General features: G+C 46.2%; 2 long non-coding RNA genes and 1 gene segment (V, D, J or C); 1 reads left to right on the top strand and 2 right to left on the bottom strand.

Moving 5' to 3' along the window:
- Nucleotides 1–14,260: 14,260 nt before the first annotated feature.
- On the top strand, nucleotides 14,261–17,243 carry LOC139045993 (uncharacterized). Its single transcript, XR_011505572.1, has 2 exons — nucleotides 14,261–14,381; nucleotides 15,139–17,243. It is a non-coding gene; the product is annotated as an uncharacterized lncRNA (long non-coding RNA).
- LOC139045992 (uncharacterized) lies at nucleotides 17,212–17,735 on the bottom strand. Its single transcript, XR_011505571.1, has 2 exons — nucleotides 17,428–17,735; nucleotides 17,212–17,314 (listed from the first exon to the last, which is right to left on the bottom strand). It is a non-coding gene; the product is annotated as an uncharacterized lncRNA (long non-coding RNA).
- Nucleotides 17,736–34,329: 16,594 nt separating this feature from the next.
- On the bottom strand, nucleotides 34,330–35,085 carry LOC123287779 (immunoglobulin lambda variable 1-40-like). The segment is given in 2 exon segments: nucleotides 34,330–34,816; nucleotides 34,930–35,085. Coding segments are annotated over 2 exon segments (510 nt in total).
- Nucleotides 35,086–51,626: the final 16,541 nt, after the last annotated feature.

Here is a 51,626-nt window from a genome sequence, read left to right as displayed (position 1 = left end):
TCCTTTGTAAGATTTTGTGTTAAAAAAGTTGAATACTAGAATTTCATTGATCTTTTGCTGGATCATGAGCTCTATATTTAGCATGTGTTGAAGAATGGCTATCATATGTTGTTAAGTGAAATGTTATCCAACAGTCACCCAGCTTGCCCATAGTCTGTGGTTTGTTTGTTCACGAATCTTGTCTCCTGTGCTCGGAATCTGCTCCCCCATCCACCTGCTCCCTGAGGGCTCTTTATTCAGCACCTGCAGGCTCATCACCCTCCACTTTCGCTGCAGGAGCCCGTGGAATCCAGTCCGTCTCACTTGTCACCTTCCCCAGGGCTGAAGCACTGTCTCTCCTGTTCTACAGACAGTAAGATCAAGGTTATTACTTAGCATCTCCTCTCAAATCAGCTCAGATCTCAAACTCAAAATGTCCAAGAAGCAGAAATCATTATCTTAGTTTCAGATCTGCACCTCTTCCGGGTTTCACATTCAGAATAATTCAGATATTCATTCAACAAGCATGTGTTGTGTCTGTCTTCTGTGCCAGGCAGTTTTCTGGGCTCTATAGATACACAGTGACAGAACAGTGGTAAAATTCTGTTCACTTGGAGCTTGGATCCTGGTGTGGGAAACACACAGTGAACAGAGTCACAGGGGAACGTCATCATGTGGCTGACACCACCCTGGACAGGTATCACCCTGGGAATCTGGAGCCTATTCCTGATTGCCAAGAACCCCTCACCTCCCCTGCCATATGGAGACTGAAGTCCTGGATGCTGTGTCCACAACCTCCCCCTGGACCTCACACCTCTCTGCACGGTTCCAGGTGCCTGAGTGCAGGTGCCCACCCCTGCTCACCTGGCCATGCAGAGCCCCTCAGTGTGGTCTTATCCACACTGAGGACAAAATCCACATTTTGTCCACGATATTTCATTCTTTACACTGTATTCAGAAGGATACTGCAAACACATATGTCTGATAAAGGCATCGCTCTGCTGAAAAATCTGCCATAGATTCCCTTCTCATCAAGATGAAGTAAATATATTTAGTGCCACATTCAAGATCTCTCTCCAATGACCCTCATTTCTTCCCCTGCCTCCTCCCTTACCTCTCCTCTCTGCAGCCTCTACAAAAGCACAAGCAGGTCTCTTGTGCAAAGAGGACACTTAACTCTGGACTACAGTGTCCCCTCCTCTTTGGGTCTTTCTTGTCCTCCTGTCCTAACCGTGTCCCTCTTCCTTCAGGACAGGCTCTCACATCATGTGCTAGATAAATTTTGATCACACTGAGATGGGTGACAATTTGTTTTTAGTATAATAATTTACAAACAAATTTCCAAACCTAACACTTTAACCACCTGTGTGCATATTTTTAATCTAAAATTTAAGGATAAAAATACTGAACAAAGAACATATGTATGATTGTTATCGCCATTTTTTATTCCTTATTAGTGTAATCTATGTACACTCCTCAAAGCAATGGTTGTATATTATGCGATTACTGTTTCTTTAAACATTCAATCTTCCCAACTTTGAGAAAACGATCATCCTTGGATTGAGCCAGACATCCAGGACAAATGGAGCTACATGGAGATTCTGAAGCGTTTGAATTCAAGAATGTCCTTAATGATGAAGCTCTGTGAAACGAGAGTGCAGAGGAAATTGTCTTATAGTTATTTACTGTGAGAGCTGTGGCAGACTTGGTCTTCCCTGCGTGTGGGGTAACTCTTGTGATCTCTGTGCGCCTCGCAGCACCAAGGACACTAGACTCACAACGATTTCCAAGATGCTGCTTCCCTGAATGCGTCGTGTTTCTTTAGCCCTGTTTGCAATGGAGAAATTCAAACACAGAACCCTGAACAGTGATTTAGTGTGAAGACTTAGTTTTCAGTTTGTTTGTTTACTATCTAATCGCAGGGTAAGAAACTTCCGTTTTATTCCTAATTTCTTTAGGAAATGTTTTAAAATAAGAAAGAGGTGTTGAATTATTGGTCAAAACATTTTTTTGCCTTGAGATAGTCGTTGTTCTTCCTTTGACGGATCACAGAGTTATAGTATGGAATAATGAACGCTGACCATAGCCTCATCCCAAATATAAGAGTTCATTTGATTTGAGTTAGTCATAAATATCAAAGTGAATATCATAAAGATTCTAGAAAAATTATAAAATAACATCTTTATGTCATTGGAATAGTCTTCTTAGAGAGGACACAGACATTATCAATCACTACAGAAAAACATAATAAATCAGAGTACGTAATTTAAAAAAAATTATTGAGGTCACATTGGTTTATAACATTGTGTAAATTTCAGGTGTACCTTATATTTCAGCTTCTGTATAGACTGCATCAAGTTCACCACCAAATGTCTGGCTTCCGTCTGTCACCATACACATATGTCCCTTTACCCCTTTCACCTTCCCTCTGCCGCCTTACCTACCCTCGTACCAGAATCTCCTCTCCTTTTCATGTTTGTTTATCTTCCACATATGAGTGAATTCATACAGTATTTGTCTTTCTCTGTCTCATTTACTTTGCTTTGCATAATACCCTCAAGAGCCATCCATTTTGTCACAAATGGCACAACTTTGTCTTTTTTTATGACTGAGTAGTAGTCCATTGAGTCTATATATACCAAATCTTCTTTATCCATTCTTCCTTTGATGGGCTCTTGCTGTGTTTCCAAATATTGGCCATTGTGAATAATGCTTCTATGAACATAATGGTGCATAGATATTTTGAATTAGTGTTTCCATGGTCTTTGGATAAATATCCAGAAGTGGAATAGCTGGATCATAAAGTATTTCTATCTTTAACTTTTTGAGTAATCTCCATAGTATTTTCCATAGTGGCTGCACCCGTTTGCATTCCCACCAGCAGTGTATGAGGGTTCCCTTTTCTCCACATCCTCTCCAACGCATATCTTTTGTCTTTTTAATAACAGCCATTCTGATGGGTGTGAAGTTATATTTCATTTTAGTTTGCATTTGTATTTCCCCAGTAATTAGCTATGTTGGACATCTTTTCATATGCCTGTTAGCCATCTGTATATCTTCTTTGGAAGAATATCTGTTCATATCCTCCACCCATTTTCTGTTCTGGATGTTTATTTTTTTGTTGTGGAGTCGTATCTGTTCTTTATAAATTTTGGAAAGTAACCCCTTAACAGATATATGATTCACAAATATTTTATCCCAGTTTGTGGACGTCTTTTTGTTTTGTTGATGGCTTGCTTTGCTTTGCAGAAGCTTTTTTGGTTTTATATGGTCCCTTTTGCTTATTTTTTTAAATTTGCTTCCTTTGAGTGAGAAGACATTGTGTTCAAAAAGATACCTCTAAGGTTGAAGTCAAAAAGCATACTGCCTATGTTTTCTTCTAGGAGGTTATGGGTTCAGGTCTTGCATTCAAGTGTTAAATTCATCATGAGTTAATTTTTGTGTATGGTGTAAAATAATCATCTACTTTCATTCTTTGGCATGTGGCTGTCCAGTTTGCCCAACACCACTTATTGAAGAGACTTTCCTTTATCATCTACTGTTTGTCCTTGGCTCCTTTGTCAAAGATTTGCTTTCCATGGGTGTGTGGTTTTATTTCTGGGCTCTCAATTCTGTTCCATTGATCTGTGTGTCCATTTTCCTGCCAGTACCAAAACGTTTAGATTACTTTATCTTGGTAGTATATTTAAATTTCAGGGAGTGTGATGCCTCCAGCTTTGTATTTTTTTCTCATGATTGTTTTGGCTATTGAGGGGTATCTTTAGTTGTCCCACATAAATTTTATGGTTCTTTGTTCTATTTCTGTGAAAAATGTCATTTGGTTTCTGGTTGGGATTGCATTACATCTGTAGATTGCTTTAGGTAATATAGACATTTCAACTATGTTTATTCTTCCAATTCATGAGCACAGAATATCTTTCCCATGGCTTGATGTCTTCTTCACTTTCTTTCAATGATGTTTTATAGTTTTCAGTATATATGTCTTTCACCTCCTTGGTTACAGACGATGCCATGGACACACAAAGGAATTCAGAAGCATGCCGATGATGCACGTCTCATGTTTGGAAGCCTCAGTACATTTTTCCCCCGGCAGTGAGAAGAAAGAGTGATCATGAAGTGAACAGATGCTCTCTGGTTATAGTCATAATACATTTTTATTGAGATATAATTGACATATAACTTTGTTTTAGTTTCCAAGGTACAACATAATGAGTTGATATTGGTGTACACTGCAAAGTGATCATCACAGTAAGTCTAGTTACTGTTTGTGACCATACAAATTTACCAAAAATGTTTTCCTTGTGATGAGAACTTCTAAGATTTGCTGTCTTAGCAACTTTCAAATATACAATACAGTATTATTGACTATAGTCACCATGCTGTACATTACATCCCCATGACCTATTTATTTTATGATTGGAAGCTCATACTTCTTAACCTCCTTCATAATATCTTTAAACCCAAATGAGAGCACACGGTAAACACAGGCTGATAATTGATAAAATGTACAAATGGGGCCAGGCATTCTGGGGTTACGACTATTGAATCTGTGGTAGGCTATTCATGGGAAAGGATTGGTTGTGATCCATGTGATTCCAGGTTTAGTAGGCCACCAGCCCTCCAAATTGTCCACACCCTAATCTCTGGGATTTGTGAATATGTCATGTTTCATGACAAAGGGGATTTTTCAGATGTGGTTAGGATTAGGGACCTTAAAATAGAGAGATTATCCTGGATCATCCAGATGGGCCCAATTAAGCAGAGGATTTTCTCTGGCTGAAGGTAGCTGAGATGAGGTCAGAGATTCAAAGTATGAGCAGAACTCAACTGTCTATTGCTGACTTCGAAGATGAAGAGGCCAAGGAATGTGGGTGGCCCCAGATGCAGAATGAACTCCAGCTGACAGACAGCAAGGATGTGGGACCTCAATCCTGCAACCACAAGGAAATGGATTCTGCCAACATCTTGGAAGCAGATTTTTCCTAGAGCATCCTAGAACCCAGCTAGGTGACACTTTGATTTTGACCTTGTGAAACCAGAACAGAGAAACTAGTGGAGCCAACCAGACTTTTGACCTGAAAAACTGTGAGATAATATGTTTGTGTTGTTTAAACTCCTAAATTCATGGTAATCTTACAGCAACAGAAAACAAATAGACTAGGTGTCAACTGGGGTTTCTCTGCCTTTAAGATCAAGGTAAGATTGGCTTCAGTCTTCCTTCCAGCCTCCTCACCAAGGTATCTGAAGGCCTCAGCTCATGTAGAATAATGTATCCATGCAGGATCTTCTCTTGCTCACAGCACCTGTTTCTTCTACTGCCGAGTCTTGTAGAGCACTTGTGCAATTGAGTTTGCTTTCTCTTGCCTTCCCCTTGGCCAGGAAAAGAACATGCTAAGCTGGCCTGCTGGAAAATAAGTGACATGTGGTGCAATCCAAGTGGCCCTAGCCGAAGCATGCAAGGTCATTCTAGATCAGCTGACAGCCAGCCCATCACCAGATAACTTGTGAGCACCTTGGGCAAGACCAGCAGAACTGCAAGATAACCCCAGATATGCAAGCAATAAACACTCATTCTATGTCACTGAGACTTTGTGATACTTTGTTACACATCAATATGATGGTGATAGTTAACTCACAGGGACCTGAAGGAAACTTTTGTTCCATAATAGTGTCAGCCTTTTCACTCTTTCTGCTCCTTCTCATGTCTTAGCCACACTATTTCTAGACTCATTTTGGTATGCTTTCTCTCTGTTTTTCTATCTCCTGCTTATTCTTATTGATGTTAATTTCTTAGTTTTAAAAATAATAGCTTCTTTCAATAGCCTGTTTATCAGAGGCAAACTCTTTATGTGGTAGTCATCTGGGGAATTAGACAAAGAGTGAATCATAGCAGGAGGTTAATTCTGAAGTTGTCCTGAGGGGTGTCCCTAGGAGTCTGGGTGACCACAGACTGGTCAGGGACAGTCTCCAAAAAGGGAGGAGTAATGTCTCTGTTCCTGGTTTCTTACATTAGAGAACATCACTCAAGTTCGAGTATTCAAGGGGCCTCATACCTGTCCTTATGACATCCAGTCCCAAATTACCTTGTATTGTTATTTTAAATATATATGTCACATAGCCTCAATAAGATTGTAAGTCCTTTGAATGTAGGCTTTGTTTCCTATATCTTTTTGAAATCATGATAGGTTGCCCAGTGCACCCTGCATATAGTGGGCCCTAAATCAGTGTTTGTTAATAATGATGAAGAAAAATAAGAGGCTGAAGGAAGAAGAGAGATTATGTGAAGAATATCTCTAAATAGTTTCAACCTCTCAATTTCTTTTATCTTAACCCAAGAAGATACACTCTAGATTGAAAAAGGAATAAATTCAAATAAATAAAATTTCTTTAAAAATTCATTTTTAGAAAACAGAAATAATTGTGAAATGTACAAATCAAATGAATAGTAGATTGCAAACTGGAGACCTTGAAACTACTGAAGTCAAGAGGTACAAATTCAACAGCTGCCTACTGATTATGAAGTCAACGAAGATTGTAAATCATTGAAATAAGCACTGGCTCCATATGCCCAGGACAGAAAGCTTGCTGGAAGGCAGCTGTTGATGCGAAAATCATTGCTCAATGTTAAATTTGCTTTTGATAACTCCTTGGCAGAATCCTAGTAGCAGTTATAACACAAGGCAGAATATGCTGCAACAACACGTGTGAAAATATCGAGTCTGAAATTCATTTTAATTTAGGAAACACATCGTTTGCTTATACTTGGAATTTCCACTGATTCTTATATTCGTTTAGAATTTACATGATTTCCCCAGACTGTTAATAAAGGTTAGCTATATATTAAGAGAATCTTTTTTTTTTTTTTGAGGAAGATCAGCCCTAAGCTAACTGCTGCGAATCCTCCTCTTTTAGCTGAGGAAGACTGGCCCTGAGCTGACATCCATGCCCATCTTCCTCTACTTTATATGTGGGACGCCTACCACAGCATGGCCTGCCAAGCAGTGCCATGTCAGCACCCGGGATCTGAACCTGCAAACCCCGGGCCACCGAAGCAGAATGTGTGCACTTAACCACTGCCCCACCAGGCCAGCCCCCAGAGAATGTTTTAAAAATAACTTTTATTCTTTTTCCTAATACAAAAGTAATATGTTCTTAGAGTAGTAATCTGCACGCCCTGCTTTAAATTCCTAATACCTACACACAAACGGTTGGTGTTTGCCATTTTTAGATGTTTGGCATAACACCCTGACCTTAATATAATGGCCTTTGAAACCACAAAAAATGACATTTAGTTGAGTGTGCAAATAGCTGTTGAGGAATATATTTCAACCTAAAGGTAAAGAAAAGGGATACACTGTTATTTTTAAAGAGCCTGGAGAACTATTCTTTATGATTATTTAATTTGAAAGCTGTGGTGGACTTGGTCTTCCCTGCACGTGGTCTAACTCTGTAATCTGTGTGCCCCTTGCAGGACCAAGGACACTAAAATTGTAACAGTTTCCACTATGCTACTTCCCTGACCACATCGTGTTTCTTTATCCCTTTTGTAATGGATCACTTCTAATAGGGAACCCTTGACGATGACTTAGCATGAAAATTTAGTTTTGATTTTGTTTGTTTACTGTCTAATCACAGGGTAAGAAACTTCCATTTTATTCCCAATTTCCTGAGAAATTGTTTTAAAATCACAAAGAGGTGTTGAATTATGGATCAAAAATTTTTTTTTCCCTTGGGATAATCATGGTTCTTCCTTTAATGGATCACAGAGTTATAGTATGGAATAATGAACATTGACCATAGCCTCATCCCAAATATGAGACTTCATTTAATTCAAGTTATTCATAAATATCAAAGCTAATATCATAAAGATTCTAGAAAAATTATAAAATAACATCTTCCTGTCATTGGAGTAGACAAAGTTTTCTTAGAGAGGACACAGACATTATCACTCAATACAGAAAAATGTAACAAATCACACTATGTAAATTTAAAATAATATTTTATCGAGGTCACATTTGTCTATGACATTGTGTAAATTTCAAGTGTAGCTTGTTATATTTCAGCTTCTGTACAGACTGCATCAAGTTCACCACCAAATGTCTAGCTTCCGTCTGTGACCATACACAAGAGCCTCTTTACCCCTTTCACCCTCCCCCTGCCCCTTTCCCCTCTGGTAACTGTGAATCTCCTCTGATTATCCATATGTGTGTTTGTTTATCTTCCACATATGAGTGAATTCGTACAGTATTTGCCTTTCGCTGTCTCGTTTATTTAGCTTAGCATAATGCCCTCAGTGTCCATACATTATGTCACAAATGGCACAACTTTGTCATTTTTTATGACTGGGTAGGAGTCCACTGTGTACATATATACCACATCTTCCTTATCCATTCTTCCACTGATGAGCACTTGCATTGCATGCAAATACTGGCTATTGTGAATGATGCGTCTATGAACATAAGAGTGCATATATCTTTTGAATTCATGTTTTCATGAGTTTGGATAAACACTCAGAAGTGGAATAGCTGAATCATTAAGTATTTCTATTTTAACTCTTTGAGATATCTCCAGAGTGTTTTCCCTGGTGACTGCCCCAGTTTGCTTTCCCAGGAGCAGTGTACAAGGGTTCCTTCTTCTCCACATCCTCTCCAACACATACATCTTGTTTTAATAATAGCCATTCTGACGAGTGGGACGATATATCTCATTTTAGTTTCCATTTGTATTTCCCCAATAATTAGGTTTGTTGAACATCTTTTCATGAGCCTGTTGGCCATCTGTATATCTTCTTTCAGAAAATGTCTGTTCATATCCTCCATCCGTTTTTTGGTCTGCATGTTTATTTTGTTGTTGTTGACTTGTATGAGTTCTTTATATATTTTGGAAATGAACCACTTATCGTATACATGATTCAAAAATAATTTATCCCAGTTTGTGGATTATCTTTTTGTCTTGTTGATGGTTTTCTTTGCTTTGAAGAAGCTTTTTGGTTTGATATAGTCCCATTTGTTTATTTTATATATTTGTTTCCTTTGACTCAGAAGATATTGTGTCCAAAAAGATACCATTAAGATTGAAGTAAAAAAGCATACTGGCTGTGTTTTCTTCTAGGAGTTTATGGTTTCAGGTCTTGGATTCAAGTCTTAAATCCAGTACAAGTTAATTTTTGTATATGGTGCGAGATAATGGCCTACTTTCATTGTTTGGCATGTCGCTGCCCTGTTTGCCCAACAACACTTATTGAAGAGCCTTTCTTTCTCTACTGAATCCCCTCGAACCTTTGTCAAGGATTTGCTGTCCCTGGACGCGTGCTTTTCTTTCTGGGCTCTTGATACTGTTCCATTGATCTCTGTGTTCATTTTCCTGCCAGTACCAAGTGTTTATGTTACTTTCTCTGATAGTATATTTAAATTTCAGGGAATGTGATGGCTCCAGGTTTGTATTTTTTCCTCATAATTGCTTTTGCTTTTCAGGGGAGTCTTTTGTTGTCCTATATAAATTCTATGATTCTTTGTTCTATTTCTGTGAAAAATGTCATTTGGATTCTTTCATTTATTTATTTATTTATTTATTTAAGGAAGATAAGCCCTGAGCTAACTACTGCCAATCCTCCTCTTTTTGTTGAGGAAGCCGGGCCCTGTGCTACCATCTGTGCACATCTTCCTCTACTTTATATGTGGGACGCCCACCACAGCATAGCTTGGCAAGCGGTGCCATGTCCTCACCCGGGATCCGAAGCGGTGAACCCTGCGCAGCCAAAGCGGAATGTGCGCACTTAATCCCTGAGCCCCCGGGCCGGCCCCGTCATTTGGATTCTGGTTGGGATTGCCTTACATCTGTAGATTGCTTTAGATAATATAGACATTTTCACTACGTTTATTGTCCCAGTTCGTGAGCACAGAGTATCTTTCCCGTTGCTTTATGTCTTCTTCAGTTTCTTTCGATGATGTCTTACAGTTTTCAGTATATATGTCCTTCACCTCCTTGGTTACGCATAACGTCATTGACACAAAGAAAAATTCAGAAGCATGCCCATGATGCATGTCTCATATTTGGAAGCCACAGGTTTTCAATTCAGATCTCCCCAAATGAAAAACAAGTTCTCTTTAAATGTCCTTCCTTAATGGGTCAGTGTTGAGAATGGGGGAAAGGGGAGGTGCAGGAGTCAGGGAAGGAACAGGAAGAGCACATTCCTGGAGCGTCTGGGCCTGGAATAGGCTGCCTTAGTGCTGACAAAGATCAGAGCAGCTGGTCTGGGTCACACACTGTAGTGAGTTCATGTAGTGATTTCCTTAATCCTCCCACAATCCATTGCGTAGACGATCCTGAGTTCCTTTACACAGGTGAGCACGCAAAGATTCAGTCTTTATTGGAGCTGGGAAGTGAACTATGGTCACCCACATGATGGGGTCTATGGGGCCAATGTCTCTGCTGCCCTGGACATGGCCATGTCCTGAGAGTCTCTGGCCCAGGACTGAGGAATGTCTGTGAGGCTCTGTCTGTGCAGACCTGAGAGCCCACCCAGTGTTGGCAGAGGTGCAGGAAACCCCCAGGCTTCTACTGTGAGCAGAGCAGAGCAATGGGGAGGATTTTGTCTCACTCCACATGAGTGGGAAGCACTGTGCCAGCCTTTGTGTTGCCATGATGTGTCCTAGTGAGCCTAACCTGGAGTGCAGAGATGAGCAAAACCCTAGCATTGGCTGATGCATCATTGGATCCGGGGAATTTCCTGGGGACCCCCAGAGCCCTGGTGCTCATCTGAATGTGAGTGGAATGTACGAAAACACCTGGGAGGACTCCTTGGCTTCTGCCGGTACCAGCATATCCAGAAGGTACCAAGAGTGAAGCCCCTGCTCATGGTGCAGGTGAGTCTCACAGAGGTTTAGAGGGAACAGAGAGGGAGGACACAGGCTGGGAGAGGGAACCTGCAGACACATGTGGGTGCTGGGGAAGAGACCAGTGTTGAGCTGCTTCAGATTCTGAGTGAGAGAGGCTGACACAGACTGTGGGCTGCTTTGAGTCTCTGAGGCCTGTCCCCACCTGTGAAGTGAGAGAGACATGCAAGGAAGAGAGGAGTCAAGTCCAAGGTGCACACAGCCCCTTGATCCCTACAGTGGGGCTGGGCTGCCCCAGGCCTCCATTTCTTCTCCACCCTCTGCCACAGGAGGGGCTGTCCATGCAAATGGGTTTCCATACAGTGCCTGCCCAGCCCCTCCCTGTGCCCTGGTGCTGGAGTTCAGCTAACACCACACACGAGGAGAATGGAGATTGGCTTCACCTCTTGGGAGAGCCCTGGGAGGAAGCACCTGCTGTGACAAAGGTCTCTGCTCAGGGGACTCTGCCAGGACTGAGAGGACCCAGCTGCTGAGTCCCCATCAGGGAGCACAGGGCCCAGCTCTTGGGCCCAGACTCCTTTGAATTAATGGTCCTCACAGATCAGCTGTGTAGGGACCACAGGGCTGTCCTGCAGTGTCCCCTCCTGGTCACAGGAAACACCCCTCACCATGGCCCAAAGCCCTGAGAGCCCAGCTGTTTTTTGGATGTGTGAATAGAGATTGCTGCCTGTATTCACACATCCATCGTCTGATCGTTTGGTGATGGCATTCACATACACTGGAGGTGATGACTCTTCTATCTCACTCATTAGGGATTGCAAAATGGAAGGTGAAAAAGTGTACAGAAATGGGAAGTTAAGGTGTGTCCACTCCCAGAGAAGATGTTGCAAACAGCATATCCCTTCATTTTATATGTGGTTTAGAGAGCACATCTATTTTCAGTGTTCCATCACTTGTCCATTAAAGCAATGAATTACAAATAAACTCACATAACCTTATTTGTGTCTTAAACTCCAATTTTTAGGTAGTCTATTTGCTGTGCTAATGAGAAATCAAAGAAGCACAATGAATCCTAATATTTGAGCTGTGCAGCTCCCATCACGACATCTTGTGTTAGAATAAAGTGCAACCTGGCAGAGACAGTCTTAGACCCTAATTTGTTGGCTTCCTTCATCCATCTCTCCCTGTTCAGAACCGTCTCATCTATGGACACAGAGCTTACCAACCCATCATTCTTTCTTCACACGTTTTCCCTCTAAGGTCCTCTGTAGGTTTTGGGGTTACAAAGTTGAATATTATAATGTCATTGGTCTTATGCTGGATCAGGAGCTCTATATTTAGCATCTTGTTGACAAATGTCTATCTTACATGTTCTTACGTGAAATGTTATTAGACATCCATCCAGCTCACAAACACTCTGCAGTTTATTTGCTCCTGGAGCTTGTCACCTGTGCTCACAGTTTGTTCCCTCATCCACCTGCTCCCCGTGGTTTCTTTACTCAGTCCCTGCAGGCCCCTTTGCATCCTTCTCCTCTTCCTTTGCATAAATCTATGGAATGCAGTCCATATCCCCAGGGTCAAGTGCATGTATCTCTTCTGTTCTATAGACAATAAGATCACCGTTACTACTTAACATTTCCTCTTAATTCGACTCAGAACTCCAGAGTCAAAATATCCAGAAAGGAGAAATCATTATCTTTGCCTTAGATCTGCTTTCACCAAGGTGTGCAATTCAGGAGAATTCAAATATTCTTCCAACAAATATGTGCTGACTTTGCCCATTGTGCCACAGTTTCTGGGCTTTGTAGATATTACGGTGACATAACAGGGGGAAATTCCTATTAACATGGAGCCTAGATCCCAGCAGGAGAAACACGCAGTGCACAGACTCACAGAATTCCTCTGGGCTTCTGGAGCCTACTCTTGCTGACTGAGAGCTCCTCACCTCCCTCAGGAAATGGACACGGAGATTCTCTGTGCTGGGTCCACAGCCTCCCCTCAACTGTACATGGCTCTGCGCCATTCCAGGAGCCTCATGCAGGAGCCTAGCCCTGCTCCCCCGGCCTTGCAGAGTCTCTCAGTGTGGCCGCATCCCACAATTTGCCCACTGTATTCCATGCTTTACTCTGTAATTAGAGCGATATTGGAAACACATGTATCTGATAAAGGCACCTCCCTGCTTAAAACTTTCCCACAGTTTCTCTCCCCATCAAGTTTATGTAAAGCTGTTGAGTGTCACGTTCAAAGTCTCTGTGTGTGTGTGGCCATCATTTTTCCCCCTTCCTGCCTCACCTCTCCCCTGGAGCCTGTACAAAAGCACAAGTGGGGCTCCCTTGCTAAGAGGATGCTTAACCCTCAACCCCAGTGCCTCATTCTCTTTGAGCACTTCTGGTCCTCCTGTCCCACCGCTGTCCCCTTCCTTCAGGACCAGGCTCACACATCACCTGCTGGAGATACTAACAGGAGCAATAATATGTTTGTATTATAATAATTTACAAGGAAATTTGCAAACATAAATCGAACCCCCAGTGTGCGTCCTCTCTTAAATAAAATTTAAGGATAGAAATACTGAACAAAGGACACAATTATGACACTTATCATCATTTTTTTTTCTGATTAGTTGACCCTGTTTACATTCTCCAGAGAAGTGGATGTATGTCGTGTTATTACTTTTTATTTAAATGTTTCCTATTTCCAATTTGGTTTGTGAAGTATTGTCCTTGGATTGAGTCAGACATCCAGATCCGTGGTAAGAAGAGATTTTGTAGCATTTAAATTCAAGAACATCTTTTCTATGAGAATCTGTAAAGATGTGACACATGACAGAGCCTGGAGGACTGTTCCTCATGAGCACTTCATTTGAAAACTGTGACAGACAAGGGCTTCCCTGCGTGTGGGGCAGCTCGCAATCTAGAACGTCCTCTGCAGGACCAAGGGCGCTGTTCTCAGCAATTCTAAGACATCGCTTCTTTGACACATGATGTTTGGTTTATCTCCGTTTTGAATGGAGAAATTCTAATAAAACATGACTTAGAATGATTATTTTAGTTGATTTATTTATTTTCCTGTCTTCCATCAGGTAATGGGACTTCCCGTTGATTCCAGTTTCCTGAGATATTGTTTCAAAATCACAAACAAGGTTTGACTTTTTATCAAATATTTTCTGTTGAAATGATCACTGGTTTTTCGTTAATGGATCACAAGCCTGTGGTATGGAAATAGTGAACACCCCGACCACTGCCTCAACGCATATGTAAAACTCAATTTGATTTGAATCATAGTCATAAATATAAAAGCTAAAATCATAAAAGTTCTAAGAAAAAATATAGTCACATCTTCATGTCTTTGGAATAGACAAAGACATCTTAGATTGAACACAAAAATTACTAACCATAAGAGAACAAAATAATAAATAAGTTACCTAAACTTTTGGAATATTCCTTGACAGGCGAGTGACCTCAGCAAGATGATGGAATAGGAGGTCCTCCACTCGTGTCCCCACTCAGCAACCATGATTTGGCAGCCATCCATTGACAAAAGTGCCTTTTTGGGAGCTTCTGGATCCAGGTAGGACACTGTTAAATCCTGACGGAACCCAAGGCTGAGGAGTGGTGTCTGAGAAGGCGGGCCCATGCTCAGGGGGTCCTGGCAACAGGCCCAGAACAACACCAGCCCCTGGGGACATGGCAAATCACTTTATTGCCTTCTTCCTGCCACCTGCACCACTTGGCCAGAGACCCAGCAGGAGTCACTCCTGCCCATGCCTCAGTTAGCAGCCCTGACAACCGTGTCCCTGGCTGTGAGCCATGAAGCAGCCCATGATCCACTTCCAGTCCCTCTTAGCAACAGTACAGGAGCAATCCTGCCCATCCAGGCAGCAGACAAGACACATGCCCATCAGTGCCCCTGGAGGCAGGCCTGCTGTCCTCAGTCTGACTGGGAATCTGGAGGCAGCTCTGTGCCCAGGCCCCAGCCCTGTGCAGACTGCTCTGTGGGCACTCCTGCCTGCCCAGGAAATGGGCTGGGAACATGCCAATTGAAGTCCCAAGAAGCAGGCGTTGGGACATGCACCAGTTCTGGACGCTGAAGCAAACTTCTGTCTCAGTAAGCCCTTATCACATCTGGCCCAGGGCCAACCATGCCCAACAAGGAAACTGTCCAGTGCCCAGGAGGGAGCCACACCCGTCCATCCACTATTTTCTCTTTATTCTAGGGTAAAGCATTGCCCAAGTCCTCCTAATCACTGTGCTGAGGGGTTGTCTTCCTTTACTTGCATCCATCACTCTTTGGTTTCTACAAGAGTTTTCTTGATTTCTCCTACTAGACTCTGCCGGCCTGGGACATGACCCCATCCTACCACCTGCTTCCCAACACAGCCTTCCAGTCCCCACAGGGGATGACTGGTATCAAGATGTGTGGACCATGTGCCTTGACCTTGCCTGGTGGGAGAGCAGACCCCCTGCTCTGAGGCCTGAGGTCCCATCTGGAGCCAAGTCTTGGTGTCTTCGACCTGTCCTGTCTTGTTGGCCGATTTTCTTCCTCAAGTAAATGAGAAGGGAAGCCAAGTAGGCATTATCAATCCTTTTTGCATAAAGTAACCCTCTAGAATCATTTAAACACTAACCCGTTACAGAATCCCACTAATGAGGTTCAGATTAAGTAATCTGGTAGAAAGTGTCATTTTCTGGCTTTTACTAACTGGAAAGTTTCTAATATGATGGCAGCATTGAGAACAAAGGGACTAAGTTCATCCTTCATGTACTTTCCCTCTAAAAATGTGCTGAAATTGAACAGGCACAGGTGAAGTTTTCATCAAATGTAAGACGAGAGTAAACTAGAGATGTGCATTACTAGAATTCCTAAAGAGTAGTCCCATTTGTCAGAGCTGATCATATCTCTTGAAAATGTGAGCGTCAAATAATCCAGCCTCAATTAGATGGCGCCATCACATTGTCTGACTTGATTGACTCACCCACCACCCACACTGTTCCCAAAAGCCCAGCCTCAGTCCCTCTTTTTCCCAAGCCCACACTTCAATACCTCCTTCCTCTAAGCCATTGGTTATCTGAATTTTGTTCTCTATCCCACCTGCTCCACCCATTAACCAGACCCATTGTCTAACAGTTGTATGGTCCACAGTTCCTACCTAGTCCCTCCCTACATCCAAACCTCCTCCTCCTTCAGTTTCTATGCAGCACTTGGGCCTCATAAACAAATCGGATTCTGTTGCTCCCCTGACAACCCCTCTAATGCTCCCATCTCCACCCCACCAAGCTCACCCCTCCTCACTCTCCCAGGACATCTATGCTTTACAGCGCCTTTTGCTCCTTTGTACTCTCTCTTCCCCCAGACAGTGTCACCACCTGGAGCACGGAGACCCTTCCTGTCTTGTCCACCTACTATCCTGAGCCTCTACACCCAGGTCTGACCCATAGTAGGTGTTCAGTAAATGGTGTGGATGCACATAATCTGGAGAGTCAACTAGCCTGAGTCAAACACAGCTGGACTTTGTTTCCCTGTTTCTGCCCTGACTCCTTGATATGGGCTGAACTGTGTCCCTCAAAACCCTATGCTGAGACCCTAACCCTGTTGTGATTGTCTTTGGAGATAAGGCATTGAAGGAGGTAATTAAGGTAATTAGGTCATAAGGGTGGTGCCCTAACAAGCGGGGCTGGTGTGTTTATAAGAAGAGCGAGAAAACCAGGGGTGAGTGCACAGAGAAAAGGCCCTGTGAGGACACAGCAAGGACCCAGCCTTCTGCAAGCCAAGGAGAAACCAAACCTGCCAGCACCTTGATCTTGGACTTCCAGCCTGCAGAACTGTGAGGAAACACATGTTTGTTGGTTAATCTGCCCCATCTGTGGTATTATGTTATGGCAGCCCTGGCAGACTCACACACCCCTGGTGGACTCTGTCCCCAGGGCAGCCTGCCCCAGCATCCAGGAATGGCTGCTCGAGTAGAGAAAAACAGAAAATGGATTGAAACCAAGGACAAGTTGTGGGGGCAGACATTGAGAGCATGAGCACACATGTTCAAGAGAAAGTTCCCTGAACTGAGTATCAGATCTGCTTTTGGCCACAAAAAGGAAGCAGCTGACGTGGCCGAGGAGTGGGGGCTGCACAGGGAAGCCCCATGGCTGAGGGGACAGCAGGTTTTTGTCTCATTTCCCCATGGGCCTGCAGCACTGTGTCATTACTGTAGCCGCTCTCATAGGAACCACAGTAATAATCGGCCTCGTCCTCAGCCTGGAGCCCAGAGATGGTCAGGGTGGCTGTGTTGCCAGACTTGGAGCCAGAGAATCGATCTGGGACCCCTGAGGCTCGTTTGTTAGTAGCATAGATGAGGGTTTTGGGGGCTGTTCCTGGGATCTGTTGGAACCAGCCCACAGTACTACTACCATACCCGATGTTGGAGCTGCTTCCAGAGCAGGAGATGGTGACTGTCTGGCCCAGGGTCCCAGACACTGAGGCGGGCTGAGTCAGAGACTGGGCCCAGGATCCTGGAAGTGAGAGAGACACAGAGATGGTGATTCCAGGGACTAGAGGCAAGGGGAGAAAGCAGGGTCCCACGCATCTTCCCAAGGCCCCTTCCCTTGTCCCCATATCTAGTCACCTGTGCAGAGAGCGATGAGGGTGAGGAGGAGAGGGGACCAGGCCATGGTGGAGATCTTCACCGAGTCCTGCCTTCTGTGGCCCCACAGCTGAAGCAGAGCTTCCCCCTGATCTCTCCCACCCCTTCTTCATACTCTGAGAGAGGGAGGGGCCACACATGCAAATCAGAGCCCCCGCTTTCTGATCTCTCACTTGGCCTTTGCTCAGGTGCCACTTCCTAAGGGTGGCCCTGGGGTGGGGTGTTCACAGCTGTGAGCCCTGAGCAGAGGGCACCAGGCGGTGCTAGGTGGCTGGTCGCAGCTGGGAACCCTCATGGAAAGCTGAGGACTGAGCACTGAGCGCCCCCTGGTGTCCAGGCCCAGACTGACTATTGTGTTTCAGGGTGACCAAAGCCCAGCAGACAGTTCCCCCATCCCCACTGCTCTGTCCACTGTCCCCCTGTGTTAGGGTCAGGCCAGGCGGCCCCTGTGTAGACTCCACATCCCCTCAGGGCAGTCTCTACTCAGACTCTTCAGGAGTGAGTCTGTCCACAACTCCTTTAGCTGTTCAGTGGTGAGGACTGAGGGGGTGTCTCGTATACAAACTCCTCTTAGATCAGGATCAAGTGCAGAGCAGTGACCGGCCCCATGCAGGCAGGTCCCCTTCTGTGCAGGACACAGATTCTTTCCTCTTATGTGATCCCTCCCTGTTAGAGATTTAGCAGTGCATCTCCACCACTCAAAAGACTTTGCTCCAAAGGTCCTATTCCTGGTGGAATGTAAGTACTTTGGTTTTCGCCATGCTCTTTGACCCATCATTACCGTGTACTGGTCTCCTCACTAATGTATGAGGTGAATAAAATATTTTACATGGCTCATTCTCTACTTGTATGAGAGTCAGGTGTTCACTTTTTTGAGTCAGGCTCACTCTGTTCCCAGCTCCAGGACACAGAAGAGGAAGGTTACTGGGACAGAACACCTGAGACCTGGGCCCTGTGAGATGGAGAATCTCAAGAATGAGCCCTCAGTAACCTGAGGAATCACTTCCTTGGGGAATGGGACAGAAGGGATCTGGACTGGAGTGTGTCTCTAGACATCCATGAGCTGGGCCTCTGGGACTGGTCCTCACCTGAGAGAGGAGGCAGTTGCAGGGGATGAGCCAAGAGGATGGCAGGCAGTGGCAACTAGTGTGGGTTCTTGAGATGAAATCGCACTTCTCACCCCCTCTGGGAAGAGGATGTCCTCATGAGGGAGTTTTGCTCCTTTCTATCTCTCTGGAGACTATTGAATTTCACACCGGGGCCTCATTGATCGCAGTGGGTGTCATTTCTCCTGAGAATGACCCTTTGCAGAACATTAGAAAGATTATGGTGCCAGAAGCAGAGTGTTATCAGACAGGTGCCCCTGGCCTGTGTCTCATGCCCAGCTCCCAGTGTGCACAGTAGATGACCCAACATGAACGAATTACAAGGTTTGAGAGCAGATGATGCACATGCTGGGACCACATAGGGAAAACTTCTGTCCTTTCCTCTCCTCTCAGACCACAAATCTCCCAGTCAAGTGGTGAGCATGTGATTTACCCCAGTGCCAGCTCCAGGGACAGGACTTTCATTTTCCTAACCAATCAGACAATCCCCTCCCTACTCACCATGATGGAGTCAGGGGAGATGGTGTGGGTGGTCTGGTCCAGTCCTCGCAAAGTCTGAGATTCCTCTTCAATTGATCATGGAGGGCAACTCTCATTCAGGAGGGTTTATGGTGTGGGTGTGATGCCTGGGACTGCAGGGACATTTTGACCCATGTGGGATATCAGCCTGGGGACATGAGAGATCATGGAGAATGGACAAGTCAAACAAATCTCAGAGAAGGAGTGAAGTCCATTGAGATTACTCAGTTCACAACTACAACATTCCTGTCACCACTGAACAAGCAGGAAGGCTGTCGACTATATTTCCATCACAAGGATGAGCTCAGGACCTCACCCCACACCTGTGTCCATAGACCTTCATCCAGGAGGTACAACTCACTCACATTTTACCCAGTCCCCAAGGACTACCCTCCAAACCTCTTTCCTACATCCCCTTCCTCACCTCCAAAACACATGCGGCGTCTGACCAACCTTCTCCACCTCACCTGCTCCATCCCGCATCCAGGACTCTAGTCTGATCTTTGTACCAAATCCACAAACCCCACCAGGCTCCTGCTTTCTCTCTCACCTCCTCCTCACTCATCTTCTATGAACAGCTGGACTTAAACTTAATCAGATTCCTTATCTTCCTGGTCAAATCCTCTAATGGCTCCAATCCCCCATCCAAGCCCAGCCAATAATTGCTGTTCAGTAAATCGTGCAGATGGATGGACCACTGAATAGTGGCCTATCCTGAGTCAGACTCGCCTGGACTCTGTGTGTGTCCCAGGTTTTTCTCTCTCCCAGCATGGACGCTGTCATTATGGCAGCCTGCTGCTGAAATTGAGAAATATCTGATAAATGTGACACAATCAGATAATATTTTGCCTTCACATACAGACTCTTGAGCACAAATTGGGAGGATGTGGCCACATGTTATAGACCATGTTCTCTGTAGTGGGCATGAGAATCTTGTTTTTGACCATGCAAACAAACAAGGGTACAGAAGAGCCGCACTTCAGTGAGGACACTGTTTGCCCAAATACTGCAAGAGCCAGTAGAGCATTCTCTGTGCCTGCCTGGACCTGCCCAACAACACGCCTGCTGGTCTCAGATCCAGGGTACATGAACCCCTCTGGCTTCACTCAGCTCTCCTGGAGGGCGTCCTTATTTTGCATGTGGATCTCTGTGATGTCAGTATCAGAATCATTCAATGAGTAGGTCTCTTATTGGAGATACAGGCTGAGATATTAATTGTCTCCAGATAACTAATGACCTCCAGGCTGCTAAATAGAAGGATGTATTGCGCAGTCCTGATGTTGCCTGATATTTCAGGATTAACTCACATTTAACTTTGCTTCTGCAGGTGCCTGGGGTCTCTATTAGTGTAGGAACATCTGAAACTAAGTTCAAGACCTAAATCCTGCAATGAACCTTGTTGGTTCATGAGGACCAAAAATCTATAAGGGATAGCCTGGCAGGCAGACTTATGTTGTTGTCACTGTTAGTGTTGTTGCTGTTGTTGTGAGGGACTCCTGTTAGACCCCTCACCCCACTGCACAAGTACTGCAGGATGATGTCTCCCTTGGCCACTAGAATACAGCGCCATCAGGGAAATCGTGTCCTTCCTCCTGCTGACCTCTCTGGGCTCATTTGCCATTTATTGCTGTTCTGGAGATTTATTCTTTTGTCTTCTGAATCTAGGATATATTTAGGGTTGTTTTTACTATTTTCGTCCAGTTTTATCATTATTTTCTGTCAGAAGATGGGTGAGCAAAACACTACTATGAACATTTGTCTTTTTCTGAGATTCCTCCTCCTTCCTTGACTTGGTGGCATCCACGATGTGTCACCCAACCCATACTGGGCCCTGATCAGCTTTATTTGGTAACTGCTCCATGTGCTGACATTGAAGAAAGAACAGGGCTCTCTGGAGATTTTCCTGTAATATCAGGGTTCTCTGTGACAATGAGGGTTGGTTCATAGACTCTAGATCCCAAAAAAGTAAGGTGCCTTCAAATATCCTCTCTCCACCCAAAAAATAAACAAAAAACAACTATAGCTGCAAAACAACTAAGATTCACTGTATTAAACTGGGTAAAGTGAGGAGGTGATGGGCCTGAGAGCCAGGTCCTTAACGGGGAGAATCCTCTCCTGCACCTGGGATCCAGGAGTTCCTCGAGGATGTGATCTGAGGAGAAGAAGAGAAACCCACTTTGTGAAGGTTTCAGAGTTCAGGGCATGATCAGCAAAGCCAGGGCCAGGCTGAAGGGACATGCAGAGCACTGAGCAGAGGAGGCCCAGGGTCTCCTGGGTCACACTGGCTGACTTCTCTTCTCCCTGTCATCCTAGCCAGCATGAGGCAGGGGGTGCTATTGTAAGTTGAGAAAGTGATTTTCTTTCATTGGAAAACCAATAATAAAATGATTTACTTTTTTTGCCTTCATACAGTTAGAATGAATCAAATGCATCACTCCACTGAGACACGAGAGGAGACAAGAACTCACATCTTTATTTGTAGACTCAGGAATATCCACCATGGGGTTTCTTATGGGGCCTGAATGGGATCAGCTGTAGGAAACTCACATCCATGAGACCTACTTGACCCAACGTCCCTTGTGCAGGTTCAGCATTTTCCTCACCTTCTCTCTGACATCACAACTGAAGGGTCAAGTTGGCAGCAGGTGTGTGAGGCCAGCTCTGTGCCTGGAATCTGTCTCAGGCCTTTCTCCTCACAGTAGCAACTTACCTCTTAGTGTCTTGTCCCTGAACACAGAGAGCCTCAGCCAGATGTGAGCACAGGAGCCTGGGAGGGAGGAAAGGTCTCTGTCCTGACCCCTCACTGAGAAGAGCCCATGCTGTGCATGGATGTCCACTGGCTGTTACAGTCTCTGGGCTCCAACCAAGAAGAAATCTAGGAAAGGCTGATTTCCCATCTTTCAAGACCAAAAGCCCAGCTACACAGGCTCTGATCTTAACAGAGGTGGGTCATCAGGAAAAGTTTCAGTGTCATCATCAACTTTTTGTTTTATTTGGTTTGGTTTTGGTTTTGGTGTTAGTTATCCCGAGGATTCAGAAATATCGAATGGATTATTGGGAAGACTGTCTTTGTGGCCCAGAAGCTGCTTTCAGGTGTAGTTAGTGTGTCTACAAGTTATCTTAAAGTTGCAGAAGAGTCTATTCCAACTACCGGAGCAGGCTGATGTTTTGGTCCTAATTCCCCATCTGCCTGTGTCACCGTGAGAAACACCGCTGTGTTCAACTGCACAGTAATAGTCAGCCTCATCCTCAGGCTGCAGTCCAGAGATGAGCAGGAGCCCTGCATTGGCAGAGGAATCTTTGGACCCAGAGAAGCGGCTGGGGACCCCGAAGCCTTGATGTTTTTATGAATCTGAGAAGAAACTCAGGAGACACTGGGGAGGGCTCCCTGGCTTCTGCTGGTACCAGTATATGGTATAGCTGCCAAGACTGACGTCACTGCTCAGGGTGCAGTTGAGTCTGGCCGATGATCCAGGAGATGCAGAAAGGGAGGGCGGCTGAGTCAGCACAGGCTGGGAGAGGGAACCTGCAAACACAGACACTCATGGGTGATGGGGCAGGAACCTGGGTAAGGTTTCTCGGGAGTCTGAGAAAGAAGGAACTGAATCTGGAGGATGCCCTGTCTCCCCGAACCCTGTCCTCTTCTGTGGCAGTGAGAGAGGAGCACGAGAAGGAGAGGAGTCCAGGCCATGGGTCACACAGCCCCCTGCTCACCACAGTGGGACTGAGCAGACCCAGGTTTCCTTTTTTTCTCCACCCTCTGCCACAGGAGGGGCTGTCCATGCAAATGGGTTTCCATCCAGTGACTGCCCAGCCCTTCCCTGAGCCCTGGTGCTGGAGCTCAGCTCACACCACACACTGAGGAGGATGGGGGTCGGCTTCACCCCTTGGGAAAGCCCTGGGAGGAAGAACCTGCTGAGACAACACAAAGGTCCCTGCTCAGGGGACTCTGCCAGGCCAGAGAGGACACAGCTGCTGAGTCCCCATCAGTGAGCACAGGGCCCAGCCCCCAGGCCCAGGCTCCTTTGAGTGAATGGTCCTTGCTGAGCAGCTGTGGAAGGACCACAGGGCAGTCCTGCAGTGTTCCCTGCTGGTCCCAGGACACACCCCTCACCATGGCCCAAAGCCCTGAGACCCAGTTGGTTTCTGCAGCTCACCAGGTCACTGCCTCTGTTCACACATCCATGGTCTGATCATTTGACAATGGCATTCACATACACTGGAGGTGATGACTCTTGTATCTCACTCTCAGAAGGCAGTGCACATGGAAGGTGCAAAGATGTACAGAATTGGGAATTTAAAGTGTTTTCACCCCCAAAGAATATGTTGCAAACATCATATCCCTTCATTTTCATATGGTTTAGTGAGCACATCCATGTTCAGTGTTCCATCACTTGTGCATTAAAGCCATGAATTCCACATAATCTCACATAACCTTTTTTCTCGCTTAAACTCCAATCTTTAGGTAATCTATTTGCTATACTAATGAGAAATCAAAGTAGCAAAATGAATCCTAATTTTGAGCTCTGCAGCTCCCATCACACCTTCTTGAATTAGAGTAAAGTCTACCCTGGCAGAGAACATCTTTGACCCTCATTTGTTGGCTTTCTTCATCCATCTCTCTCTGTTCAGAATCATCTCTTCTATGGACACCGAGCTTACCAACCCATCATTCTTTCTTCACACATTTTCCCACTAGGGTCCTTTGTAGGATTTGGGGTTAAAAAGTTGAATACTAGAATTACATTGATCTCGTGCTGGATCGTGAGCTCGATATATAGCATCTTGTTGACAAATGTCTATCTTATATGTACTCAAGTGAAATATTATTTGACATCCATCCAGCTCACCCATAGTCTGCAGTTTATTAGCTCATGGAGCTTGTTGCCTCTGCTCAGAATTTGTTCCCTCATCTACCTGCTCCCCGTGGTTTCTTTACTCAGTCCCTGCAGGCCCATTGCATCCTTCTCCTCTTTCTCTGCGTGAATCCGTGGAATCCAGTCCATAACACTGGTCGCCTTCCCCAGGGTCAAGTGCAAGTTTCTCTTCTGTTCTAGAGACAATAAGATCACCCTTATTACTTAACATCTCCTCTTGATTCAACTCAGAACTCCAGATTCAAAATGTCCACAAAGTGGAAATCATTACCTTTGCCTCAGATCTGCTCTTCACCAAAGTGTGCAAATCAGGACAATGCAAATATTCTTCCAAGAAATGTGAGCTGAGTTTGTCCTTTGTGCCACAGTTTTCTGGGCTCTGTAGATACAGCAGTGACAAAACAGGGGGAAATGCCTATTCACATGGAGCTTAGATCCCAGCAGGAAAAACACACAGTGCACAGACTCACAGAGTTCCTCTGGGCATCTGGAGCCTGCTCCTGCTGCCTGAGAGCCCCTCACCTCCCTCAGGACATGGACACTGAGATTCTCTGTGCTCTGTCCGCAGCCTCCCCTCAACTGCACACGGCTCTGCGCCATTCCAGGTGCCGCGTGCAGGAGCCCAGCCCTGCTCCCCTGGCCTTGCAGAGTCCCTCAGCGTGGCCTCGTCCCACAGTTTGTCTGCTGTATTCCATTCTTTACTCTGCATTTAGAGCGATATTTCAAGCACATGTATCTGATAAAGTCACCTCCCTGCTTAAACGTTTCACACAGTTTCTCTTGCTATCAAGATTATGTAAAGCTGTTGAGTGTCACATTCAAAGTCTCTGTATATGTGACCATCATTATTTCTGACCTCTTGGCTCACCTCTCCCCTGTAGCCTGTGCAAAAGCACGAGTAGGGACACTTTGCTAAGAGGATGCTTAACCCTGAACCCCAGTGTCCCCATCTCCTTTAGTACTTCTGGTCCTCTTGTGCCACCGCCGTCCCTCTTCATTCAGGACCAGGCTCACACATCATCTGCTGGAGATACTGACCACGCTGAGATGAGCAAATATCTGTTTTTATTATAACAATTTACTAGGAAATTTCCAACTTAAATCTGATCCCAGTGTGCATATTCTCTTAGATAAAATTTAAGCATAGAAATACTGAATAAAGAATGCAATTATGACTCTTATCATCATTTTGTTTTTCTCATTAGTTTACCCTGTTTATGTTCCCTAAAGAAGTGGATGTATATTGTGTTATTACTTTTTATTTAAACATTTCATATTTCCAGTTTGGTTTGTGGAGTATTATGCTTGGACAGAGTCAGACATCTAGGATAAAGGGTTGTAACTAGAGATTTTACAGCATTTGAATTCAAGAACAAGTTTACTATGACGATCTGTAAAAATGTGACATGTTAGAGAGCCTGGAGGACTATTCCTCATGATCATTTAATTTAAAAACTGTGACAGACAAGGGCTTCCCTGCGTGTGGGGCAGCTCGCAATCTAGAGCGTCCTCTGCAGGACCAAGGACGCAGCTCTCACAGCAATTCTAACAGATTGCTTCTTCTGATGTGTGATGTTTGTTTTATCTCTGTTTTAAAGAGAGAAATTCTAATATAAAATGACTTAGAATAATGATTTTTGTTGATTTATTTATTTTCCTGTCTTCCATTAGGGAATGGGACTTCGCTTTGATTGCAGTTTCCTGAGAGATTGTTTCAAAATCACAAACAACTTCTGAAATTTTATCAAATTCTTTTCTGTTGAAATAGTCACTGGCTTTTCTTTAATGGATCACAAGCCTGTGGTCTGGAAATAGTGACCACTGACCACTGACTCGTCCCATATGTAAAACTCAATTTGATTTGAATCATAGTCATAAATATAAAAGTTAAAATCACAAGAGTTCTAGAGAAAATACAGTAACATCTTCATGTCCTTGGAATACACAAAGTCTTCTTAGGTTGAACACAAAAATTACTAAACATATGAGAACAAAATACATTACCTAAAATTTTTAAATGTAACTTAACAGACAAGTGACATCAGCAAGATGATGGAATAGGAGGTCCTCCATTCATGTCCTCACTCAGCAACCATGATTTGGTGGCCATCCATGGACAAAAGTGCCTTTGTGGCAGCTTCTGGATCCAGGTAGGAGACTGTGAAATCCTGGTGGAACCCAAGGCTGAGGAGTGGTGTTTGAGAAGGCAGGCCCGTGCTCAGGGGGTCCTGGCCACAGGCCCAGAACAGTGCCATCCCCCTGTGAACATGGCACATCTTTTTTTTGCCTTCTTCTTGCCACCTGCACCACTTGTCAGTGGACCCAGCAGGAGTCACTCCCACCTGTGCCTCAGTTAGCAGGCCTGACAACCATGTCCCTGGCTGTGAACCCTGAAGCAGCCCATGATCCAGTTCCAGCCCCTCTTAGCCACAGTCCAGGAGCAGTCCTGTCCTTCTAGGAACCAGACAAGAGACATGCCCATCAGTGCCCCTGGAGGCAGGCCTGCTGTCCTCAGTCTGACTGGGAATCTTGAAGCAGCCCTGTGTCCTGGCTCCAGCCCTGTGCAGAGTGGTCTGTGGAAAGGAAAAGGGCTGGGGACAGACCCATCCAAGCCCCAAGAAGCAGGCCTTCAGACTAGCAGCGGCCGTGGACCCTGAAGCAGACTCCTGTCTCAGCACAGCCCTTATCAGATCGGGTCCAGGGCCAACCCTGCCCAACAAGGGAACTGTCCAGTGCACAGGAGGGAGCCACACCCGTCCATCCACCTGGTAACTGGCCTGCTGTGTGCAGACCCCTACTGCCCGGGGAGCTCAAAGTAGGGGTAGCTTTATGTCTGGCTCTTCCCTTGATAAATAAGAAGAAAATATCCAACATTTTTGATGGTTCAGCACACCAGACACTCTTTCTGGGAGCCATGTGACAGCCTTGGTATCAGGTAGAAAAGACAGTTTCTTCCCACTTCCCCATTCCCCTGGATCACTGTGCTTTACCCAAATGACACTCCAGCACTGTGAGCTATTCCACAGATGGACTCAGCCTCATCCTCAGACCGGAGATGGTTACTTAGTGGTGAGCCACAGAGCTAGAGCCTGAGAAGTGATTGGGGATCCCATCCCCCTTGCTGTGGCTCCTGTCATTTTTAAACCATGTCACAAACTGAGGGGACCTTCCCCGTCTGCTGCTGATGCGACGCAGACCTGCCGGTGCTGTGCTCCCTGCTCTGGATGTAGGTGATCTCGGCCCAGGCTCCCAGGGAGGCACTTGCAGGTGGCAACTGAGTCAGCACAGCCTGGGAGAGGGACCCTGGAAATACGAACACCTGTTATGTCCTGGAGAAAGGAATAGGGAAGGACATTTCCTGCACGTGGTCAGGAGGCGGTTTCAGTGAGCTGGGGAATCAGGATACTGAGGATCATCCTGACCTGAGCGGCAAATGAAGAGCATGAGGAGCAAGAGTGGAGTCCAGGCAGTGGTGCAGATGCCCCAGAGCTCTGCTGAGACACTCCAGCTGCAGCCCTCTGTGATCCCCGTCAAAGCCCAGAGAAAAGGGCCCTCCACGCAAATTTCCTCCTCTTCCTCTGGCCGACCACCCCCTCCTTTGGGCTGCTTTGAAGTGTCTGGGTGTCATTTCTGAGAGGGATGGGCCTGCGCTGGATCTGGGCTGACAATACCCAGGAGCCCGGAGATGACCCAGCTCCTGGGCCCAGTGAGCAGAGACCAGGGTATAAGTGTCTATTTTCTCACCTGAGAGCCCCCCAAGGAGCCTTCAGCAGCAGGCCCACAGTGCCCCCTGCTGCCTGAGACTGAGGTCCATCATATCTGTGAGCAGAGGACAGGCAACCCTGACAGAGGCTCCTGCCTTCCCCACTGCTTTGATCACAGCCATTTCCTGCCCAAGGACAGAGCGAGGCCCCTCCTCAGGGGCAGCCTCCCACCTCATTTCAGTGTGTAGTTGTCTGCTTGGGCCTCCTCAGCAGGAATCAGAGACAGAATTCAGACCCTTTCTAAGGAGTCCTCAGGGGAAGGGGCCTCAGATACAAACCCTACATGAAGGAAAACGTTCATTAGCTGAGAACAGGGACAGGTCAGCCATGAAGTCACTTCCAAGGCTGCTCAGGAATCCAGGTGCCTCTCCTCCTACCTGACCCCTCACTAGATGTGCACAGAGGACATCTGGTGGTAAGAGTTTGGGAGGATGAAGGCACACACTTGGTGGCTCCCTGGGGAATGAGGAGAAGCCCAGGGAGGAGAAGAAGGGACTCCTGTAGCTGGAAGAGTCAGGAGACTTGAGGCTCCTCAGGAACTAAGGGGCCAGAGAGGTCGGGAAACGAGAAAGGATGTGAGGTGCACTTCTGAGGAAAGATCTGGAAAAAAGTCTGTGTCTTCTCTTCAGGGAGCCAAGACAAATGACATTCTTTGAAGCATTTTACTTGAAACTCTCAATTGCTTTGAACAAAGAATGGAACCAGAGGAGCCTGATATGTGTGGCTGTTAGGATCCACCATTCCAAACACAGGGCTTGAAGACGATATGGTTGATAATGAAGAATGAGTGCTGTTGGGGCTGTTTACAAATGAGAGGCATTCATATTCTTTTATCTGGAAAAACGTCCATTATACCTGACTTTGCCAGAAATATCACCTTTAGCCAAAAATAAAATAAGAACAAACAAAAACAGAGAAACAGATCCACATAAAGTAAAACAAAATAAGCAGGTAATAACACTATAAAAAAGAAAAACAATTCCTATGACTAGATAAATTCTGGAACTGTATGCACCAGACTCTTAGGTGACTTTAGTCTGGGGTGTTGTTGGGCACAGACGACAACCTGGCTGTGAGCACAGCGTGCTCTGTGTGTCAGTGTGCGATAATGCAGCTGCATCACTCTGAGATTTTAAATGCACCAGGGTTTAAATGGATGTGTGGAAACCTGTCATTACTTAAGAAAAATTAGTTAATGAATTTAACTGAAAGAAAACCTATGCTTTACTTCAATTTTGCATTGGCAAGGGTACCACCTCTTGAAATATGATTTGCTTGTGTCTTGTTCTTTTTCTTAAACAATTTCTTTATTAAATCAAATAGGCATTTTATGCAGATTTTTGATTATTGAATAGACATTAATTATTAGAAACATATCTGCATGATGAGTTTTGTTAGTACTGCTCCCTTTCTGATGTTGCAGAGATGGTCACTGTCAATTTTGCTCTCCTTTTCCTCCCACTGCAATAAACAAGGATTTGAACATCTGCCTAGTCTCTCACACACAGGATGAGGCTGCCTGTGGCCCCTCTCCCCACGGATGCTCTCTTCCTGCTGGGGCCCCCTCAGCTCTCAGGCTCAGGGCAGAGAGAAGAGCATGTGCACAGCTGACTCTCTCCCAGTTTGGAACCAAACTGGGCTAATACAACATGGTTTCTGCGATGAGGGGCATGTCTTCAACAGTAAATATTTACTGAACATGTATCTGCTGCTGCATCTGGAGGTTGGCAGTGGAACGCCAAGCTGAGCTACACAGCATTCATCCCATCTCGTGGAGCTGACCCTGAAGAAGAAACATGACAGTGAGAGGCGTACAGGGACCTCCCTTCCTGACCTTCAACCCTGGAGGTAGGGAGGCCTGAGAGGCCATTGCTGCACTCATGGGTCTGTGAGGGGACGAAGGTTGGTGGGACCACAGGGGAGCAGGGAATCAGAGAGCATGAGAGCTGAGGGGATGTGGGTACAACTTGAAGATTCCCTGGGTTCAGGTGAAGATCTAGAGAAGTCCACAAAGTGATACAGACAGAGGAAGACAGTGATAAATAATGTGACCCTGAAGAAGTGGACCACCAGGAACAATGGGATTAGAATTGAGAAAGAAGGAGACTCTGGCAGGGCAAGTGCCTTAGGAATCCCGGAAGATGTGCTTTGGTCTGCCAGGTGAAGGGACTTGCTCACTGGTTGAGCGTGATCTACTGAGGTTTCTGGGAAGGAAGACAGGGAGAGGCCAGGAATGTCAGCAGGGTGAGAAGTGAAGAGTGGGTGAGAAAGTTGACAGAGGGAGGACAGATTTCCTTTAGGAAAGATTGGATGGGAAGTGTAAGATGGAGGAATCCAAAATCTAGACGCCCTTCTTTGTATGTTTGATATAAATGGAATCATATTTATTTGTAAATTTTTATCACAGGAGAAAATATCCAACATTTATAGATTGATTGCCCTTTAAAACATTAACCAGTTTATCTCCAACACAGGAAATTTGCTTCTTTGGCTCCCTCTTGGTAGAATAAAAGTAGTTTTATTTAAAAACTATTATATTTGGGGTCTGGTCGAGTGGCGCAGTTGTTACATTCACATGCTGCTCTTCAGCCCCCAGGTTCATGGGTTTGGATCACAGGCATGGACCTACATACTGCTCATCAAGCCATGCTGTGGCAGCATCCCTCATGCAAAATACAGGAAGATGTTAGCTCAGGGCCCCTCTAAAAGTACTCTTTAAATTTTTTACTCTAGCACTGGTCTTCTGAGTAAAATATGAGTTGAACACAATTTTTGACACATCATACTCTATATGTTTAACTTTTTGAAAGTGTTTCCCTGACACTTTGGGGAGTTATTCACTGAGACGTCTGAAAGGATTCTTCCACCTCATGTGCTTATGTTGTGGTGACTGAGGTCTGGAATCTGCAAGCTGTGGAATCACTTTTCCTGAGTTCTGAAGTCATTACCAGGAGATACTAAAACATTTGTTTTCTAACAAACACTATATTTTTCTAGAAATCCACCCCCCACACACACATTTTTGTGACAATGGCCTGAAGATGGTTGTTTGGATCATTAGCCGACTGGTGGGAAAGAGATGAGAACATAAGAGAGAATAGAATTTGGGAAAATCAATGATTCTAGGTCTGAGGACATAAGATGATATTACTAGACAAACGAAGAGCATTCCAGAAGGACACTGACAAGGAGAGTCCAAGTTTGGGAAAACAAAGAGAGTTCAACTGTGGCTCTTAATAGATGGCTTTGTGTCCTGGATGGGCACAGAAGATTTAGAGTCAGGCGACTGATCTTGCACCCTGTGACCTAGACCCTGTGACATGAAGACTCTCAGAGATGACACAGAGGTGAGTGAAGGAGCAGTTGCTATATTTTGGGATCAGAAGTAGCCCCATATGCAGTGTGTGGACAAGGTACTGGTTGATATACTGGCTCCTGAGTCTGGTCCTCACCCGAGAGAGGGACAGGTGGGGAGAGGTGCCCAGATGAGCTTTGGACGTGGCCAGAATGAGGTCTCTTGAACCGTCTTTACTTTCTTACTATGTCTTGGAAGAGGAAGACATCGTGATAAAGTTTTTTTTGTTTCTTTCCACATCTCATGAGACTGCTTGAATTTCAGATCAATGCTTCATGTGTGGGACTGAGTGTCTCTTGGCCTGGAATAGATCTCTTGCATAAATGTCAGAAACGTCAGGCAGCCCACCTGAACCTTTCTGAGATGGGAACAGCCTGGACCTTATTTCTTGCCTATATCCCTGTGTCCACTGTACATGTCCCAACCTGAACTCACAATGAGGCTGGAGAGAAGAGTCATGCAATTTTGGAGGTCTATTTGGTAAAACTTCCACCACTTTCTTCTCCTATTTGGCCTCCAAGTCTCCTAGCCATGCAGCTGGCTTGTGATTGACCCCAGATACAACTGGATAGCCCCTGTGTCACCTAAACCAATCAGACAATTCCCTCTCTGTTCACCACGATGGAGTTGGATGACAATGTGAGTGATCTAGTCCAGTCCTTGTGAAAGCTGGATTTCATGATCAATGGACCAGGAAGGGCAAGTCTCTCTATTTCAGAGGGTTTTTGTGTGGATGTGATGCCTGGAACTGCAGAGGCATTTTTGATTCATGTGGGAAATCAGCCTGGATACTCAGGTGCTCATGGCAGAGGGACAGAGAATCACAGAGAATCAGTCAGCATCCTCAGCCCTGCTTACAGTTGTTTCTTCTGAAATGGGGCCGCTGGGCTGCCTCATATCACAGCCCAAACTTTGTAGCCTGAACTTAATGGTTCTAATGCAGGACCGCAGTTTCCCTCTGTTCCTCCTTCCTCTGAGAGAATTTTCCAGACCAAAGGCTGTTAAATTAAGCACCCAGGCTGTGAGCCCTTGCAGGACAAGGTTCTCTCCTGCATGATGGGGGTCCCTGTGCCTGGCTCAGTGCAGCTTCCCACTCACTTTAGCTCATACGTGTTTAACCAATGAAGGGACTGACTGAACTTCTGGAAAGTCATATTTCTTTTAAAGATTTTATTTTTTTCCTTTTTCTCCCCAAAGCCCCCCAGTACATAATTGTATATTCTTCGTTGTGGGTCCTTCTAGTTGTGGCATGTGGGATGCTGCCTCAGCGTGGTTTGATGAGCAGTGCCATGTCTGCACCCAGGACTCAAATCAACAAAACACTGGGCCGCCTGCAGCGGAGTGCACAAACTTAACCGCTTGGTCACAGAACCAGCCCCGAAAGTCATATTTTTTTAATGAACTTAATAATCAGCAATAGCATGAAATACACATTTTAGCAAAATATCTCACTATTTTCTCCTTATTCTAGTGTAAAGCATGGCCTTAGTCCTCCTCATCACTGTCCTGTGATGTTGTCTTCTGTAGGTGTGTCCACCACATTTTGGTTTCTAGTAGAGTTCTTGATTTCTCCTACTAGACTCTGCTCGCCTGGGACATGACCCCTTCCTAACACCTGCTTCCCAGCACAGCCTTCCAGCCCCCACAGGGGATGTCTAGGATCAGGATGTGTGGACCCATCTGCCTTGATCCTGCCCAGTGGGAGAGCAGATCCCCTGCTCTGAGGCCTGAGGTCCCATCTGGAGCCAGCTCTCAGCCACTTCAGCCTGTCCTGTTTTGTTGGCCAATTTTCTTCGTCAAGAAAATGAGAAAAGAAGCCAAGTAGGTATTATCAACCCTTTTTGCATAACATAACACTTGGAAGCATTTAAACGCAAACCGATTACAGAATCCTGCTCCTGATGTTCAGATTAAGTAATCTTGTAGCAAGTGTCATTTTCCAGCTTTTACAAAATGGAAAGTTTCTAATATGGGGGCAGCATTGAGAGCGAGGGGACTGAGTTCATCCTTCATGTTCTGTTCCTCTAACAATACGCTGAAATTTAACAGGCACAGGTGAAGTTTTCATCAAATGTAAGACGAGAGTAAGCTAGAGATGTGCATTCCTAGAATTCCTAATGAGTAGTCCCATTTGTGAGAGCTGATGATATCTCTTGAAAATGTGAGCTTCAAATAATCCTGTCTCAAGTGGCCAGGGCAATCACGTTGTCTCAGTTTATTGACTCACCCCCACCCCACGCTGTTCCCAAGAGCCCAGCCTCAGTTCCTCTTTTTCCCAGCCCCATCCTTCACTACCTCCTTCCTCCAAGACATGGGGAATCTGAATTTTCTTCTCTATCCCACCTGCTTCACGGGTTAACCAGGACTCATAGTCTGCCATTTGTATCATCCACACTTCCCACCTAGTCCCTACCTACATTCAAACCTGCTTCTCCTTCATTTTCTATGCAGCACCTGGGCCTCATAATCAGATTCTGTTGATCCCCTGACAACTCTTCTAATGTTCCCATCTCCACCCCACCAAGCTTACCCCTCCTCACTCTCCCGGCACAGCTTACCTGTACAGTATATTTTGCTTGTGTGTACTCTCTCTTCCCCCAGGCAGTGTCACCACCCTGAGCATGGAGACCCTTCCTGTCTTGTCCACCTACTATCCTGAGCCCCTACACCCGAGTCTGACCCATAGTAGGTGTTCAGTAAATGGTGTGGATGCACGTAATCAGGAGAGTCAACTAGCCTGAGTCAAACACAGCTGCACTCTGAGTCACTGGTTCTGTCCTGACTCGCTGTTATGGACTGAACCATGTCCAGCAAAATCCTATGTGAGATCCTAACCCTATTCTGACTGTCTTTGGAGATAAGGCATTGACGCGGGTAATTAAGGTAAATGAAGTCATAAGGGTGGTGCCCTAACAAGTAGGGCTGGTGTCTTTATAAGCAGAGTAGGAGAAACCAGGAGTGAGTGCACAGAGAAAAGTCCCTGTGAGGACACAGTGAGAAGGCAGCCATCTGCGAGCCAAAGAGAAACCAAACCTGCCATCACCTTGATCCTGAACCTTCAGCCTGCAGAAATGTGAGAATACACATTTCTGTTGGTTAAGCCACCCCATCTGTGACGTTATGTTATGGCAGCCCTGGCAGACTCACACACCCCCGGTGGACTCTGTCCCCAGGGCAGCCTGCCACAGTGTCCAGGAATGTCTGCTCGATTTGAGAAATACAGACAATGGATTGAAACCAAGGACAAGCATTGGGGGCAGAAGTTGAGATGATAAGGACACATCCTCTAGACTAAGTTCCCTGGACCGAGTATCAGAACTGCTTTGGGCCACACAAACATAGGAAGCAGCTGACATGGCCGAGGAGTGGGGGCTGCACAGGGAAGTCCCATGGCTAAGGGGACAGCAGGTATTTGTCTTACTTCCCCACGGGCCTGCAGCACTGTGTCACTACTACTGCTGCTGTCATGGGTACCACAGTAATAATCGCCCTCGTCCTCAGCCTGGAGCCCAGAGATGGTCAGGGTGGCTGTGTTGCCAGACTTGGAGCCAGAAAATCGATCTGGGACCCCTGAGGGTCGTTTGTTATTAGCATAGATGACGGTTTTGGGGGCTTTTCCTTGGATCTGTTGGAACCAGCCAACACCATAACCACCAATGTTGCTGCTGCTTCCAGAGCAGGAGATGGTGACTGTCTGGCCCAGGGTCCCAGACACTGAGGCGGGCTGAGTCACAGACTGGGCCCAGGATCCTGGAAATGAGAGAGACACAGAGATGGTGATTGCAGGGACTAGAGACAAAGGGAGAAAGCAGGGTCCCACTCATCTTCCCACGGCCACTTCCCTTGTCCCCATATCTAGTCACCTGTGCAGAGAGCGATGAGGGTGAGGAGGAGAGGGGACCAGGCCATGGTGGAGATCTTCACCGAGTCCTGCCTTCTGTGGCCCCACAGCCGAAGCAGAGCTTCCCCCAAATCTCTCCCATCCCCTCTTCATACTCTGAGAGAGGGAGGGGCCACACATGCAAAGCAGAGCCCCCGCTTTCTGATCTCTCACTGGCCTTGTGTCAGGTCCCACTGCCTAAGCATGGCCAGGGGCTGGGGAGTTCACAGCTGTGAGCCCCGAGCAGAGGGCACCAGGCAGTGCCAGGTGGCTGGTCCCAGCTGTGATCAGCCTCAGGAACCTCCGGAATGAGCACTGAGCGCCCCCTAGTGTCCATGCCCAGACCCACAATTGTGTCACAGGGGAACCAAAGCCCATGAGAGGCAGTTCCTGCATCCCTGCTCCATGGATGCAGGTCCCCTTCTGGGAAAGACACAGATTCTTTCATCTTATTTGATCCCTCCCTTGTTAGAGATTAAGCAGTGCATCTCCAACAATCAAAAACTTTGCTCCAAAGGTCTTATTCCTGGTGGAATGTGAGTACTTTGAATTTTGCTATGCTCTTTGACAAACTATTACCATTTGCCTGTCTCCTCACTAACGTATGAGTTGAATAGAATATTTTACATGGTTCATTCTCTACTTGTATGAGAGTCAGGTGTTCACTTTTTTGAGTCAGGCTAACTCGATCCCAGCTCCAGGACACAGAAGAGGAAGGCAACTGGGACAGAGCCCCTGAGACCTGGGCCCTGTGAGGGGGAGAATCTCAGCAATGAGCCCTCAGTGGCCTGAGGAATCACGTGCTTGGGGAAGGGGACAGAAGGGATCTGGACTGGAGTGTGTGTCTAGACATCCATGAGCCGGGCCTTTGGGACTTGTCCTCACCTGAGAGAGGAAGCAGTTGCAGGAGAGGAGCCAGGGGATGGCAAGCAGTGGCCACTAGTGTGGGTTCTTGAGACGTAATCACCCTTCTCACCCCCTCTGGGAAGAGGACGTCCTCATGAGGGAGTTTTGCCCCTTTCTCCCTCTCTGGAGACTACTGAATTCAGCCTGGGGCCTCACTGATTGGAGTAGGTATCATTTCACCTGAGACTGACCCTTTGCAGAACATTAGAAAGATCAGGGTGCCAGAGGCAGAGTGTTATGAGACAGGTGCCCCTGGTCTGTGTCCCCTGCCCAGCTCTCAGTGTGCACAGTAGAAGACCCAACATGAACGAATGACGAGAGTGGAGAGCAGACCATGCACATGCTGGGACCACTGAGGGAAACCTTCCATCCTTTCCTCTCCTCTCAGACCCCAAATATCCCAGTCATGTGGTGAACATGTGGTTTGCCCCAGCTCCAGCTCCAGGGACAGGCCTTTCATTTTCCAAACCAATAAGACAATCCCCTCCCTGCTCACCATGATGGAGTCAGGGGAGATAGGGTGAGTCATCTGGTCCTGTCCTCATGAAGTCTGAGATCCCTGTTCAATGGATGAGGGAGGGGAACTCTCTCATTCAGGAGGGTTTATTGTGTGGACGTGATGCCTGAGGCTGCAGGGACATTTTTGACGCATGTGGGAAATCCGCCTGGGGACATGTGAGATCTTGGAGATTGGACAACTCAAATCAATCTCAGAGAAGGAGTGAAGCCCGTTGAGATCACACACTTGACAATTACAACATTCCTGTCACCACTGAACAAGGCAGGAGGGCTGCTGTCTATATTTCCATCACAAGGATGAGCTCAGGACCTCAACCCCACACCTGTGTCCATAGACCTTCATCCAGGAGGTGCAGCTCACTCACATCGCACCCAGTCCCCAAGGACCAGCCTCCAAACCTCTTTCCCACATCCCCTTCCTCACCTCCAAAGAACATGCAGAGTCTGACCATCCTTCTCCACCTCACCTGCTCCATCCCTCATCCAGGACTCTAGTCTGATTTTTGTAGCAAATGCACAAACCACACCAGGCCCCTGCTTTCACTCTCAGCTCCTCCTCACTCATCTTCTATGAACAGCTGGACTTCAAAACTTAATCAGATTCCTCATCTTCCTTGTCAAATCCTCTAACGGCTCCTATCCCCCATCCAAGCCCAGCACATAGTTGGTGTTCAGTGAATAGTGCGGATGGATGGACCTGAATAGTGGGCTATCCTGAGTCAGACTCAGCTGGACTATCTGTGTCCCTGGTTTTCCCCTGACCCACCACGAACTCTGTCCCCATGGGAGCCAGTCATGAGAAAGATCTGATAAATGTGACACTATCAGATAATGTTTTTCTGTCAAGGAGAGACTTTGGGAGAACAAATTGGGAGGATGGGGCTATGTGCTATAGACCATGTTCTCTGTAGTGGGCATGAGAATCTTCATTTTGACCAAACAAGCAAACAAGGGTGCAGGAGAGCCACACTTCAGTGAGGACACTGTTTGCCCAAGTTTGACAGAGCCAGTAGAGCATTCTCTGTGCCTGCCTTGCCCAGAACACTGCCCTCTCAGGACCCCTCCAACAGCACCCCTCTGGTCTCAGATCCAGGGTCCACCAGCCCCTCTGACTCCACTCAGCACTCCTCTAGGGCGCCCTTATTTTGCACATGGATCTCTGTGATGTCACTGTCAGAATCATTCAATGAGTAGGTCTCTTCTTGGAGATACAGGCTGAGATATTAATTGTCTCCAGATAACTAATACCTCCAGGCTGCTGAATACAGCATGCATTGCACATTCCTTATGTTGCCCGATATTTCAGGATTAACTGACATTTAACTTTGCTCCTGCCATGTGTCTGGGGTCACTATTAGTGTAAGATCATCTTGAACCACATTCAAGGCCCAAAATCCTGGAGTGAACTTTGTTGGTTCATGAAGACCAAAAATCTATATGGGATACCCTGACAGACTGACTTATGCTGTTGTCACTGTTATTGTTGCTGCTGTTGTTGTGAGGGACTCCTTGTAGACCCCTCACCCCCTCTGCACAAGTACTGCTGTTTGACATCTCTCGGGGCCACTAGAATACAACGCTGTCGGAGAAAACATGTCCTCTCTCCTGCTGACCCGTCTGCACTTTCATTTAACCTTAATGGCTATTATGGAGATTTATTCTTTTGTCTTCTGAATCTATGATATATTTATGGTTGGTTTCTACTATTGTAGTCTACTTTTATCATTGTTTTCAGTCTGAAGATTGGTGAGTAAAACATAACTATGAATATCTGTCTTTTTTTGAGATTCATCCTCCCTCCTTGACTTGGTGGCATCCAAGATCTGTCACCCAACCCACACTGGTTCCTGATCAGGTGTACTTGGTAACTGCTCCATATGCTGACATTGAAGAAAGGACAGTGCTCTCTGTAAATTGTCCTGTTGTGTCAGGGTTCTCTGTGATAATGAGGGTTGGGTCATGGACTCTAGATCCCAAAGATCTAAGACGCTATCAAATATCCTCTCAACCCCCCAAAATAAACAACAACAAAAAATTAGAGCGGCAAAACAACTAAGATCTGTGGGATTACACTGGGGAAAATGAGGAGGTGATGGGTCTCGGGGCCAGGTCCTTAATGGGAAGAGTCCTCTCCTGCACTTGTGATCCAGGAGTTCCTCGAGGATGTGATCTGAGGAGAAGAGAAACCATGCTTTGTGAAGGTTTCAGAGCTCAGGGATTGATCAGCACAGCCAGGACCAGGCTCATGGGACATGTAGGGGACTGAGGAGAGGAGGCCCTGGGTCTCGAGGGTCACGCTGGCTGGACTTCTCTTCTCCACGTCTTCCTAGCCAGCACGAGGCAGTTGGTTGTTATGATAAGTTCTGGTGACAAAGTGATTTTCTTGCTTTGGAAATCCAATAGTAAAATGGGTTGTTTTCATTGAATTCATAAATTGAGTGACTCAAGAGCATCAGTCCCTCTGTTTTTAGTAGCTCAAGTGACAGAAGAAGCCAAAATCTGGGCTGGTGTGCACCACAGGCTAGGACATAGGAGAGTCAGGTCAGACTGGGGACTGGAGGGCAGATCCTTATCTCACTCCCCATGTGCTGGGAGTGGCATGGAGGGTGTATGCAGCTGTTTGACAGTGGCAATCAGCCTCATCGTCAGGCTGGTTGAGGAGGTAAGGTTGACAGACCTGGATCTGGAGTTTGGTCTGGTCCCCCTGAAGGCCCATCACTGCTGTTCTAGGTCACAAACTAAGGGGCTCTGCCTGGGAGTCCTTGGTCAGGGTTTTCATGACAACCTACAATTTTTGTCTTTACAAGAGATGATTGGGGTCCTTCTAAGGAGATTCACAGGATGGATTCACTTCATGCACATATTGGGGAGTTTCTGGTCCCTCATATTCCACTGAACCTCTCCTACCCCTTGTCCAGTTGGAAATGTCCACTGAGATATATGAGGAGAGAACAACTCAAATCTGTACCTGTAGGCTCAGGATCACCCACCCACAGTGGTTCCCATGAGGCCTGAGTGGGATCAGCTGTAGGAAAGCCACATCCAGAGGACCTACTTTAGCTAACTCCCCTGGAGCAAGCTCAGCATGTTACTCCCCTTCTCCCTGACAACACAACTGTAGGTCCAGGCACCAAGCAAGTGCACCGGGCGTGCTCTGTGGCTGGAATTCCTCCTGTGAAGTTTCTCATAACAGCGTCTTACATCTTAATGTCTTGTCCCTGAACACTGTGAGCCCCAGCCAGATCTGAGCACAGGAGCCTGGGAGGGAGGGAAGGTTTCCTCCCTGACCCCTCACAGAGCAGAGTCCCTGCTGTGGAGGACTGTGCACCTGCTGGATGGACCCTGGGTTTCCACCAAGGAAAACATCTAGCAGAGGCTGATTTCCCATCTTTCGAGACAAACAGCCCAGCTACAAAGGCTCTGATTTTATCACACATGTGTCACCAGGCAAAGATTCAGTGTCATCAGAGATTTTTACTTTATTTGGAGTGATTTTAATTTTGGTGTTGGTTACCTGAGATTTCAGATGCATTGCATGGAAAATTGGGAAGACAGCCAATGTGAATCAGAAACTAATTTGAGGTATAGTTAACGTGTATACAAGTTACTGTAAAATTGCAGAAGCGCCTATTCCAAGGGCTTGAGCAGACTGAGGTTCTTGCCCCAATTTCCCATCTGCCTGTGTCACTGTGAGAAGCACTACTGTGCACAGTCTCACAGTAACAGTCAGCCTCGTCCTCAGGCTGCTGCCCAGAGATGAGCAGAAGCCCTGCATTGGCCGAGGCATCTCTGGATCCAGAGAAGCAGCTGGGGACCTGGAGCCCTGGTGCTTATCTGAGTCTGTGTGGTAGTAGAGGAGACACTGGGGAGGGGTCCCCGGCTTCTGCTGGTACCAGAATGTATCTTTGCTGTCAACACTGATGTCACTGCTCAGGGTGCAGGTGAGTCTGCCTGATGTTCCAGGAGATGTAGAGAGGGAGGGCGGCTGAGTCACCACAGGTTGGAAGAGGGAAACTGCAAACTCAGACACTCATGGATGATGGTACAGGGACCCGGGTAAGGTTTCTCAGGAGTCTGAGCAAGAAGGAACAGAAGCTCTAGGACACCCTGTGTCCCCGAGCCCTGTCCCTACCTGTGCAGTGAGAGAGGAGCACGAGGAGGAGAGAAGTCCAGGACATGGTGCACAAGCCCCTGGTCCCCACAGTGGGGCTGGTCTGCCCCAGGCCTCCTTTTCTTCTCCACCCTCTGACACAGGAGGGGCTGTCCATGCAAATGGGTTTCCATCCAGTGACTTCCCAGCCCCTCCCTGAGCCCTGGTGCTGGAGCTCAGCTCACACCACACACTGAGGAGGATGGAGGTCGGCTTCACCCCTTGGGAGAGCCCTGGGAGGAAGCACCTGCTGAGACAACACAAAGGTCCCTGCTCAGGGGACTCTGCCAGGCCAGAGAGGACACAGCTCCTCAGTCCTCTTCAGTAGGCACAGGACCCAGCCCCTAGTTCTCACTGAGTATGTGTGTAAGGACCAAAGGGCAGTCCCACAGTGCCCCCTGCTGGTCTCATGTGGAAAAAATGAAAAATGATGAAAAAATTCTAAAATATATCTTTTATTTAAAAATACATAAAATGCATCCATCCTAGGAAGACACAACTTGGATCTATTAGAGACAGAGTAAGTAAATGTACCACTTTCTTAGAAATTATAAAGATTGTTATTATAGAAGTTCTCCACAGAATGACATGAGATATAGATAGTTTCAAAGGAAGCATCTAACAAGCTTTCAGAGATTAAAGGGCTCCAATTTATTTCTTTTTTTTTCATGTTTAAACACATGAAAATTTCCATAAACATCTTAGTTGATGGAGTGATGACAGGAGGTGTTTCTGCAAAGATCGGGAATAGCCAAAGTGACCTTTATCTCTATTATTATTCAACCTTGTTCTATAAGGATTAAACTGTAACAAAAGAGGTGATAACAGTCGCCAGGACTTGGCACTGATGAGAGTGAGCAGTAGACATTCTTAAAGGCCCACGTGAATGTTACGGCCTTAGACGCGCTGGTGCTGGTGCAGAAGTGACAGCAGAGATCTCCTCAATGAGTGACTAGTCACTAACTGTGGCTCGTGCTGGTGACAGTTAGTAAGAAAGGAGCAGTGGGTGGACCAAGCGGAGCAGAGAGGAGGTCTTGGCCCACCCACCTGGGGTGAAGAGCACCTTGTGAGCTCTGAGGCCACAGCCCAGGTCTGAGGGAGCATCCGCCTCCCTCTCAGGCTGTGTCCTAAGTACATCAGTCATCACGTTTATGGGGCCTCTGTCTGGGAGCCAGAATAACCCACATGACAGACGCTTCCAGTGCAGAAAGTGGTGACCTTCTGCCCAAGGGACCAATACACTGAGACAGAGGATGATGAGTCTCGGGTCAAACCACCTGTTCCTGTGGAACTGAGGACAAGGAAGGTCCTGTGTGACCCCAGGGGCTCCTTCCTTAAAATCTGGCAAAGGGCCCAGTATAAGGGACTGGGAGGGAAAGATTCCATGGCATTCTGGAGACACGAAAGAGCTTCACCTCCTGAGGTGGCCCTGTGGGGTTTCTGCCCATAAGCTTGTGTCTTTCCTCTGGACAGATGTTCCTTTGGGAATGCAATATGGCTCTCCATTGTCAATCAGGTCCAACCTGCATCACTTGGCCAAGGACTGCACAGAAAAAAGAGATGACACAAATTTGAAGGAATGTAGTCAGACAGCCAGACCCAATAGCTCATAAGATAATGGGGGCCTCACAGGTAAAGAAGTCACACATCAGTGAGGACACAGTTTGTCCAGCTCCCCTTGAGCCCACAGAGTGGTTTACCAGCTGTCTGGTCAACACCCACCTCTGAGGAAAGCACCATTCTTGAATTGAGGCAGGTTTCCAGCATAAATAGAGATAAATGCAGACTCTGTAGCACTTGAATTCAAGATCATATGTAACTGTGACAACTTGGGGCAAATGTGACTCAATCAAGTCTGGAGAATGATTCATTATGAGCATTTAGTAGGAAAACTGATTTAGGAGAATGGTCCTTCCTCTGCTTAGGTGATAATAAGCAAACTCTTTCGGTGGCACTAGTAATCAAACAAACAAATTGGAATGGACTCCACAGCTCCAGTTTCAGTGAATGTGCTATTCTTCACATGTAATATTCAGTGCATCATGGATTCTGGAGAACTCCTGCTCCTTTGACTCATAGGAATGCTTATGTGAAGTGCGGATATTGCAGTACACTGCCGACTCTCCCTTGATGTGAAGTTAGATGCAGGAAGTGGCCAGAGAGTGATGGGCCCCCAGAGGGAGGGGGAGGGCCTGCATCTTGATTCCTCACAGAGCTGGAGCACTGTGTCAAGAGCACCCATGTCTGGGTCCAATGGTCAGTCTTGTCTTAGGACAGGATCTAAGAGTCCCTCGGGAAGCATTCCTTGCCAGACCTGAAGCCAGAACTTCCATCTCAAATGGCTGAGACAAGAACTCCCAGGTCCATGTTTCTAGGGCTTGTGCCTGGATGCTGTTGTCGCCAGGCCACACTGCTCATCTCTGCGGAGCTGCTTTATCTGCGGTAGATGCTCCTGCTCCTCAGAACAGCACCATGGGGGGACGTGTCAGCACAGCCTGGAAGCAGGAACCTACAAGATATAAAACATAGAGGGAGGTGAGATTTGGGGTCCCTGCTCACTTTCTCTACAGCCTAATTCCCTTGAGAATTCATTGTACATGTTTGAGATTGGCAGAGATGTTGGTAAGTGAGGGAGAAATTGCAAAAAGAAGAGAGTCACCAGTAGGGGAACGAGAAAATCCGAAAATAAACTGACAAGAAAGTCTTGCTGCTCCTGTGCTGTGTAAGGAGGGGAAGGCTCCAGGGAGGCCAGCTACTGACTCACTTTTCATTTCCTCACTTGAGCAAATGATGAGACACTCCAAAACAAAGGGCAACATAAAATTCCATCTAAACCTGACACTGCTGGATGGATGAGATTGGCTCTGGTGTCAAAGAGGTTGACTCTCATTCTCCTGGCTGGGGGCATTGAAAGAGGACTGGGACCCTTGGGATAAAGTGGTCAATAATGTTCACCTTCAGACTTAATTATGATCAAGAGCTTCTGCTACAGGTGACATGGAGGAAAGAGAACCAAGATGCCAAGAGTATGTGGTTGTTTTAATGTGTCCAGAGATTTGATGCAGCATCTCTACTCCTGGTTGTCTAAATTACACTGTTCTAGACACTCTTGTTGCTTCTCCCAGGGCAGTAGATATCAGCTTTTTGTCCTGGAGTCCCAGGCCCTGGAGGAGCCTGCGTTAGTGGGGAGACTTGCAGAGACCTGTGAGCACAAGGGAGAGTCCACGTGGTGGAGAGAGTGGGGCAGAGCTGGGGGAGGGGCCTCACGAGCATGAGAGTCAGGACCCTGTACCTGTGTGGAGTTTAAGGTCAGTGTGGAAGAGGGGAATCCAGGATTTTGTGTAGACAACCTACAACTCTATTCCTCAGGCCCCAGATCTAAGGCATAGGTGCCTCACATCCCTTCCTCTACTCCGTGTCTACAGCATCCGCTTTGGTTTTTAGGCCCCTTCCTGGGTCCTGTTCTGTGGAGCAATCTTTGATGAGTTGGAAGATGAGGAATTCTGTGCCCTGGGTGCTACAAAGGCCCTGAGGTCCGAATCTCAAGGATGCATAGGTCAGAGAATACAAGATCTTCCCAATAGGCATGACTTCCCACTCTATACACACCCACAAGACTGGCAGACCACACCCATGTGCTGCAGGGACCCCCCCACAGGCTTTCCCAGACAGAGTGAGGCAGCTCTTTGTCTACTCTGTGAGAAGGGTTTTCAGATTGTCTTCCTAAGAATTATGGATGCAGGTTCCATTTGTAACCCTTATACAGTCAGAATCAGAGCCCCTGAAATCCCGTGCTGCCCCCCCCAATATAGAGCCTTTATGGTCCCGACTCTCCTCCAGCAGGGCACAGGGGCCTTCACGAGGGTGAGGTGATGACCACAAACATGTCACCCCAGGTGCACATTACAGGTGACAGCAGTCTCATCACCCATTGGCACCTGCCCAGGCCTGCTGCACCCACCCTCTGCCCCTCAGCCCTCAGAGCAGCATACCCCCAGCCTGTGCCTCTTCCCTGATCAAGCTGCTCTTCCCACATCACCTTGATTTGGTTCCTCAACCTTCTAATCTCCTTCGTGTGCCTCCCCTTCCTCAATCACAGGTGAGGCAGGAGACACAGAGCAGGATTCTCCCCGGGCTAAATGTCATTTGTGTATTTTCTTAGTGTTTCTAATATTTTGAGTGAAGTTCCCCACCATTGCAAGTTTAGTTTACCCAAAGTTATTGCAATGATCGTATTAATCACTTTGGAAGAATTATGTCTCAACCACATTGAATTTTTGATTCATAAGCTGGATATATCTCTATATTATTTAAACGTTTAATTTCTCTAAGGAATTTTTATAGTTTCCAGTGCAAAACATTTCCATACTCTGTCATATTTATCCTTATATATTTCGTATGTATGATGACCTGGTAGAAATTCCCAGGCATGGGACATGACAGTCATCGAGAGTAGAGGGTCGCCTCCTGTCTTAAATGTCCCCACATGCCCCGGCCAATTTTGCAAGAAGCAGCTCTTTTCTCATCTTTTCAGTTCCAGTATCCAAATATGAGAATTCCTTCATATAATAAGATCACTGTGAAGACATTTCCACTACACTGAAAATACATAACTGTTAAGTCTTAATATTCTCATCTTTTTATATTCTGTTTTGATCCTGTTATTTTCTTTTCTCTAGATTTCTTCAATCTAGTTATATCACATTTATACAAACAAGTCGTATGAGCAAACACAGACCAGGAGAGATCCGTGTAGCAGAAAGGTAGCTGTCTGCATAGTTTTTAGAACACATCTCTTGTTACTCACTGGGGTGCATAGTTGGGACAATGGGGAGGTTTCTTGTGGAGCCCAGACCTAGCTCTTTACAACAAGCCAGTTGGGAGCTTACCAAATCCTGTCCCCTTTGACTGTGCCACAGAGCACAGCACTGTGGGTCCATGCTGTGCACACACCTGCAGCCTGTTCACCACGTTGAGCCTGGTTAGGGTGGGGGGTGACTCACCCATGAAGATGCTGTGGACAGGCCTGCACTTCAGAGGGATAGGCAAGGTGTGAATTCAGCCAAAGGGAAAATATCACAGTCACTGTGGTTTATCTGCATTCTTACAAAAGAAGACTCACTGTCCAAGTTTATTTTTGAAATTAATGATGATAATAATTGTGGAATAAAGTGAAATAAAAAAGTCCCCTGAGAACAAAATGGAGTCTGTGTGGCTAACCAGGACATAAAAACAAATGGACTCGGGGCTGGCCCCGTGGCCGAGTGGTTGAGTTCGCGCGCTCCGCTGCAGGCGGCCCAGTGTTTCGTTGGTTTGGGTCCTGGGTGCGGACATGGCACTGCTCGTCGGACCACGCTGAGGCAGCGTCCCACATGCCACAACTAGGAGAACCCACAACGAAGAATACACAACTATGTACTGGGGGGCTTTGGGGAGAAAAAGGAAAAAATAAAATCTTTATAAAAAAAAAACAAACAAAAAAACAAACGGACTCAAGTGGCCGTGATGGAACAAGGATGCAGTCACATACTCTGTTCTTGAAAAAACCACAGAATACTTAAGCTCTTGACTCTACCAAAGTTCTTGATTTAAAAATAATCTTTAACAGTGACCGGGACCTAACTAATAAAACTGTGACCTGTGCCAACCAATCAGCACTAAGCAGGCTTGTGTCCGTCATTTGCATAAGTAGATCTGAGTGGGACCTGGGAGTGAACTTTTAAAAGAAAGCCCCTTCCTTTGTTCTCCCAGAGGGCACTTTTGGTTTGCTGCAGAAGGCTGAATCTCCCTGATTTGCAAGCCGTGAATATAGCTTTCCCAAGGAAATTCTTGTATTCCAGAGATGTTTGTTGGTATTCTTTAGTGTCAGAGCAGAATCTAAAGTGAGCCCAGATAATTCCCTGGACAATCCAGGACCAAAACCTCAGTGCCTGCAGGAGCCCTGGAGCTCAGAGGTCCTCCACGGTGTTGAAAGATGTTTGGACAAGTCTTCTGGCATCCAAGACCTCCTGTGGTTTCATGTAGAGGGCTCAGAAAGGTGTTTGCCTGAGGGGTCCCTCACTAAGGTTCTAGGAAACGGGCTGGGGTTGCTATTGGGTTGTTTGGATGCCCGCTCCCATTTCTTGTTGCAATAAGATAAAGTTCTCAGCAGGATGTTCCCTTTCAGTGAGATAAAGTTTGCTTGAGCTCAGCATGGGAAATTCACGTTCAAAGACAGTCCCCGCTGATCAGCCACCCTCCAGTACCCAGGCCAGGTTTAGGTTTAAGAAGTACGGCCTTGGGTCTGGTAAGTATCCTATGCTCTGGACAAAAGTCACCAGGGATAATTCGAGTTGCACTAGCCACCTTGGGTGTTTTAAAAAATCCCCAAGTTAGTTTATCTCTGCGCACAATTAGAATCAAGGAAATATCAAACTTCCCACGACCGATGGGAAGCCTATTTTAATTGGTATTTTGAGGCTTCCAAATGAAACCAGGAATCCCCTATTGTCTCTTTAAAAGGAAATAATTCAAAATTAAGTAGACTTGCCAAATTAGAGAATGACATCTGTGCCAGCGACGGCACTTGCAAAAAGGAACCCAAATCTGCTGCTCTGCCTGCCATGCCACTCATGATTCTTGTCCTTCTCCTTCCACCCCCCTATCTCTAGTCCCCACCCCTCTCTCACTGAGCTCCCCATTCCAACTCCCCTGAAATCCCTGCCCCACCCTCCTTTCCTGAACCTCACTCACCTCCCTCCCTTATAGCTCCCTTAAAGTTTCGAATTAACATTGCAGGAAATGGGGACCAACAGGTCATTTATTCTCCTGGGACTAAACCTGAAATGCTGGCCTTAATTAGAGATTTCCCCAATCATTAGTTGATGCAGTTGAATTTCCATGCTACCTTAGCCTTATAGTTAACACTTACCAACCTGGCTTCTCTGACCTTTACTAGGTGGTTCACAAGCTTGCTGGAAATTTCCTTGCCCGGGAATGGATAAAAGCAACCGAATGGGAGAGGCTCGAAGCCCATTTTAATCTAAGCAGGATCCCAGCCCTCAAACGGGCCCAAAATAGGCAGACAAATTGACTGAAGTCATTCCTTTAATGCCTCCTCACCCCACCCCTGAGCAAGCCAATTAGAAGGCCATCTACGGCTGCATCTAGAGAAAGAAGGAACTGCTCCTGGATTTTTATGATCGATGCGAGGATGCTTTCCAGTAGAACTTTGGCATAAAGGCCCTCACTGATGAAAACTTCAACCTGTTTAACTCTCTTTTTACTGGCTTATAAGACACGCTGGCCACTCTTTTAAAACAACCTGAACTGAATTGGCTGGCTATATGTCCGCATGAACTTGCTTCCTTGGCAAACCAGTTATCTAAGACTTTAGAACAAAAGTAAAGAGTCATGAGCCTTAGTGCCCTTGATTTTCATGAAAAAATGGTGAAACTAATGGCTTTACAATTGTAGCAGTTTACAAAATGCTCCTCAGCCCTCCTCAAACAAACACTGCCACCACTCAATCAAGAAAATACTGGGGTTTTTCTCTTTGTTTTATAGAAGACTAGAGCATTTCAAAAAGGACTGCCAGAAATACAAAGGATGGCTCCAACAGCACACGACCACACCACACGCCCTTTGGCCCCTCCATTACATGAAGATTAGGGGGGTTCCAGGGAATTAAAGGGGGTATTCTCTCTCCTCACTGCCAACCCCCTGGGAGAGATGAACTCAACAACAGGGGAAGAATTGATCACAGCTCTTATCAATACTGGAGCTGCCTGGTCTGTCCTCAACCCTGACTCTTTATCTCTGCCCCCTCCCTGGGCTACTGAGATAATCTGAATGATCAGGGGCTCAAACCAACCGATGACAGTTTTGATGTCCCTGCCTATGTTCTCCCACTTGGGTCCCTCTGTGGACGACACTCATTTCTTTTAACACCCTCAGCCCTGATGCATCTCTTGGGAAGAGACTTCCTCTAAGAACATCAGGGACACATTTTCTTATCAGAAAAAGGGGAATTAATGTTTGAAGTCTCCAGCCATTCCTCCAGTCTAGCCAAGACCCAACCCCCGCCCCCTTACCCATACATAGTCTGACTGACTACATCTCTCCCAGCCCTGCAAAACTAGAGGACCTACCAGATAGTCTTTGGGCCAAATCCAACACAGACGTGGGGCATATACATTCGGCCCCAACCGTAACCATTCCAATAGACAACAAGAAGCCTCCTCCAAACTTCAAGCAATCTCCCCTGAGTCCTGAAGCCGTTAAAGGCATCAAGCCCATCACGGAGGACTTCCTGCATACGGATCTAATCCTTCCCTGCACCGGCCCTCATAACACCCATCCCTTCTGTACAGAAGTCAAATGAAAATGGACGGAGAGTTGTCTAATGTCTCTGAGCTGTCAATAACGTAGTTACTCCAAGACACCCCGTTGTACCTGATCCCCACACCCTTCTCTCTAATGTTCCCCTGACTCAACTGACATCTCCACAATAGACCTCTGCAGGACTTTTCTTAGTATCTCAGTTTCCCCTGGGAGCCAATTTCTGTTCACCTTTACCTGGAGAGGTCAACAATGTACCTGGGCTGTGCTACCCTGAGCGTAAACAGAGAGTCCTACTTATTTTTCCCAAACTCTCTGATCAGATCTAGCCAGTATCACTGTCCCCAATGATCCACCCTACTCCAGTATGTAGATGATGCATTCTCTGCTCTCCCTCTCAGGAAGGCTGCTACACTGATCCCCTCTGCCATCTTCAAAGTCTAGTCTCTAAGGGCCACATGATATCTAAAGAGAAGTTACAATTTCACAAGCCCTTGTTAAATTTCTAGAACATCTTTTGACCCCCTGAAGGACTTAACATAGATCCCTCCAGGGTCACAGGACAACTGACCTTTCCCCTCTTCAAAACTAAAAGACAGCTCCAAGTGTTCTTCAGACTCGTCAGATACTGCCGTGACTGGATACCGAGTTTCTTCTTACAAATTAAGCCTATCTACCAAAAGCTAAAAAATCCCTCCCCTGATTTGCTGGTTTGAGACACCCTTGATGACGAAGACCTTAACAATTTTAAAGCTCAACGAATTCGGGCACCCACCCTAGGACACCCCAATTACGACCTTCCCTATCAGCTTTTCATTCACACAGGAGGTGTTCTCCCCCAGCCCCACAGGGGACATCATTACCCTCTAGGGTGCTACAGCATCGAATTAGACCATGTGACCCAAGTCTTGCCCCCTTGCCTATGCACACTTGCTGCTGCCTCTGCCCTTATCAAAGCCACTAAAAGATAATATTGGGCTCCTCTCTGAATGTTTTCATTCCACACTCACTTAAGACTCTCCTTGATTCTCACCACACTGAACATCTTTCAGCTAGCCATCTTACAACCCATGAACTACAATTCCTGTCTTCTCCCATATCACCTTTGCACGCTGCAATGTCCTCCATCCTGCTACCCTGTTAAAAATCCCCAACCGAGATGATGTACCCCATGACTGCATCTCACTGGCAGACCACCTCCTGACACCTCACACTCACTGTTGAATTCAACTGGTTTCCTGATGGGTCTACCTCAAGAACTCTAAGGCTCAATATCGCACAGGGTATTTGTGGTGTCCTTAGAACAAATTATTGAATCTGCTCCCTCACTGGTGGCCACCTCTGCCCAACGTACTGAATTACACGCTCTCACCTGAGCATGCGTACTGGCAACAGGGAAGACTGACTACTGATGCTCACTGCTAGTCACTATGCCTTTGGAGTAGCCCATGATTTTGGCATGCTATGGAAACAAAGGATTCCTGATATCGTCAGGTCAACAAATTAAAAATGAAGACCATATTCTAGCAGTGTTAAATGCCATACAGGCCCCTCAGGCTTTGTCTATAATTAAAATCCAAGGACATTCTTCTGCTGATGAAAGAGATGAAAGGAAATCAATTGGCAGACATGAGGGCAAAGTCAGCTGGCATTCAAACTCATCTGCCCATTATGCCTGTCACCAATGCCAAGCCGCCTTCTTCCTTATGGAAACACCTCATAGAAGCACAGACTAACAAGTCAGAATCTGAAAGGGGAAAGTGGAGTTGACAAAACTGTCATGTAGACCCCAACTGGTCTTTGCATAAGGATGAACTACTGCCTGGTCCTTCCCAATAGCCTTCAAGGATCATTTTGAATCTTCATCCATTACCTAACCCACTGGCACACAGATTAAATGATTCAATGTGGACAACATAACTACTGAAAACCCTGCCCAACACTTGCTCACCAACATTACAAATGTTGCAAGATTTGTCCTCAGTTTAACTCTGTAAAACCGCTACAAACTGCTATGGGAAAATTTCCCCTTCCCAGTACCCCCTTTGAAGTTTGGCAAATGGATTTTATGCAACTCCTCCCATCATAAGGCTATAAATATGTGTTAGCCCTGATCTGCATGCTTTCCCACTGGGTAGGGGCTTTCTCCTGCCAATAGGTGACAGCCATGTCTGTCTCAATTTCTATTACAGAGAATTATTCCAACGTGTGGGATGCCTCCAGAGTTTACTGCAATCAATGAACCCATTTCACAGGAAAAATTGTCCAGAATATCTGCAAAATTTTGACCATCTACAAACATTTCCATTGCCTCTACCAACCACAGCCAGCTGGATTGGTGGAAAGAACCAATGGAATAATCAAAATTCAGTTGGCAAAATCTTGCATGGCTATTGGCCTGCCTTGGGTAAAGGCTCTTCCCTTGGGATTACTCAACCTCAGATCCACTCCAACAGGGAGGCATGAATTGTTGCCCTTTGAAATTGTTGTGGGACATCTCATGAGATTAGATGAAGGACTTACCCACCTCAGTTTCCTTACGGGAAATTTCCACTATTGCCAAAGGCTTCTTAGCACACTCCAGGTCAATACTAAATTTGTCAAGGGGTCCTTCCTCAGGGAGCTGCTGGGAGACAAAGAATCAAGGCATAACCTACATCCTGGAGATTTTGTTTATTGGAAATGGCAGCAACACAGGGACTCTCTCCAGCCTCACTGGAGAGGGCCTTACAAGGCAGTCTTAACTAATCCTTGTGCAGCCAAATTAGAAGGTGATTTGTAGATTC

This window comes from Equus asinus, chromosome 8 (genome assembly GCF_041296235.1).
Source record: "Equus asinus isolate D_3611 breed Donkey chromosome 8, EquAss-T2T_v2, whole genome shotgun sequence".
Classification (NCBI taxonomy): Eukaryota; Metazoa; Chordata; class Mammalia; order Perissodactyla; family Equidae; genus Equus; species Equus asinus.
Note: the sequence above shows the minus strand (reverse complement) of the source record. Positions and strands in the feature narration are given on the sequence as shown.